The sequence below is a fragment of the Phodopus roborovskii genome, unplaced genomic scaffold, assembly GCF_943737965.1.
Source record: "Phodopus roborovskii unplaced genomic scaffold, PHOROB, whole genome shotgun sequence".
Taxonomy (NCBI): domain Eukaryota; kingdom Metazoa; phylum Chordata; class Mammalia; order Rodentia; family Cricetidae; genus Phodopus; species Phodopus roborovskii.
Genome location: NW_026126409.1, coordinates 19,061,118 through 19,133,206, shown reverse-complemented (window position 1 = coordinate 19,133,206; position 72,089 = coordinate 19,061,118). Strand labels below are relative to the sequence as shown.

Below are 72,089 nucleotides of genomic sequence, written 5' to 3'. Positions count from 1 at the left end.
AGTAGAAGTCTGGTGACCGATACTGTGACCAGGTAACAAAGGTTCACATTCCAAGTGATGAGTTAGGTTGTTCTGAACGGTTCCTGATATGATGTGAAGACACAGAGAATAGCATAGTGGTCTTCCCCAGAACCAATACCCATCATCTGTTCTTGAGAAAGTATGAGACAAATCCAAATAAGGGAAATTCTACAACATACTTGACTAACACCCTTTCAGGAAACATGACAAATAAAAGTTAAATGTGCTGAAACAGGAAAAAGATATTAGTTACAAAGACAGAAAAAGTCCAATAAGTCTAGAGTTCAATCAGTGAAAATGCACAGTGCTGGTTTCAGAGTTTAGAATTTTGATGGTCACATTCATGTTAACAATGGAAGGGACTGGACATGGGGAATATGGGAACTCTCTGTATTATTTGTTACTTTCCATCACTGAGACAAAACACCTGAGAAAATCCACTTAAGGAGGAAAGGATTAGTTTATCCCATGTCACTTTGTCCTGTTGCTTCATGAAAACATCACAGTGGAGAGCCTTCTTCTGGTAGTAGCAGCAGGGAAGCAGACCTTTAACTCATAGGTCTTTGGGGAACATTCCAGACACAGAACATAGTGCTATCTTCACAACATTTTGTAAGTCTGAAGCTATTCTAGCAGTTATCCATCTTTAAGATATATAGCTTTATGAAACAATAGTGCATTTGCTTGTTACTATCCAGAGCAGAATAAAATGATATGCATATTCACCAATGACTAAGTCAGGATATGCACACCCAATAATGACTAAGTCAGGATATGCCCATCCACCAATGGCTAAGTCAGGATATACCCATCCAATAATGACTTCGGGATATGCCCATCCACCAATGGCTAAATCAGAATGTTCCAGTGCATCAAGGTAAAGAAAGAAAATAAGTGATAAGAGTATGATACACTAGCCATTGTGTGATGGCTTATACTTCCTATATAAAAACAAACACAGCTGTCAAAAACAGGGAAACGATATACATAGGTGTTATTATTTTATAAAACACAGTAGAAACAGCTAAATTTCTTATGATTAACTCATAAGTAAAAATGAATTAATACACAACAGCAATGGTTTATCCACTTACTACAGAGAGTCAGCCAAAAACTGTAATAAAAAACAATGCCATTCTAAGCTCAAAAAAAATTAAGTCAAATCACAAATAATGCATTTTAAGTGAGAAAAGAATTGCAAAGCTTTTCCAAATAGATTAGATGGAAGGATACAGTTGTTTTGGAGGCAGAGGTTCAAACCTAACAAAGAGGACAAGTATCCTCTCAATTACTCCACAAATACAATACACTCTTATATTTAAAATAGAAAAAAAAATGTTCTAAGACTAATCAGGAGAAACAAACAATAATTATTTATGCTAACAAAAAACTAAAAGCAATTGAAATAACCACCAGTCAGAGAAAGCCGAGTCTGTTGTCTTATGTCCCTCACTCAATGGATAATTATCAAGTAGCTATAATAATGAGTTATGACTCTGTGTACTCATAAGGAAAGATATTCAAAAATATATTTGAATAAAAGACAGCTATAAAGAAGTCTATATCACATAATCACACTTAGATTAAACACCTGTATACACTCGTAATTGAATTCATGCTTTCTAAATATAGAAGACACTCTAGCTGTATTGATATTAACAGTGTCCCCAAAGAGCTGAGAAAAGGGACAATTTTTAAGTGGGCCTTGCTATTGCCCCAGTCTCCAGAAGAAGCTATCGTGGCACATGCTGCCACATTGGACTTCACTTATTGTTTGCTATCCTTCTTAGCTGTTCCAACCATTAACCATAAACATGCATTGCTTTTTACTTTTTTTATTATGAAATGTTTATGGAATGCTTTTTAGAATAAGAACAACTTACAACATATAATAAATAATTCAGAAAATTAAAACAATGTCATAATGTGAGTTATAAAAGGTATAACGAGTGCCTGCAAGAAGGCTCAGCATATGGATGCACATTATCCCCAAGCCTGACAACCTGAGTTCAGTCTGAGGACCCCACATGCATTACTTAAGATGTCTATTCCTGTGACAAACACCATGACCAAAAGCAACTTAGGGAGGGAAAAGTTTATTTTATCTTACAGCTTATAGTCCTTTATAAAGAGACAGTAGTATTGAAAAGCTCAAGGCAGGAGCCTGGAGGCAGAAGCCAATACAGAGGCCATGGAAGAGGGCTGCTCTCTGGCATGCTCATCATGGCTTGCTCGTCCTGCTTTTTATAGAACCCATAGCCACCAGCCCAGGGATGGCACCATCACAGTGGCCTGAGCCCTCTCCCATCAGTCATTAATCAAGAAAATGCCCTACAGCGGGATCTTATGGAAGCATTTTCTTAATTGAAGCCCCATCTCTCAGGTGACTTTAGCTTGCGTGGAGCTGACATAAAATTATCCAGAACTGAAGAGAAGGGGATCCAGAAAGGGAGGTGGGTGAAATCCTACAAAACTTCCCACCCACAGCTCCAGGGCACACTCCCACCACTGGTGTCCCTTCCCACCTCTTGGCGGGAGCCGTGTGTCTGTATTAAGATTTGTTGTCTTTTTATTGTTGTCTTTCTGTGTGGTTAGTGCTTCTCCACCCTCTGGATCTCCAAATGTCACATCAACCAGGGCAGCGTAAACTCTTATGTTCATTCTTACACTCGTGGTATCTGTGGCCTGCAATCTCCAACTGTCACTTCACTTTCCCAGTGGAGGACACTCCCACATTCTTTGCTTCAGTGGCCCTCCTCTGATCACTTTCCTGGAGAGTTTACTTCCTCTGCATGGGTCTTTGAGGGTTTGAATGAGAATGGCCCCCACAGACTCTTATATTTGAATACTTGGCCTGCAGTTGGCGAAACTGCTGGGGAAGGATTAAGAGCCAGGGTCTTCTTGGAAGTGTGTCATTGGGGGCTGGGCTTTAAGTTTCCAAAAGTCCATTGCAAGCTCAGACTCTTGTCTCTGTTCATACTTATGGATCAGATACAAATACTCAGCTACATCTCCTGTGGCATGCCTGTGCTTCTGCTGCCATGCTCCCCACCATGACGGTCATAGGCTCCTCTCTGAAACTGTAAGCAAGCTCCCAGTTAAATTATTTCTTTTATAAGTTACCTTGGTCATGATGCTTTGTCACAGCAGGGGAAAAGGAATTAAGACTATTTTTTTTTTTCAGGATATACAATGCTTTGTTTCCTGGAATGAACTCAGAGGTACCCCTCGGTAATCAGTCACCACTTACTGAATCCTCCTACTTACATAAATATGTAAGTATTGGTTATAAGATCAAAAGGGCATCTCAAATTCCTGGGAAAACAAAAGACAGCCAATAGCATCAAGTAAGGCAGTACACATGTTGCAAGTCGCCAGCACCTACAGTTCCTCTGGTAGTGGGGAGAACCCTGCAAGCCCACAGTTAGAAATATTTGCAGGGCTTACTATGGAGAACAAGGGATTCAGTGACTCTGTGTATGAACCTTCTGACAATTTGTGGATAAATAAGGGAAACAAAAGATGCTAGCTGGTTTCTTCTAGAAACTCTGGATAAACTTGTGAAGGAAAAGTATGAACTCATGAAAAAGTAGCCAGTTTCAGATTCACATAAAGAGTTTAATGTTTTCTATGTGTGTCCTGGAAGAGAATCTTCTCTCCAGAAGCCATAGAGTTCAAGTTGCGGACAATCAAAGCAAAGCCCTCATTATGAGATTGGCTGAGCTACAGCAAAAACTCAAGTGTCAGTCTCAGAGAGTGTTAAAGTAAATTAATGAGTAGGGAGTAGTGTTAGTATTTAGGCATCTAAATAGGCCTGTCCTTGGGGGTTCTGAAAGGATACGCCCTCAGCTGCAGCCACTAATAGCACCGCCTGTGCACATGCACTAAGTTCCCTTTTAAAAAGAGCCCTGCCCACTTCCCATTCTTCTCTTTGTATTTCTCTCCCTCACTCTGTCTGTTCCTCCCTCTCTCCTACTGCTCCTGTCTCTGGAGACTGGTCTTCCCCCTTCCCTTTCCCCTTTTTTCATGATCCCTTTCCCTAATTAAAAACAAACAAACAAAAACCCTCTGCTTGAACCTTGTCACATGGTATCTTTCTCTCCTGCCCAGCTTTTCTTAAATTACAACAAATGGGGTCCTCTAACTTGAGCCAGAGACATTTTGTAGAACACTAAGGAAGCTGAGGACCTTGAACCTCCAGATTCTGAAGGGTTCATCTCACCTGAGGAAAAAGCCACTGCACCCTTCACAGAGAATTCATTCAGGTACACACCCTGCAATATTGCCCTCTCCACCTGTGCCTAGGGAAATTAGCCGTCATCAGTGCCCTTCCCTAAGGGAGATGCCAGGCAGGATGGTACTAAATGTCCCTCAGTTCCCACCAATGGTTACCTCTAGACCTATATAACCAGACTCAAGGCCCAACGGCTCCTAAAGGGGAAATAGAACATGTAGTCCATGAGGAAGTATGCTACACCACTAAAAAGCTTAAGGAGTCAGGGCTGGGGGGGGGGGTGAGAATGAATTTTAAGAGTATGAGATAATGGTAGAAGGAATATGAAACTAGATCAGGCTGAGTTTATTGATATGGACCCACTGAGTGGAGGATCCTAAGGTTAGTATGGAAATTCAGAGTTTCAAAAACTATGTTTTGCAGTATGGTGGTGGTGCATGCCTTTAATTCCAGCACTCGGGAGGCAGAGGCAGGTGTAGATCTCTGTGAGTTTGAGGCAAGCCTGGACTACAAGAGTAGTTCCAGGACAGCTAGGGCTGTTACACAGAGAATCCCTAACTAGAAAACGAAATGGAAAGGAAAGGAAAGGAAAGGAAAGGAAAGGAAAGGAAAGGAAAGGAAAGGAAAGGAAAGGAAAGGAAAGGAGGAATAGAGGGAGGGAGGGAAAAATTTGGCTGGTTGGCGGAGCATTTGACATAAGATGCTTACTGAAAAGGAGCTGGAGCTATCTGATATCTCTTGGCTTTATATTAATGAATCTATTTTAAGGTTCGGATAGGTTTTAGTGCTAGAGTGGGTATACTGTATAAAGCCTAGTCCTCCACAATGGAAAGACCCAGAAGACACACCATTTACATACACTTTAAGACACAAAATGGTGAGAGCCATAGCTTCTTTCTCGGACAGCAGCAGTGCCCTTGGCACATACCATGGTGATGACATGTGGCCAGATTTGCCTAAGGTCTTCATTTATTATCATGGACTGTTAAGACTTGGAGTTCCAATTATGGTCCAGATTTCCCGAAGATGTCTTTCATCTGAAGAGTGTAGTCTTTCTCATCATTAAGACAGCTATCAACTTTCCCTGTCTGTTTTCTTTTGAGTCTCTTAAGCATGGTTGTTCCTAAGATGTTGCTCAGTATGGTCTGAATATTCTGCCTGTTTGTTGAATTGCAAATGACTTGCAAATGTGCAAGTTTTGTTAAATACAAGGAGAACCACTATGAGTAATTCTGTGTTGAAGAAATCATTTATCAACCATGATAAACTTGCAAACCCACTTTATACAGAGTGGCTTCTTGAAGCTAGAATAAAATCAAAAAGGGAAAGCTTCCTACTTAGAATGCTTTTAATGTGGGTTGCCACCAGAATATGTGGCCCAGATACAGGGTAATTTGCTACTGACCAAGATACTCACTTGACAGCCAGAGAGATGCAATAGTTGGGTCACTCTGATAGAATTCATGGGTATTACAGTGTTCCCCACTATCCTGAAGCATCTGGACTAATAGAGTGTTGGAATTGCTTTTTTTTTTTTTTTTAAGATTTTTTTTTTTTTTAAATATATACAAGGTTCTATCTGCATATATACCTGCAGGCCAGAAGAGGGCACCAGATCTCATTACGGATGGTTGTGAGCCATTATGCTGGGAATTGAACTCAGGACCTCTGGAAGAACAGTCAATCCTCCTAATGTCTGAGCCATGTCTCCAGCCCCTCCCCACTTTTTAAATATTTTTATTTATTTTATGTATGAGTGTCCTATCTGCATGTACACATTTATGCCAGAAGAGAGCATCAGATCCCACTGTAGATGTTTTTAACCACCATGTGGTTGCTGGGAATTGAACTCAGGACCTCTGGAAGAGCAGACTGTGCTCTTAACCACTGATCCATCTCTCCAGCCCAAGGATGGTGGAATTACTTTTTAAAGACACAGGTACAATGCCAATTGTGTGGCAGTAGCCTGGAGGACTGGGACAGGGTTCTCCGGAAGGTAGAATGTGCTTTGAATCAATGTCCACTATATGGTATGGTTTTGTTGTGGAGTTTCTACCAGAGAAGACTGTTCAGACATGGATTTAAGCCAATACAACTACACTGGGTTACTCCAGATCCCATTGCAACCTTTAGCCTTTCTTAGGGTGAGCTTTTAAGCACAAAACCATATCTTGAATTGACATACTTGAGTTAATAAGGGGAGTTAGCCAGAGCATAACTACAAAAGCCAAAAGCATGGGTAGCACATTTAGAGGCTGTCCCACAACTATGACCTTTGATCAATTAGGTCTTTGTTTTCGTTTTGACAGGTGGTACTGTCTACATATTGAGTTTTATGGCCTAAAAGGCACTCCCATCGTGGGGTCAGTTCTGCCAATGTCTAGGAACCTACTAAAGCCTGGGGTCCTGTTAGTTTCTCCCATAGCCAGAATGCATGGGGCCAGGAATCGTGGGTGGAAGTAGGAGAATTTCCACTCTCTATCACCTCTAGTAAGCCACTAGGAAAAGTTTTGGTTCCTGTTTGTGAGACCTAAAGTTCTAATGGCCTAGGAGCTTTGGGTTAAGACAAGGAGCATTCCTGCCAGAAGAGAAAACAAGCATTTCATTAAACTGGAAACTCAGACTTCCCGCAGCCCCTTTGGGCTTCTGATGCCAGAAAGCCAAAAGGATAAGACAGGAACAGCAGTTCTAGGAGAGGCTGGCAGATCCAAGCAACCAGAGGGAACCACAATGCGGGTAAGGAAGATGATATGTGAACTGTGGGAGATCCTTTAGGTCATCTGTTAATGTTACCATGTCCCAAGATAAAGGACAACAGCCCAGTCCAGGCAGGATGACAAAGGGCTCAGATCCTTGAAGAATGAAGGTATGGGTCACTCCTCTAGAGAAAGAACTGAGATCTTTTGAAGTGCTTGCTGAGGGTAGAGGAAATACTAGCAGAATGGCTAGTAGTGGAAAGTCTTTAAATGCAAGCTACTGCCATGTGACCAATTACAGAAACAAGAGTTATTTAAAGTGACTTGAGGATGTTTTGTCTTATTTTGTTAAGAACCTGTGTGTATGTGTGTGTATATATATATGTATGTATGTATGTATGTGTGTGTGTATCAGATATTTGTGTTTTCTTCTATTTCCTTATCTTGTAATATAAAATAGACTGAAATAAATATTGGTAGTTATTATCACATTTAGATTTTGAGACACTGAGACTAAGCATTTCTCAAGGGACATTCTAAAATGGTAACACATTTGCACTTGTGCATGAGATGGTTTTATCATATTAGACAGAATTATGACCTAGTTATTGTTTTCAGATGGAAATTAAGCATGACATAAGATGTGACTGTGTGTCAAAGAGACTTGTAATGGCTAATTTTTTGTCAACTTGACTATATCTGGAATTATTTAAAACCAAGCAGTTGGGCATACTTGTAAGGGATTTTCTTGATTTGATCATTTGAATTGGGAAGGCACACATTAATTCTGGGCCAAACCCTTGGGTTGGTGGCAGCCTATACATAAGGACATGGAAGTCATTAGCTTTTGCTTTTTGCCTGGCTTCCCTCTCCTCTTGCTGGCAAGTCCATCTATTCTATTGCTGAGGAATTCCTTTCCTAGTATTAGAACCTACTTCTTTGGGATTCCAGCACTGACTGGAGACTACCCAGACCACAGTCTATAACCCACTCTGATTAATCCCATATATGCATGCATTCCTATTCATATATATGTGTATATTCATTCTATCAGCTCTTTTATTTTAGAGAACCCTGATTAATACACAGCCTTTAAAAAAGAGAAGCTGCATCACATACATTTTCGTCACTAAAAGTCCAATGTGCTATCCGTTGCACCATAGAGCCACATTCACATATATTTTAAACTCTTCTTTCTTTAAAGTAAATGCTATAGTAAATATAGAAGAATATCAATATTTAGCAAATACAAATGGTAGTAATACTGGTGTTGTTTTAGTCAGCTTTCTGTTGTTCCTTATCACAGATACCTAAGATAAACAACTTCAGAGGTATCTTAGTTATGGTTTTTTATACTAGGAAGAGACACCATGACCATGGAAACTCATAAAGAAAACATTTAATTGGGGTGACCTGCTTACAGTGTCAGAGGTTCAGTCCATTATCATCATGATGGGGAATAATGTGGCAGGCAGGCAGATGTGCTGTAGCTGAGCCTGCTACATACGCAGGCAACAGGAAGTCAACTGACTGTCACACTTGAGGGAAGCTTGAGCAAAGGAGACCTCATAGCCCACCCCACAGTGACACACTTCCACCAACAAGGCCACACCTCCTAATAGTGCCACTCCCTTTGGGGGGTCACTTTCTTTCACACCACCACATTCCACTCAGCTGGCCTCCACAGACACTGAGTCTGATAGCAGCTTGGTCTTAGGCCCCCAGGTCTTTAGAACTGTGAAAAATAAAACCTCTTGTTTATAAGCCACTGGTCCATAATGTTTTGTTATTGTAGCTCAAAAACACTACAACATGCACACTTAGTGATGTCTCCATAGATAGAGAACAAAATATTCTACTGTCTTCTACAACCTGGGTAACCATTAGAATCACCTGGAGAAATTAAAATGTATCTTGGCCTAAGTCCATTCCCAAGATGAGGAACCCTGAATCTAGTGAGGTCTTAAGCAGCAGTACTACCTGAATTTCCCTTGTTGATTCTAATATGTGGCTGTGTGTGACAGTCCTGCTGAGAATATAATGACAAGAAACCTCAAGGGCTAAAGAGATGGTACAGTGGTTAAAAGCAAATACTGCTTTTGCAGAGAACCTGAGTTTGATTTTGGTTCCTAGCACTGACATTGGGCAGTTCCCAACCACCTGTAACTCCAGTTCCAGGGGATTCAATGCCGCAATTCCTTTAGTCTCTGTAGACATCTACACACACACACTTACAAAAAAAAAAATCTTTATAAATAAAGAAGTCTCAAAGCAAATCAGCATTCCCTGCCTGAGAAGAATCAGATAGTAGCCAGCCTCCGACCTTGGCTTCCCCTCTCCCACTTTTCCCACTCACCCTTCTTGACATGAGAAAGTGCTCAGTGAAGAATGTGGCATAGCCCAGGCGCTGAGGCCAAGCTGGGGAGCGGGTTGTTTTTATAGGATCCACACTTGACAGATTAAAATCTGAAGCTGGAAACTGTTTACAGCCTTCCTGCTATTTGCCGGGAGTTTTCATTTGCTGAAAGAGCACTGCCCCTTTTCAGAGGCCATGAGGAGGCCACATCAGCACTTGTTACACTAAACAGAGGCATTCCAGGACCCAGGGAGAGGCACATACAGGACCAACTGCTCATTTTCATTTAAACTGTTTCTAAATAATGTCATTAGGTTCACAGTTCCATTTATCTGGAGCATGTACACTTCCCTAATACATAAACCATCTCCAAACTGAACTGTCTTTCAGCCAAAGCTATTTCCTGTTACAGATGTTACCTCTACCACACTCCATCACAGACTAGAAGCCTGCCACCATACCACAGCAAATATGGTCATGTAAGTGTCTAGGAGGCTGTGGCATGTCATCTGGGTCATAGCACTCATGTGATCAAGGGCCTACATTGGCCTCGGCTGGGGATTGTTAGGTGTGTGGAGTCTGGAAATCTGCCCCACACCTGCTGGAGTAGAATCTGAATTTTTCCACACATTTCCTTGAGAACATTTAAACAAAACAAACAAAAATAACCCAATGGACTCAAACTCAGTGTGCACTTGATCTCTTGAAGAGTCTTTTAAGAACTAATAATGCTGGAGCTATGTGTTTTTCAGTGGTAGAGCTCTTTGCATAGCATCCCCAAGGTTCTAGGTTTCTTCCCAGCATTGAAGTCTAAACGGTGAAAATGCCTATCATCTGCCCCAGAGGAATATGGCTGTATTGTATGAGACATGGTCTGAATAAGATCTTTACATTGCAGTGTGAGACAACATCTGAAACGGTCATCTAGACCTGACCCTTCTTTCTCTACTTAGCACATTGATCCCCACCCAAATGCTGGGTGGGCAAGCTGGCTAATAAGACCAGTCATATTGGTGAGCTCTGGATTTAAATGAGAGTCTCTGTCTCAGTGAATAAGGTGGGAAGATGAAGGATGATTACCATGTAAAACGCCATCCTCCACATGCACCAACCTATACATGTGAACCCACATGCATCACACACACAAATAGAACAGAAAGAATGTAACATTAACACCAACAGTGATTTTACATGCAAAGTAGAGGAAGCCCTGAGTGTTGACATGGCATGGCCATGTCAAGTGTTTGCAGAATATATCCATGGTTGCTCTCTACCCTGAGATATTACAGCTCAAGGCTGCTCCCCTAAAGAGATCACCCTACCAAGAATAGAGAAACCTGCCTCCTTGATCCAATTGTGTATCATAAATGCTGCCTTCTTGAGTCATCTGTGTGTAATAATGCACCTCCCTGTTCAACTGTATGAAATAAAAACATACAGTGTTCAAGGTGCTGTGGCTTCTCCATCAGAGTTCAGACCACCTGACCCCAGCTTTTCTGTGTGTTCATGTGTTTCTTTTCATTCCCCTGCAGGGCCAGGCAGGTCAGTTCCTGGAGCAATGCAGGAGATGGCAATTTTAACTGATTTAATACCTGTCCAGAGGCCCCTGTCTCACAACAATCATATGAGTTTTCCTTTGAAACTTCTGCAGGGAAAACTTTGGAGCAAAATGCAACTGGTGGCTTGACATTTGCAGTCAGAAGAGTAGCACCATATGGGAAGTGATTACCAAATTTGGGGTCAGAACCTGAATATAGATCCTGCCATGAATATTGGCCTGGAAACTTTATAAACCAGATTTTGATACAGTAATCCATTTCCTGAGATCCAATTTCACTACTGGTCTTGGCTAACAGTGTGATTTCAATAAAATAAAGTCCCCCATAAGCTCAGGCACTTGGTCCCCATGGGGTGTCACTGTTTGGGGGAAGTGGTGAAGCCTTGCTGGGGGAAATACTCCACTGGGGGATGACTTTGAGAGCCCACAGCCCCACCCCAGTTCGTTCTCTCTGTCTCTGTCTCTCTCTGCTTCTTGTTTGTGGTAGCCGATGTTGGCTCCTGCTGCCATGCCTTGCCACCATAATGAATTCTTATTCCTCTGAAACTATAGGCCAAAATAAGTTCTTCTTTCTATGAGTTGCCTTGGTCATAGTGTCTTACCACAGCAACAGAGAAGTAACTAATACATCCAGGTTTTAACCCAAGTCTCAAGTTTAATTAAACATACTCAGAAAATACAGTTAAAAGAGTTGTCCCATATCTCAGCCACCCTCCAACCTTCAGTGCCCTAGTCCCAGCTCATCATTATTGCTACAGTCTAACAATAGACTAAGCAACTAACAAAACAGAGTTACACTTTCCAATGTACTTAGATAATCATTCTCAATTGTTTGTCCCATTAAGAGAACAGAAAGACATGAACTTTGAAAGTGGGAAAACTGGGGTTCAAACTATGTTGGGCAAGGCCACAATGCCAGAATATTACAAACCTGGAAACTCAGATAAGACCCTCAATTCATGTGTCTGATTGGCTTAGGCTTCTAGAATCACACCTGGTCTCTGACCGCTGGTCTCAAGGAATCAGCAACAGTATCTTTACCTGTCCATGTGATGCCCTTCCAACCAGGCCCCTTGCACCCCCTGCTGTCCTGGGAAATTTCATAACTTCTGAAAACTGTAGCATAATCATTGTGTGACGAGAATAACCTGATTCCATTGCTCATTCCCTTCCAGGTTTCAGCCTCATTCTTGGAGGTCATGGATTTAAGTCTTTTCCATAGAAACACAGAATGCTAGAACAGGCAGAAATCTTGGAGATGGCCTAATCCAAGTGGTTTCCAAGTGTGGCTTCCCATTAGAATATGCTAGAAGGTTTGTTAAACATCCGCATGTCGGGAGCTTTCTGTGGGAAAATAGACACCCACAGAGCAATGAAACAGTCAATATGTCACAGCCTGACAGTGCTTGCTACCATTTAGATCTTGAACATTTCCCAAAGGTGTGCATATTAGTTTGTCTCCAGCTTGCTGCTCTTGAAAGGAGGTGGGTGGGGATGATAAAGGGGAGGGCATCTACAGGTCACTGGAGCATGTGCAAAAAGGGGACACTATGGTACTGATCTCTTCATCCCTCTTTTTTTCCCCATTTTTCAAGATGGTCTCTCTGTGTAACAGTCCTAGAACTTGCACTATAGTCCAGGCTGGCCTTGAACTCACAGAGATCTGCCTGCTTCTACATCCTGAGTGCTGGGATTAAAGATGTGCACTACTACCAACCAGTTCTTCCTCCCTCTTTCATTCCTGGCCATGAGGTGAGCAGTTTCCTGTAATAAGTACTCCCACTATGATGTGCCTTCTATCCACCAAGTCCTCATTGCCAACTTACCATGACCTGTAACTTCTAAAATTGTCAGCCGAGGTAAGCCTTTTTTTCCCCCAATTCTTTTGTTTTACTAAATTTTTCATCTCCCATACTCTCTCCCCTACCTCCCATCCCCAGTTTACTCAGGAGATCTCATCTATTTCCCCTTCCCAGGGATATCCATGCATCCCTCTTAGGATCCTCCTTGTTACCTAAGTTCTCTGGGGCTGTGGATTGTAGCCTGGTTATCCTTTGCTTTACATCTACTATACGTCTTTTTTTAAGCTGAGGCCAGATGAAATGACTAACAGCTTTCTAAATAGTCCCACCTGATCTGGCCAGTCCTGAAAGGTCAATGAAGATCTTCCCAGAGAAAGGGAGAACTCTGTGCTCTCTAAGCACAGCTTCTGTAGGTTTCCTAGGGTGCCTTAAAGTGCCACAAACTGATTGAAATAAATGTGCTTCTTGTCTCACAGTTCTGTTGACTGTAAGGCCAAGACTAAGGTGATAGGAGGTTAGCTCTGGGACTGACCACCAAGCCCCCGTGACCAGACAAAAGGAACAGCACAAGGTGGTAGTCACTCCAGCTGAGCTGTAGATAGTGTTGTCGTTACAAAGAAGTAAAGAAAATGATGGTGGTCAAGATACAGAGATAGCAAGCAGTGGTGGCAACTCCAGATCTCAGGGCCTGGGACAGGATGTAAGAGATAATGGACAATAGTGGGCAATGCCTGGCAGATAGGATTAAAACAGCTTCACCTGGGGGGGGGGTGCACACAAGAGTACTGTTACCTTCCCCCCAGTGAACTTTTCAACTTTCCATATACAACTGCTTAGACTTAATTCTGGGTAAAGTGAGATTCTTCAAGGAATAGACCCCTTTCCTTGAAAATGCCCATCTTGGGGGAGGCACAAGAGAGGGGACAACAGAAAGAATAAAAACACAACTCTATTCCTGTTAAGAACAAGGCCCCTGCTTCTAGGCTCTTGTTCCAATAGTGTATTCTCCTGTCCTTGCTCTAACTGAACTCTTGGCTATTTACTCTATTGCCCTGCCAAGAACTGTGCTAGGGTCAAGACCAGAGAAAGCTGAAGCCACTGTAAGACAGGCACCTGCAAGCCTGGGTCCTCTTGAGCTCTTTGCTTGGCTGATAGGCAGTTAAATTCTCTATGTGCCTCCACGTGGTTCTGTGGTGTGTGTGTGTGTGTGTGTGTGTGTGTGTGTGTGTGTGTGTGTGTGTGTGTGTGTAGGAGAGGGAGAGGGAGAGAGAGGTAATAGGGTTTAGGACTTCAACATGTGACCTTAACAGCAGCCCTTAACACTCTCCCTTCTCCAACCAAAGTAGTCAATACCCCATGTAAAGTGAAATCATGATGTACAGAAACAGAAACTAAACTATCAACTTCAACATTTGTCAATCATTAGAAGATCCAACTTGGTCCTGGATACACAAAACCTGTAATGCTATCACTCAGCTGCAATGGGAGATGGATGGATGGATAGATGAAGAGAAAAAGAGAAGGAGGAAGAAATGGAAGGAAAGATGGAGAAGAGAAATAAAAAAAAATGACTTCAAGGGTATTTTAAAGGCTAAGTACTTAAAAGATTGTTTTCTAATTTATTATTGCAGAAGTTGCAATTTGTAAATACTTGAGTTTTGTTTTTTAAAAAGGAAGCTAAAACAACCTATAGAGCAATATATGGGGGGGGGACAGGATAAAATACTACCATTTGGTGCAGTAGAGCTGAAACAACAATTCTACAATGCTTCCCTGGATGGACACAATATCATCCCACCTTACTTGGGTGTTGTGAAGGCAGGATGCTAGATGTCAAAGGTTAAATGGTCTAGAAATCATCGTAAGTTTATTAGCAAAATAAACTCAGAAATAATAATGTGAGTGAAAACTGGAGTGTTTTCATGGTCTCAAATTCCTAGAAAAACAATGAAATTGACAAGCCAAGCAGTCTTTGTGCCAAGCAAAGAACATTTTCTTTTATGGGGGAGGTCTAAAGACAACTGCCAACACAAACTTCTGCTTTTCATCTTCTGAATAGTTTAGGACATTGCTGTTACCTCTGACCCAGGAAGAAGTTTTTTAAAGTACTGGATTCTCTTCACACAAAACTAATAGTGGATTTTCAAATCCTTTCTTACTGCTCTCAATCCACTTCCACCTACCCCTCCGTACATACAATGGTTACCGTGTTCTGTATGATGCCAGGGAAATCAGTCTAATTCATTGGGCCCCTTTTTAAAAATGAAAACAACAAAAAGACAGGCCTCATATTCCAGTCTGGCCTTGAACTCCCTATATTGTCAAAGATGACCTTGAACTTCTGATCCTCCTGCCTCCTGAGTATTAGGATTATAGGCCTGCATCCTAACACCTGGTTTATGTCTTGATGAGGATCAAACCCAAGCCTCACACTTGCAGACAAAGAACTCTAATAACCAAGCAACCTCCCCCTCAGCAGCCAGGGACCTTCCTTTTCTGAGGTGTCAGAGTACCTGGTGAGACTCTAAAGCCACTTGGCAATGACCACTGTACTCCCTTTTTTAAGGGGATAACATATGTGACCTTAAAAACAAACAAACAAAACCAACATATTTAAACTTCAGTTGGCTGACAAAACAAAAGAGGAAGATGGGAAAGCCAGCAGGGAATGATTCAATTTTGCCTTAAATAAGCATTGCTACTGTAGAAGGGGACAGGTAACCCACAGGGGACACACGAAGATGGGGTCCTCACACACAGACCTTCTGGTAAAATCTCAGGCTTACCTCTTTCTTGCAATATAACCTTCATAATTAGCAACACAGTAACATCTCTGACCCTCAGGGTTTCTTATCTGCAAAGATAAGTTAGAAGAGATAGTGTCTGTTTTGTGTGAGATTGCTTTAGCCAAGCAGCTGTATTGTTAATTGATAAGAAACTGTTTCAAAGAAGTCCCATCTGTTTTTAATTAGATCCCATTTTGGACATCTCTATAAATGCTCTGATGATACATACTAGGAGATACTAAAAACACACATATTGAAGCCATATGGTAACATACAAAGGACAGATCCACTGAAATAGAATTGAGCCACTATCGGGTAGAAGTTTGAAATACTGCACAAGAAGTTAAAGGTTACTGAGAACCAGAAAAGGAAGAGTATTTTCACTGGAAATTAGTTGTTAGAGGAAACATCATAACAGGAAACAGACACTCCAAACATGGCCAAAATTAAAAAGGGAAATATGAAAATAGACACCAAGAGTGAAATAAAAGATGGGTGGGACTCAGCCATGGGGTGTAGAGAAGGAAGAAGAATGTAGAACCTAGAGGATGTGACAAGTCCCACCCATGCCTGGGTTCTTATTTTTTAGAACAGTGTTGAACAGAAAGCACAAATTTATCATATATTAGCGGTGGACCTTTGATGAACCTGTGCTGGCACAACATCACCTAAAGTACACACTTACTATACTTCGGCTTATTGTTGCTTTTTCACATCCTTCTGGTTTCCAGAAATGTCTGATGGCATGAACCCACCATGCTGACATCCTACAGAGTAGTTCTACAAACCTAAAAGTCATCTGCACCATTTCCTCCTCCCCCTAATCCTGTTGCTGTCTTTGTAGTTTTGCCTTGTCCTGAATGTCGGAGTTGGGACCATTCTATGTATGGCACCTTCAAATTAGCTTCTTTCACTTACTTGTATGAATTCAGGGTCCTTCTATGTCTTTCCATGGCTTGAGAGTTCATTGCTTTTTGTGATGAGACATCCTCTACTGTTTACATAGACAGTTGACTTATTCAATCACCTACTATAAGATATCTTTCTTGCTTCTGAGCTTTATCAATTGTAAAAAATAATTTATTTGCATATTTTTGTGAGGACATAAAATTTCAATTAGTTTGATAAATACCAAGAAGTATGATTGCTAAGTCATATGATAAATATTATATTTAGTTTCGTAAGGTTAAAAAAAAGTAGCTTTATAATCAGCCATTCCACCATCAATGAATAAGAGATATCCTTGTGTTTGATGTTGACAGGGTTTGAGTCATTCTAATAGATGTGAAGTGGCTTTAATTTTCAGCTTCCTAATAAATTATGATGTTGAATATTTTTATATGTTCATCTGTCACATATATCTTATACATATATTCATTCCTTGGCAAGGTGTTTGTTCAGATATTTTCCTTTCTTTAATTTTCTAGAATTTATTTTTGCTTTGTTATTTAAGTTTTCTGAGAATCTCATACATGAGTACTGTATTTATCTCTGTACTGAATCCGTTTAATGTTGTTAGCATGTGTATGCATTTAAGACTGACCATTTTGAGATTGGATAACCTATCATGGAGCTTGTCCCTGGAAAAAAAACTGAATCTTCCTCTCTCAGAAGAGCCTTATGACATTTCCACAGTCTGTGTCATCATGTCAACTACTGTAGTTGTCAAGCAGGTCTTGTTTAGGCAACATTATTTTTGATATTTTGTGGGTGAAGCTTCCCCATCATGTCTAGAAGACATTATCTAGTAGCAGATGTCCTGCTCATAAAGCCTTCCCACCTCTTCTAGGATGTTCCCTGAGGCTTAGACGTAGGGAATGGATATATCAACTGGGGCTAGACAACCCACAACTATTTATTCTCTTCATCTTGCCAGTTGTGGCTCTCTGTAATACCCTCTTTACTGTAAAAATAAGCTTCTTTGATAAGAGGTGAGAACTATACTTAGATAAATTAGAGATCTTAGTTTCAAAATGACAGCAGTAGGTTCTCCTCTGGAGTCTACAACCTCTACAGCCACATGTAGTTGGCTAGGTTTACAGAACCAGGCATGAACTCCTTCAAATTAAGTGGTCTTAAGATCAGTTAGCTAACTCTTGGTTACTCTACAAGGTAAAAGTGCCACCATGGCACCATTTGGGGATATCCTCCCAGGCTAATCATTGTTATAGCTCACAGGCTTTACTGCTGAGTCAGATCACTGACTGCTTTTTCCCTTGGCAGCTTGCATAGCTCCTTCCAATCCTGTGACAGCTTGTCCCCAAGCAATATGTTTCCAGGTCAGTTCCAGATTAATTAACAGAGAAACATCAGAATTAAATGACATTCATCAAAAGAACCTATAAAATAGCTATAGAATATTTCATCCAAACAGAAAGCATATATATTTCACTCAGAAGCCCATAGACATTTCTCTAAAATAGACCACATACTAGCATTCAAAACAAATCTTAACAAATTCAGAAAAACTGAAATAACATCAGTGTGTATCTTATCTGGTAACAATGGAATAGAGCTTAAAATCAACAGTGAAAGGATCTCTAGCAATTACACAAACTCATGATGATTAAACAGCACATTAACTGAATAGTGAGTCAAAGAAAAGAAAATCAAGAGAAAAAATTTAATTCCAGAATTAAATGAAAATAAAAACACAACAAACACATGCACACACACACACACACAATATATATATATATATATATATATATATATATATATATATATATTGAAAGCAGTCCTAAGAAGGGTATTGAAGCTTCAAGTGCTTTCATTAAAAAAATCAGAAAGAGCACAAAAGACTGACTTATGATAAAACTCAAGAAAAACAAGGACAAACCCAGTAGTTGAGAAGAAATAATGAAAATCAGAACATAAACTGATGAAATGGAAACAAACAAATGAAAAAAAAAAACAGTATATCTTAGGGTAGCTATTGCTGTGAAGAGACACCATGGCCACAGCAACTCTTATAAAGGAAAACATTTAATTGGGGCTCACTTACAGTGTAGAGGCAGGAAACATGGCAGCATGGCATGCAGACATGGTGCTGGAGAGGAAGCTGAGAGTTCTACATTCCAGATTGCAGGCATCAGGAAGAAAGTGAGACACTGGGCCTGGCTTGAGCATCTGAAACAACAAAGCCCACACCCAGTGACACACTTCCTCCAACAAAGCCAAACCTAATCCAACAAGGTTATGCCTCCTAATAGTGCCACTCCCTGTAAGACAGCCATGGTGTTCATTTTCCATTCAAACCACCACAGAATAAAAAAGAACCAACAGACATAAGAGCTAGTTCTTTGAAAAGATAAATAAGATTGGTATAACCTTAGTTAAAAAAAAATAGAAAGAGAAAACACAAATTAACAGGGTCAAAGATAAACAGGGAAACATTACAACATATACAAAAAACATTCTGAACATTATAAGGATCACTTAAAAACCTATACTCTAGGGGGGAAATATGATTAAAATATACTGTGTATAAAAAAAGAAGAAACCATAATATTGTATTAAGTTGGAGTACCTAAATGAAATGGATGAATTTTAAATTCGTTGGAACCACAGAAGTTAAATCAAGAAGAGACAATTTAAACAGACCCACAACAAATGAGATTGAAACAGTAATAAAATGCCTCTGACTTTACAAAAAAGCCCAGGTTCAGAGGTATTCACAGCAGAATCACACCAGATGTTCAAAGAAGAACTACAACCAATACTTCTTCAAATATTCAAAAAACAAAACACCAAAGGAGCACTCCCAAACTCTTTATACAATTAGAGATATATCAGAAACAAAATTTATAGATCAATGTCCCTGAAGAACATAGATGAAAAAAAAAACTCAATAAAATACTTGCAGACTGAAAAAGGAAATATATCAAAAAGGTCATCCACCACAATCAATTTGGCTTTATCAATTATTCAACACACACACACATCTAATAAGCATAATCAATTGTTTAAGTGAATTTAAAAATAGAAACCACATGATCATCTCAATAAATGGAGAAAAAGACTTTGACAAAATTCAACATGCCTTCATGATAAAAGTCCTAGAGAAAACAAGACTGGAGAGAACGTACCTCAACATAATAAAGGCTATATATGACAAATCCATGGCCAACATCATTATCCTAGGTGGGAAAAAACTTGACACAATCCCATAAAATCAAAAGGAAGACATGGCTATCCACACTACCCATTCCTTTTCAGTAGTTCTTGAAACTTTTGCTTGAGCAGTAAAACCAGAGAAGGAAATTAAAGGGATGCAAATAAGAAAAGACATCACATCCTTTTTTGCAATGATATGATATCATACATAAAGATCTCAAAAATTCCATCAGAAAACTTCTAAAAATAATCAGCACTTTCAGCAAACTGCCAGGCTACTAAATCCATTTTTAATGTTTTATGTGATTGTCTTACTTAGGGTTTCTATTGCTGTGACGAAACACCATGATCAAAGAGCAAGTTGGGGAGGAAATGGTTTATTTGGTTTATACTTCAGCATTGCTGTTCATCACCGAAGGAAGTCAGGATAGGAACTCAAACAGGGCAGAAACCTGGAGGCAGGAGCTGAAGCAGAAGCCATGGAGGGGAGCTGCTTACTGTCTTGCTTCCCATTACTTGCTCAATCCACCTTCTTATAGAACCCAGGGTCAGCAGCCTAGGGATGGCAACACCCACCATGGGCTGGGCCCTCCCACACTGATCACTAACACAGCTGGATCTCAAAGAGGCACTTCCTCAGCTTCTTCCTCTGAAGACTCCATAGCTGTGACAAGCTGACTCACAAAACCACCTAGTACAGAGATCTTTGTTTTAGATAACATCTTTATCAGAATTCTCTTTTGCAAACATTCTCTCTTGGCCTGAAGCTTTCTTGCTCATGCTTTTAAAGTACACAATCTCTGGTCAGAATAAATAATGCTGATCTTAAAGCAGACAAAAATCAGAAAGCTATCCCTTTAAGGGGGTGTTGGGCATGTAAGGGAGGGGAAGGTGGTGTAGCATGACAAATAAAAGACCCAAAGACAGATATCGGGGTTCAAGCTTCAAGCTGAAGATCAGAGAAGCAAAGCAGCCAAGCTGTAAATCTTACCTCTACCCAGCTGAGATGGAATCCTGTCTCCATAAATCCTCAGAGGAAAAAGCTCTCAGATCCTGTCTCCTCCCCCTCCTTATATTCATTTCTCTACCCAACAATAACACTCCTGTCTCCACTTCCCTAGTGCTGGGGTTAAAGGCATGTGATCCCTAGTGCTGGAATCAAAGGCATGGCTCTGTTACTCTTTCAGACTGATTGAATCTCATGTAGCCATGGGTGGTCTTGAACTCAGAAAGATCCATCTACCTTTGTCTCCTGAGTCCTGAGATTAAAGGTGTGTGCCATCACTACCTGACTTTACTATCTGAATCCTTGGGCAAGCTTTAATAAACCATAAATAATAAATCACCACACGGTGGTGCATTGTACAGTCAGCCTATAAGGTCATGTTCTGTTTAACTCACCCACAATGCAGATACATGCATATAGCGCTATCTCGGGAGTAGCTGAAAATGTCAACACCACATGTTATGGCTTGCCATCCTTCTTTCTGTCCTCTTACCTGTTCATCTGAAACATCATCAAATTTGACTGGCACCTCCTCCAGGAAACCATGCTTTTGTGTACTCCACTCTGCTAATCAAAAGACTTTCTATGGATTTGGATGTCAGAACACTGGCCTTAGCCTACATGGAGGGTTCTGAGGAGCAAGAACTGGCAGCCTTGGTTCTTACTGTATCCTGAAGAGTAGCACAGCAACTGGCATGTGATCAACTCTTACCAAACATTAGCTGCATGAATGTGGGAAGTAAGCACTGGGAGATGATACAGAGCCCATTACATTATATTGCTAGGGCAACCCTAAGAAAGTACCACAAATTGAACAGCTTAAACCACAAAAACTATGGTGTCATGGTTCTCGAGGCTATGTCTGAATTCAAAGTGTCTAGAAAGGGCCTCTTTTCCACTGGGTATATTGAATAATGAAATTACTTTTTTTTTTTTTTTTTGAGACAGAGTCTTACTGTGTAGCTCTGGCTGGTCTGGAACTCACAGAAAACCACCACCTCTGCCTCCCAAGTGCTAGGATTATAGATGTGCAACATTATACCCAGCTCTGACACTACTTTAATTGGATAACCTCTGTAAAGACCCCAATACAGAAGCCAGGAAAGTGCTGTAATTGTGACTACTTTTTGTTTGTTTGTTTGTTTTTTGAGACAGGATTGTTCTGTGTATTCCTGGATGTCCTGGAAATTGCTCTGTAGACCAGGCTGGCTTCAAACTCACTGAGATCTGCCTGCCTCTGCCTCCCAAGTGCTGGGATTAAAGGCATGTGCCAACAGTGCCTTTCTTACATTTTTTAATGCAAAGGAAAAAAATCATATCCAATGAAGATGCTGCTTCAAGCAAGATCTAGAATATTCCAGACTTTAAGTTCTCTGTCTTCCTCTAGCCTTTGGATCTCACTGTATGAAATGGATCAGGGAACATCCACCTCCCCATAAGCTCTCAAGAGGACTCTGCTGAGCCTCACTGGTCAGTTTTAATATAGTTTAAAGAGCCCTGGGACTGTCATGGCATCAAGCAAGGTCCACATCAGGTAAGAGAGAGAAGGCTAGCTCTGATACTGCACCCACACTCAGAAAACACAGAGAGAAAAGAAGTAGAGCTAGCTCCCAGGGACTCCTCCTTTCCTCCAGCAAGGCTCTACCTCTGGCAGGCAGATCTTTGTGAGTTCTAGCCCACCCTGGTCTACAGAGTGAGTTCCAGGACAGCCAGGGCTACACAGAGAAATCCTGTCTTGAAAAACAAACAAAAATAAATAAATAAATAAATAAATAAATAAATAGAAATAAAACGAATTCCACAATCATTCCAAAAGCACCTCCAGCTGAGGGCAACACTTGGATATAAGTTTATTGTGCATGTGTCTGGGTGGGTGGGTGGGTGGGTGTGTGTGTGTGTGTGTGTGTGTGTGTGTGTGTTTTGGAGAGGGGGGGTGTTCAAGACAGAATTTCTCTGCTTAGCCCTGGCTGTCTTGAAATACAGTCTGTAGTCCAGGCTGAACTTCACAGGATTTAGATCGTGTAGGAAGATTAGAGACATGCAATTAGGGCTCCATAGACAGATCTGACTCTGATGGCAAGAGAATGAAGAAAAAGACAAACAGATACATACATGAACAGAAAACTGGAGTAAGGGAGACTGATCTCTGTGCTGGAGAAACTGTAGCTCCTGGGAGCTTGGTGCGTCTATTGTATACCATTGAACATAGGGACAGAGTTATTTATTTTATATGCATTGAGGTTTTGCTACATTATGTCCACTTGGAACTGGATTACAGAGCTGCCTAGGTCCTTTGTTAGAACAGCCAATGCTCTTAACCACTGAGCCATCTTTCCAGTCCCACAATATCTCTTTCAAAGGTTAAAAACCCAAACAACCCAAAAACTTCCCACTAGGCCTTCATCCTAAATGTTCTATAACCTCCCAATTGTGCCAAGATGGAAACGAATTCTCTACCACATGAGACTTATGAGTATTTCAGATCCAAACAGGAGTGCTAACATGAGTTCAGTTGTGAGGTCATGAGTGCCAAACACAGACAGTAGCAGTCAAAATAAAGAACAGAGTTTCAGGGATGTTTGGGAAATAGGCAGAAAAGGATGTTATAACTAATTGACCATGATAACTTAGTAGCAGTATAACTTATTTGAGGCTTGTTAGAGGCACCATGTGCCTTCAGCCATTTCTGGACCCCTAGGAAACGCCTTAGTGCAGTCCTCTAGCCCTAACTCTCCATTGGAAGAAAATGCATCCACCTACTGATGATCTCTTGCAGGCCCTCTAGGCTCACACAAAGCAGCAGGATGAGCCTAGGATGCTTCATAAATGTAAACATGCCCTGAGTGAGAGATGTGTGCATTTCATCAACTGTGATTTCCAATCAAAAGCAGAGCTAACCGTGGAGATGGGCACTTGTGTAGCTAAACATTTTTTTTTTTAACTTCAAATACTCAGCGACCCCAACTACCATCAAGTTACATGATGGGAGTAGAAACCCATTTCATTAAAGTACACTAGATGCCATCTAGACTAATGTTCAAAAATTGTATGGAGTTGGATTTGTGTGCTATACAAGTACAGCACACATGTGCAATATGGCCTCACATCTGCCTCTGTGGTTTGGCAAGTGTTGTCAAGAGATAGAAATCTCCTAACATTCTTCCACCAGTCACTTCTAATATATCTCCATCTTAACCCCAAAATAAAAGCAAAGGACCCTTACCAGGGGCATCATTCAATCTGCTATTCACTGTCACAACTACAAGAAACACAAGATCGCAGCAAAGGCAGCTCTTTCGTGGGCGAAGTGTTCAGTATAACCATTAGACATCTGCCAAGTCCGATTCCTGAAACTGGGACACATGTTGTTCTGGATAGTGGGATTTAAAAGGGAAGGAACAGATGCTTTCCACTCATATATGCTAATAATGTTATCTGAAAATGCAGGAAGGCAGGCAGCTGCTAAAATAGGCAAACTTGAAATTACCAACGAATGCATAAAAACAAAGAGGCAGTGATTCTTAGGAGTCTTGCCCACTGTGCACCCTAAAAATACCACAAATAAAAACTTGAAAATGGATCTGCTTGGCCCACATGCTTCTGTTGTGCTTCTTTAGAAGGAAACAAACAGCAGCAATGCTACCTGCAGCAGGGGCAGCTCTAGGTAGCAGCACAAGCCTTGACCAGGTGCAAGTTTAAAGCTTCCTTACTAAAAGGATGCCTTTCAGTCTGACTTAAATGGTCATGAAAAAATATGGAAGGAAGGGACTGGACATATGGGGGAGAGGGTAGCTGGAGAGAAGGAAAAGACTGCAGACAGGGGAAACTAAAGCAAGGCTGAAAATAATCCACAGGTGAACAGTGGGACTTGAGGCTGTGATGTAGAAAAGCTAGCTAGCTCTGTTAGCTCTGATATGGAAACATTTAGTTTCAAATGAAGGAGCTGAAAGAATTCTACAGTAATATTCAGTGCAGGTTATGCTCTCATTGGGGTAATTGTTTCTAAACAACAAACAGTTCCGAAGGTCATAGGAAAAGATTCAAGCTTTGGGATTATGAAAACTCATCTATTCACCTTAAAGGAAGGAATATATAGATGGGTTAATATCTGCAACCTCCCTCCCCCCTTCTGTTGAAGAGCCTTCATCCTGCCATCTCCCTCATTCAAGGGACCCAGATTCAACCCTGTGCACAGCATCTCTCCATATGTTGGATCTCTCCGCTCCTTCCAAGTTGATGTACCTGTCACGAAGTCTCAATTACCCTTCTAGTCACATGAGCTTGTCCATCATAAATGTGCTTTGGTTTTGCTTATCCTTTCAGCACTAGCTCTCAGGATTACTAAAAAAAGGAATTCATTCTTCATTTTCAAAATGTTTCTTGGGAATATTTAAGACAAAACAATATGAAAGAAAATATATAGAGTTTGAAGAAATTAAGCACATGCAAACTGTCAAATTCCAAGAGGAATAGAATTTATTTTTAACAATACAGACTAACATCTTAGTTTTACTCCTTAAACTATTAAAGGATATTTTGAACTATAAGATAATTAGATGCAACTTTGAATCTTGCATAGGCAGATGAGTTTGAGATCATATCAGAGCCATGCCATAATCTTTGCTTGGCTGGAGTTACTAGACTAAGAGGTCAAGAAGTAGGTACTACAGGAAACCATATATACAATTTATTTAGCCTCATTCCTAACATCAATAATCAAATGAAGAGTGGGTGCTAATGGTTGAGTATATCTCCAATCATAATCAAACAACGACTATTGCTCTGGTTTGGGTCTTGAGTATCCATTTGTTAAAGGCCTCATCTTTGGTGTAGCATTATTGAGATATAGTGGAAGCCTTATGAGGTGAAGTCTAGTGGGTGGTCTTTAGGTCTTGGGATTGTAAGCTCAAACAAGGTAGAGGGAGACATTATATCCATTCCCTTCTCATTTGTGGCTTCCTGTCCATGAGGTGAACAATTTTGTTCTGCAAGTACTTTCCACCATTATCATTCAATGCCACACTGGAGATCTAAAAGCAATGACATCATGAACTATAACCTCTGAACTACAACCAAACTAACCCCTTTCTGCTTTTTTTTTTGCATGTGTGTCTATGTGTATATAATGTATGTGTGTATAATATGTCATATGTGTATTGTGAATGCAGGTGCCCATGTGCCATGTATTAACTATAGAGGACAGAAGACAAATTTGGGAGTCAATTCTCAACGTTCACTTTGTTTTTGAGACAGGGCCTCTATTTGTTAGCTGCTACTGCAACACATAAGTCACACTAGCTGGCCCATGAGCTTTGATGTGATGCTTCTGTCTCTGTTTCTCACCTGCAATTGGAAGTGCTAGGATTACAAATATTTACCATACATCTGGCTCTTCATATGTGTTATTGAAATATGAACTTGGGTTGTCAGAATTGCATGGTAAATTCTTTTAACCACTAAGCCATCTCTCCAGCCTCCTAAGTGAATATTTCAAATATTTATTATGTGTCAAATCCCTCATCCAGCAGCACAGATTTACTGGACTGAATGGTGTTCCAAAACTCCATATAAGTCAAGAATATCAGGATTTCTTTTGGAGACAGGATCTTTGCAGATATAATCTAGTTAACTAAGGATTACTGTGGGTCCTAAATCAATGTTTACTGTACTTTTCCAGGAAAAGAGAGATCTGAAGGCACAAAGGAGACATGGATAAGAAATGTGAAGACTGAGGCAGAAATAAGAATCCGTCTGCCACAAACCAAGAGATGGCTGTGTCAAGATAGACTGCCCCCTGCTCTAAATTATTCCATGTTATACAAAACAATGCTGTTGTCTGTTTTCCAGACTGTACAGACTCAATTTTACAAGCAGCTTTGACTCTGTTTTGAGTGCAGAATTTTTATCCCTGTTGGGTACACAAACAACATCACCTGTCTGGCACCACCCATGAAACACAGACTGAGAAAGAACTTGCTTCTAAAAGTAAAACAGATTTTCTACCTTTTAAAAGACTGTAAATTTAGAGTACCAGGTGATCCTACATTCAAAACAGCTGGACAAAGCAGCCTGACAGACTACAGCCAGGATTTCTGAATCTTCTTCGAATCCCCCATGACAGCACCCCTTACTAGCAGGAAGTAGTTTGGAAAGAACAACACCCAAATTCCCAAATATTGTCTATAAATGTTTGTTTTCATTTAAATGGACTTGGTTATATAAAATTTTAAAAAAAGGAATGTTAAGAGGTACAAGGGACATTAAAATTTATCCAACTTTATACCTAAAAAAAAGACTGTAAATTTATCAAATTAAATTGAGACTATCTTAGTCAGTATTCTATTGCTGTGAAGGGACACTATGGCCAAGGAAAGTCTTACCCCAAAAAAGTATTTCATTGAGAGCTTGCTTATAGTTTCAGAGGCTTAGTTCACTGGCATCATGGCAGGGAGCATGCCAGCAAGCAGGCATGTTGCTAGAGAAGTAGCTGAGAGCTACATTCTGATCTGCAAGCAGGGAGAGAGAATTGGGTTTAGCATTGGGGTTTTGAAACCTGAAGGTCCACCCCCAGTGACACATGTCCTCCTTCCAATAAGGCCACACCTCCTAATTTTTTCAAATAGTGCCATATATTTGCTGATCAAGCATTCAAATATATGAACCCATAGGAACCATTCCCATTCAGAGTATCACAGGAACCATATGAGCACACAGACATATTAAAATATCAGGAAAACAAAGACTAAGAATGTATTGAATACATCAAACTAATCAAGGGGTGAAAACACTTGAACTCCTTAAATAGGTAGACACCTAACTCTTTGATGGCAATGACCTCCATTGACCTGTCATGATTGTGTATGTGTTTGTGTGTGTGTGTGTGTGTGTGTTCAGTTTAGCTACAATCCCACTGCTGATATGGCCTACTTATATTGTCTGTTTGTCCGTCAGACACACTGTCTATCTAGCCACATGTCGTCCATCTGGACCCAGGTCTAACCTTGGCCTCTATGGCCTTCACAATCCTATACTTTGCTTCTATAGTTTGACTGGATCTTGAGGCTCAACTCAAATCTGTGACCCAGCAGTTTGACTCTGCAGCAGCATCTCCAGAAGATCTCCAATAGGGTTCATATCTAGTCGTGTCCCCACTACACACACTCATAGATGCTCTTTGCATCTCTGTAAAGCTTCTTTTGAACTCCATAGATTATGCTTCAGACTCTTTAATCCTCTTGTAGGACATTCAGTAACCTACATATATACACACATGAAGAGATATATTTACTGTGATGTGATTTAAGAGTTAGTAGTAGAAGTTAAGATTGGAATAAAACAACCCATGTTTCTGAGGATTTGTAGCAGTTGACAGTAACTGGGGAGAGGGGCTCAAGAATCACAGACATCGCCCTAGTTAGGGTTACTATTGCTGTGAAAAAAACACCATGACCAAAGCAACTAGGAGAGGAAAGGGTTTATTTCAGTTTATCCTTCCAGATAACAGTTTACCACTAAGGAAAAATCAGGGCAGGAACCGAACAGGAGAGGAACCTGAAGGCAGAAGCTGATGCAGAGGCCATGGAGGAGTGATGCTAATTGCCTTGCTCTCCATGGCTTGCTTAGCCTGCTTTCTTATAGAACTCTGGACCACCAGCCCAGGAAGAGCATCACCCACAATGGGCTGGGCCCTCCCCAATCAATCACTATTTAAGAAAGTGCCCTCATCTGGATCTCATGGAGGCAGATTCTCTCCTTTCAGATAACTCTAGCTTGCATCAAGTTAACATAAAACTAACCAACACAGACATACATAACACATATGTGCCAAGAATCTATAGACAGTTAATAGTTGTTGGGTAGGAAGACAGATTTTCTTCAGTGGCACCCATGTTCCTGTAAGCAACTCAAATGAAAGTCATTGGATCAAACAAGGGGCACAAGGAGATGGCTCAGGAGATAAATCACCCTGCTGCACAAGCAAAAGGACCTGATTTTGAAGCCTTAGCACCCATATAAAAGTTGGATGCGGTGACACACTTCTGTAATCCAACACTGGTAGGAGGAGGGGGCAAAGACCCACAGAAGCCTGGAGCAAAATGACCAGGCAATCTAGCCAACCACTGAGCTCCAATTCAAGAAGGGACTCTGAAAAAAATAAAAATAAACAAGGTGACAGGGTAATACACTCAACACTGACTTCTGGCCTCTTCACACAGACACATTCACACACATACACACACACACACACATACAAAAGACATGAAAACAGATGGGAGACTTGTTGAGAGTCAGTGGAGTGGGAGAGGATATGTGGGTAATGGAGAGTGAATATGATCAAAGTACAAAGTTTATGAAAATGTCATAATGAAGCCCATTATTATGCATAATTAATATATGCAAATAGAACTTTTTAAAATGTGAGTTGGGCAGTGTTGGCACACATCTTTAATTCCAAGCACTTGGAAGGCAGAAGCAGGCAGATCTCTGTGAGTTCGAGGCTAGCTTGGTCTACAAAGCTACACAGAAAAAGCCTGTCTCAAAAAACAAGAAAAAAAATTGTGTTTGTGCCAGCCAGCTATGAAGGAACATCAGAACCATGGAGAAAGCACTATGCCATAAACACAGATGAACACATGTGTGTGTTTTCACAATATCAGAACTTGAAACAATATATTCACAACACACAGTGGTTTGACTGGCAACAATTTGTTAGATAACCTGGCCAACCTTAGCAATTGACCAGGACAAATATAAGTTCTTTTATTTTAATCTTAATTAATAATGTTAAATCTCTAATCATATAGCACACAGTAATTATTATGTATGTGGTCATGATGGGCTATAGCACAGTTTAAGAGGTTTTAGAAGCAGGTTGATAGAAAGGGAAAAGTCCCTCAGGGCTAGGCAGTACCTGAAAAACTACAGTTTTACACAATATAGAGTAAGATGATAGCTTTCTTTGTTGTCAACTCTTGACTACATCTAGAATTAACAAAAACCAAGCAGCTGGTTACACCTATGAGGGATTTTTCTTAATTAAATCATTTGAAGTGTAAGACTCACCTTTAACCCAGATCTTCTGAGGAAGGAAGATTCACCTTAAATATCTATCTGTGTATCTATCTATCTACATGGGATTTATTATAGTCGTTTATAAGCTGTGGCCCAGCTAGTCCAACAATGGCTGCATACCAAAGGAAAAGTTCAAGAATCTAGTTCAATCTATAAGATATAGATATACAGGTATAGGTATTCATTAAAACTGATAGAATGAATACACAGACACCATGGTATAGAACATACACACACACACTACAGATATAGAACTGTCCATTGGAGCCTAGTAGGCTCATCAGGAAATACCTAATTGAAGACACTGACTTCCCCTCCCGAGCATCCATCAATAACCAATAGTTCCCCAGGGAAAGGTAGGGCCCCATGAGCCTGACTTCTGACATGTCTAGTCTAATGCAATTCCTGTACATACAATGACAGCTGCTGTGAGCCATCATCTCAATGGCCATGTCATACCCAGAAGATAGCTTTGTGCAACCCTTCTCCCTGTCACCCAGCTTCTACATTCTTTCTTCTCCCTCTCCCACAATGTTCCCTGAGCCTTATGGGACTGTATACACGTTCTGTTTAGGGCTGAGCACTAAAAAGTCACTTATTCTCGGCATCTTGAACAGCATGAGTCTCTGAATTTACTGCAATTCATTGCAAAGAAAAGCTTCTCTGATCAAGACTAAGAGTAGCATTTGTCTGAAGGTATCAACAAACATTTAAAAGGCAGTTTGAAGGCAAGCTAGCAAAACAACAGAAAATGAACCAGATACTTAAAGAAAAACTATAGAAGGAATTTCTGTGCAGAACGGGAAGCAGGTAACATCCTTCAATACTCATTCCCAAGAAACCTATTACTTCTATAATGATATACATCCTTATATTTACCATGTGCATTTTAAGGGTTGAGGATGTAGCTCAGTTATTTGAATGCATGTTTAGCTCCCACAAAGCCCTGGGAGTGATGGCAGGAAGATCAAAGGCCCATGGTCATCCTTACCTACATAATTAGTTGAAGCCAGCCTCTGGGATACAGGGGACACTGTCTCACTAGAAATAGAGCTTACCAACACTTCTGGGTAAGATAGCAGGTTAGAAGCTACAATTCAGAAACTCGGTGACAGAAATATTATAGTCAAGATAATACACAATAAGTTCTTATCTTGCTGAGACAATGGAGATGGGAGAGCTGAGCATTGGAGTCCAGCTGCAACCCCTCTCCAAATAACCAAATGAAGCTGGAGTCATACTAGACTAGAGAGCTTCAATCCATATTTGTGGTAGGCAGAATAATATCCTCCTCAAGACATGCACACTATTTTCTTAAGCCTGTAAACAGTCTAAGAAAGGAAAAAGACAGTTCACAGTCTAGGGGGAAAATGTTTGCAAATCACATTCTCTTAGAATGTTCCATCTATGCCAGAGCGCTGAACCAATGGAGCCCCCAATCTTGGACTTGAGTTTCCAGAATCATGACTAAAATAAATGTCTCTTTCCTGCATAAGCCTGTGTCACATATTTCAGTACACTGATTACTGTACAAACACACACCAAACAATGGAATAAACATCACCACAGAAGGAATATGACAGGCAATAAGTACATGTCAAGATGCTCAAAATCATTATGCATGGAAAAATGAAAATCAAAAACAATTTTTGGCAAAGATGTAGAACAACTGGAAATCTCAGGCACGACTGGTAGAAATGTAAATCCAGAAAACAATTGAGTAGTTTCACAAAAAGTAGACCTATACTCACCACAACCTAGCCATCTACTCATGACCATTTACTAAAGAGAAATGTGTGTATTTATAGGTCATGAAACTAGAAGGGGGATTGTTAAAGGGAAGGAAGAGACTTTAAGGGAGATGGGAAATAAGCTAAAGGAACACAGGTAATAGGAATCAGAGAAGGAACTGACTCTAGAAACAAAGAAGACTAGCTAGAGAGAAGAGGAGGCAAAGGGAGGAGAGTGGGGAAGGGAACAACAAAGACCAAAGCACAATGACAAGTATGCATGAAATTCCATGATAGGACAAACCTATTAATATGTATACTCAGCCTCCAGTCTTCTGAGGGGAGGAGCTGGAGAGATAGTTCAGAGCTAATAAGGTCATACTGCTTGTCTTAGTAAGATTACTATTTCTGTGATGAAACACTGTGACCAAAGAGCAAGTTGGGGAGGAAAGGGTTTATTTGGCTTGCCCTTCCACATTGTAGTCAATCATTGAAGGACTTCAGGACAGGAACTCAAACAGGGCAGGAAGCTTGAGGCAAGAGCTGATGCAGAGGCCACGGAGGGCTTGCTTTGCTTATCATGGCTTGCCCAACCTGCTTTCTGGCAGAAATCAGGACCACTGGACCAGGATAGCATCACTCACATTGGGCTAGGTCCAATCAATCAGTAATTAATCAATAATTAAGAAAATGCCTGACAGCAGGGTCTTATGGAGCCAGTTTCTCAATTGAGGTTCCCTCCTTTCAGGTAACTTTAGCTTATGTCAAGTTGACATAAACTAGTCCAGACACTGATCTTGCAGAGGATCCAATTTCAGTTCCCAGCACCCACATCAGGTGATTAACTATCACCTGTGACTCTAGATGCTGATACATAATTTAAAATAATAAAACTAAATCTTAAAACAAACACATCCAGCAGAGCATGGAGGCTGGAGGCTAGCCTGGGCTAAATGGGACCCTGCCTCAATAAAGTAAAGCATTTGATTGATGTGCTATAACCCATTTAACCACAGACTGGGTGTCAAGTAAAGGACTAGAGAGGGCAGATACCCCAAGGAAGAGGAAATAGAACATATTGTAATAAGTCTTTCTCTGTCCCTCCAGCCAGTTCTCAAATAACAACATGGAGACTTATTATTAATTATGAAAGCTAGGCCTTAGCTTGGGCTTGTTTTTAACAAGCTCTTATAACTTCTTTTTTTCTTTTTACATATCAATCCCAGTTCCCTCCCTCCTTCCTTCTTCCCTCCTTCCCTCTCTCCCTCTTTCAAGCTCTTATAACTTAAAGCAACCCATTTCTATTGACCTACACTCTGTCAGGTAACACCTATCCTGTCATATCCCTTTCTTTCCCTGGAAATTCTGCCAATGCTTCCTGCCTAGCTATTGGCCATTTTGCTATTTATTATACCAGTCACAGTAATGTCACTTCACACAGTATACAAACATCCCACAACATATATAGTTATGGAGACAGGAGAGATACTGAAGTGGAAGGATTAAGTGAGGAGTGGGCTGGGTAAAAGAGGAATATGGAGAGGGACAACTAACACTTGAGGGGTCATACAGATACCTACTACTATAGAAAGTTCCTAATATATATACATATATGAAAGAGGCTTAAGCAGAGTCACCGAATAATGGGGGAGAGAAGGCCCCACTTAGACATCTTTCCTCACCAAGTGAAATATCCAGTGCTGGGAACAGGTTACAACTAATTGAGTCATTAGCCAAAGAGACCCCATGGAAACCTCCAGACATCTCAGGCTCAGTTTGCTCTCCACAAACTGAAGGGAAGGTCCCATTGCTGAAGACAACATCTCATTGAACTGAGTTGAGCTGGTGCCTTTATCCCTGTTGATTAGTATCCCTGGTACTGAAATGTATGTACATTGCACACCACCAGAGAAGAAAGGTAACCACCACCCTAGCTGGGATCTCTGAAATCTACAGTGGTGACCTGCCCTCACAATGTATTGTGGTGCAATAGTGGCACAAATGTTGTGGGGTAACAAACCACTCTCTGGATTTAAGGCTCACGCCACAAGATGTAGCTATGCCTGACACTGACTGCTCTGGTGGTTAGGAACCTGAGATTAGCTAGACAGGAGAAAACCAAATACTATTGTTCTGCTAAAGAAATGTAGAGTATGACTCCTAATGACATTCTGCTGTACCCATAGATCATTACCTTCCTTGCTCAGTCATCATCAGAGACAAACACAGACCCATAACTGGTCAATACCCAGGGAGTGAGAAACTTTTGAACACTCAGTTCTAAATAGGGATCAGGGAGCAGAAAGACCAAGTGCACATATGAACTCTCAGAGATTGGACAACATGAACAGGGCCTGCATAGGTTCAAAACAGATGCAGTTCCAGCACTGAGTGAACATGAGCTCTCTCACCCCTAACCAAGACGCTGTCTGCAACTGACATTCTCTGGCAAAGGAAAACCAGTTTTCTCCAATGAAGTCTCACTGGGTAGATTAACTACACTGAAGGGCAGGCCCCATGCCCACAGCAGATGGTCACCACTAAAACCAACTCCGTGGTATTTTTGTAGATTTTTTTTATCGTAATTGCTTTGTTTGATTTTGGTTTTGGTCTTACTGGTCTTTTCCTTGTACACTGTGGTTTGATTTTGTGTTTTGGGAGGTTTTGTGTGTATGTTTCTTGTGGGTTTTGTGAGTTTTGATTTGTTTGCGGTATTTATTTAGTTAGTTATTCACTTTCCCATAAGAGAAAGAAAGGGCTTGGTGTTGAATGGGCGGGGAGATGGGAAGAATCTGGGAGGATTCAGGGGAAGGGAAACCATGATAGAATATACGTGTGAAATTTTTTTCTATAAAAAAGTATGAAAAAGGGGGCCTTGTGTTCCATTAGAAAGTAGCAGCAGCATATTAAAATCACTTCTCTCCTAAGCTGTTTTGCTCTTGTAATTCCTTCTTTTCTTGTTTTGGTTTTTCAAGACAGGGTTTCTCTGTCCTGGAATTCACTTTGTATAGACCAGGCTCACATGCCTCTGCCTCCCAAGTACTGGGATTAAAGACTCCAGCCATCACTGCTGGATTCATTTTCTTATTGCACGTTTGTATTCCTGTTTTTCTGATATGAAGCTTCTTGGGCCAGGGTAAGGGTAGGTAAGAAAAAAATACCTAATGCCCTTTCAAATAAGTCTGATAGTTTTCTAGTTACAGCACCAATTGATTTAACTGAAGTGTTTTGCAAACCAAATCAAGGAACAATGAAAAAAAAATCTATTCTAATTCTGCCAAGGATTTGTGTTGTTGTTGCCTTTGTTTGAGTGAGTGAAAAGTGCATAAAATACTGTGTAAGATTTAGTGTGAAACCCCACAGCTTCTGTTCTAAATGCCCATTTTAACTGTATAAAGTTCATTTGGTTATAGATTTGGGGTCTGTTTGAATTTGGTGTGTGATTTTTTTTATTATTTATTTGCAAGTGTTTTAATAATAACGTTTATAAAATTAAAAAACAAGAAATGGCTTTACAGGATTTACTGAAATGAAAACTAGATGATGACCTCTTTAAAAAAAAAAAAAAAGATGCAACCCTAAAAAGACTTATAGGTTAATATCTATTGCAGCTTTACTTGCATTACTCCAAAACTGTAAATTTCCGTAAGTCTATCACTAAGTTAGTGTACAAATTTGGGAAGTCAAACAAAGGGAATTATGTATAACACAACGGAGGACTCTCAAAATAATCTATACAGTAAGAATCAGACCAAAAGCCATGATTCATTCAATTTAAGTAAAAGTTAAGGAAATGCAAACTAATTTCTAGTAACAGAAAGGTCAGTGCTGGGCAAAGGGGTCTGGTGAGTGGCAGAAAACGAGGATTATAAAGAATAAGGAACTTTTTAGAGGTGGCATTCACATCTTGATTTTATTAATAGTGCAAACATGATAAACTTAGCAAATTGTGTCCTCTTTAAATGAGTAGTCTACTGTACACCCTTTATAGGGACAATGCTATTGAGACAGGCTCTCACTATGTCGCCCTGGCTGGACTGGAACTATTTAACCAAGGGTGGCCTTGAACTCAAAAGGTCCACCAGCCTCTGACTCCCCCCCCCCCCCCCAGTTTCTGTTGGGATTAAAGGCGTGCGCCACCATGCTATTTTTAGAACACTGTAAGAGAAATCAATTATCAGGCAATGATACTAAAAGTTGTGTTAGGGTAAAAAAAAAAAAAAAAAAAAAAAGCAAGCAAGCACGAGATGTGGATGGGGTTTTCTGGCTGTCCTGCAAAGATAATGGTCCATAAAGCGGGCACCAAGGCGAACTGTAGGTCCAGTCTGGTCGCCTCCACGGGCGTAGCAGTGTATGTAGATGTTGTTGGGGATGAAGAGCCAACACCTCGAGGGGGAACTGAAGGGATGAGCGACAGTGCAAACCAGAAAGATTATCCTCCTGCCTCGATCTGGGGGGGGGGGGGGTGGCTCCCCACTCGTTTGCTTTGTAGCTGTAAACACAGGTGAACTGACTGTGTGTGAGGGATTTGGAGAGTGGCGGCTGTTTTTGTTGCGGTTCCGGTATGAAGGCGTTGACGTGGCCCAAACGAGAGCCGGCACACGCCGTCAAGAAACTACCTCACCAGAGCCGGGAATCCTGCGTCTCAAACCCCGGCATCTTTCCCTCTACTATCGGATGCACATATCAGCAACTCCATCCTCTTCTTCCGCCCGGAAGCACTCCAACCGCCTACAGGAGAACCCTCTGCCGGCCACGGCGCACCTCACCGCAGTGCGCAGGCGCGGGCGGCTCGCTTTACGGCTGGAGGGGCGGGGCGCAAGCCTAGGAGCGGCGAGGCGGTTTGCGACAGGACGTAAGTGGCGGCGAAGGTGTGCGACAGCTGCTGGAGGGCCGAGGAGGCGGGTTTGTGTTTCCAGGGCCGAACCAGGATGAGGGGGGGCGCGGGTCCTGGGCCTGGGTAGCTGGAGGCCCTCGGCTACAGCCATGAGTGGAGGGGAACGGCGAGGGGGAGGACGTGGGCACCTTTGGGCGGTGGGTGGCTCCGAAGGGCCGGCGGGACCGAGAGCCGGCTCCAGGCCGGGAATCTGACCGGTGTCTTCCCTGAATTCGCAGAGCGGCGGGTCCTGTCCTCGCCATGAGGCCGCAGCAGGCGCCGGTGTCCGGGAAGGTGTTCATTCAGCGAGACTACAGCAGCGGCACACGCTGCCAGTTCCAGACCAAGTTCCCCGCGGAGCTGGAGAACCGGGTACGGACGCAGCCTGGCTCCCTGCCCCTGCCCTGGGCAGGGAGACTCAGTGCAGCGGGATGGGACTGTAGGTCTGCCATCCCACCCGCTGCCTCATGATTCTGGAGAGCAGCAAGCCTCCAGATTCATAGCAAAAGGTGAACGAAGAAGGTATGGTCTAGTGTTTAGAGAAGGACTGCTAAGGCCAATGCTCAGATTACAGAGATCTTACAGAACTTTAAGATGCACGCCGCCTTCCGTCTACCCAGGAGTGTCCTTAACAGGATACACAGGCGCGCACACACACGGTTATTGACACCTTGACGAGGTGCTAATTCCGGACACTCCAGGCCACCTCACACAGCCTGTGGTAACCTATATCCTACTGCCTTTCCACACAAAAGAGAACGTACATCATCGTTCTCATGACTGATGTCTGTGGTCACTGTGCTCAATCATCCTGTTCAGCCCAAAGGGTTGATTAGCGATGTGCCTCATAGGCCAGACAGGCCTTCTTGGAACCTTAAAAACGTACATGGGCCTGGGCAGGAACCACTAAGGAACTTGTAGTGAGCTCTTCACTCCCAGTCATAATCATTGGGAGCTTCCTGTTAGCCTTGCTGATCAAAACTGTCATCAGGGTATAGGGCCTTTGGGTAGCCTTGTAAACATAGATGGATGTGTTTACCATTCATTCAGATTTAACAACACCCAAAAATATATCCTACTTTCGAAGTTAGTGCAGTGGGCATGTATGTGCCTGTGTCTACCCAGTGCGATTCTTTTGTTCTTCAACCTTATTACTCACGGATGTTTCTGGTTCAGAAGTCAGTTTCTGAAAACTGAGCTAGGAGGATGAGGAACTTGGAGGTAATTAAGCATGTCGTGGGTGTGGGGCAAAGAAATGTTGGTCGTGGACCAGGTGGGTGGAGATGAGTTGAGTACTGGAGAAACGTGTCACAGCCATTTAAAATCAATTTGTCAGCTTGTAGGTTGGATGTGTAGCTCAGTGCTAGAGCCTGCTCTTAGCTTGTTGAGGGCCCAGGGTTCTGTTGCTAGCACTAAATAGTCAGGCCTGTCAGCCCAGCTACTAGGGAGGCTAAGACAGGAAGCTGGCAAGTTCAAGGTCAGCCTCAGCAGCTTGAGGATACCCTGCTCCAAAATAGCTTGAAAAGGGTGGGGATCCTGATGGCATAATTCAGTGGCAGATCTCTTATCTATCATGTGTGGGCTTTAGTTTCGATCCCCAGTACTGACTGATTATTAGTGTTGGAAAAATCACTGATTAGTTTATCTTTTCCTTAAGTTTGATTTATGACCATAGGTAAGTTATTGGCCCAGTTGCCCCCCCCCTTTTTTTTAAATCTGCAAATTAAAGATCAAACAAAAATATTTGAGAAGATACTGTGTGAATAGAATATGGCCTTGAACAACTGGATGTCAGAGGCAGGATTCTAGTTATAGACCAGTATTTACTGCATAGCAAGACTGTATCTCACAGAGAGTGAAAAGGAAGATGGTAGTGTGATTTTGATTTGCTTGTTTGTGAAATGCCATTTAAATGCCTTTGTTTGCTAATTTCAACTTCTCTTTTTATTGAGCCAGGCATATGCAGAATCAGGCATAGCCTTTGTGTGTAGTAGAAGAGTTCTTATTTAAATAACAAGATGTAGTCAAATTAACCCACATATTATTGGCGTTGCTATCTTCTGGCATGCAAAAATGGTGCTTCTTTGACTTTGATAACCCCAGAATTGCCTGTAGTATTGAGCACTGTACAAAATGTGCCTTTAATTTTTTTAGTGTGTGAGTTAAACACTCATTTATACCTTAACCACTTGGAAGAGCATTATGTGTTTGAGTTGATTATAAATTTTTAGTTTTCCCTACTTTGTGTGATGGGAAATGTTAATTTCTCTACTAACCTAGAAATACTACTGATTGCTTTGCCAGTAGACCTTATTTCATTCAGTGGGAATATCACACTTGGCAGCTTAATAGAGAAAGGCACTAATACACAAATGTCTTACATTATAGTAAAAAAATGCATGCATGCCCTTTAAGAGTACAGACAAATTGTGTCAGTTAACAGGTGTACGTCCCTCTGCCTGGTAGAATGTGATGCTTTGATAACTAGGTACTTAGTTACCTCAGTAGTTCTTCAAATGAAGCTTTGTTGTCATTTTAGCCAAGATGCAAATGTTTTAGTCACCCTTGGTCTTCTGAATAGAAGAAAAGTGGAATGAACTCTAGTAGAGACAATTTCTGCTTGGTCTAGTCAGCAGAAATGAGCCTTGACATGCCATCTTATATTTGTGATCACTTTAGGATTCAGCAGTGTGTATTTCAACAAGAACAAAACTTTTGAGAAAATAATCCATTCTGAATGGTGTTTATTGGGCCATATTTTTGTGTTTGGTTCCATTTTTGCTTATCTCCAATTTCCAATATAGTCTCTAAATCAATATCCAAAGATCTTAAGAGAACTAAAGACTATCTTAATATGCTTAGACATAATAGATTTTTTTAAAACTCTTGAATTTGTTCTTTGGAGCTTAAGTACAGTCATATGTTACTTCATGACATTGAAATACATCACTAGGGAAGTTTTGTTATGTTAACCATATACCTACACAAACATTAAGGATATGAAAATAGGAATGCTCTCCAAAAGAACACTGAAAATGATAGCATAGCCTATGTGTAGAGCATTGTCTTGTCACTTAATCTGTTGCTGCTACTGGCATATTTATAAGTAGGGATACAATCCAGAACACATAGATGATATAGTAGATCAGTAACAATCATGTATTGCTAAGTTTGGTTGCATGTGCTATACTTATGAAGGCTGGAAGCTTAGATTTATTTGTACTGATATTACCACAGGTGGGGAGGGATGCATTGAGCTGCTGTTTACTGTGTCACTAGGCAGTAGGAATTTTCAACTCCATTATAATATTAGGGCCACTGTCTTTATGCACTCCATGAGCCCAGAACATTATGGAGCCCATAATTGTTAACACTGTTTGCCCCCATCACACTCTTTTAAATTAACTTTTTAAAATCACATGTGCTGTGTATTTACAGGAGTTAAGGTTGGAGCTCAGGGCTTCATACATGCTAAGAAAATGCTCGACCACTGAAAACTCAAGTTTTTCTTTTCATCTGCATTTGTTTGTTTGTTTTTGGAGACATGGTTTTTGTGTGTAACTTTGGAGCCTGTCCTGGAACTCGCTCTGTAGACCAGGCTGGCCTTGAACTCACAGAGATCCACCAGCCTCTGCCTCCCAAGTGCTGGGATTAAAGGCGTGCACCATCAACATCTGTCTTGTCATCTCCTTTTAAGACCACTTTATTCCTTCTTGTCTTAGCTTTAAAAGGAAACCCTGACTTCAGATTTTGTTTATTAAACCTGCCTAAGATTTGTCTCCATTTTGCAAATCATGGTACTCTCAGGATAATAATTAGTATTTCTATTCCAAGGGGCAGTTCTAATCTGGAAACAATAAGGTAATCCTGGGTTTGATTTCATTCTTTTGAATCATTAAATATAAAGAAATGTAAACAATTTAAAAGAATTTATCGGGTCATAATATTTGAAAATAAGTAAAATAAAAGTGAAACTTAGACTGTTAAATGCTCACTAGCTACCTGAAAAGTTAAGTTAGGCTTATGCCTGAGCTATTCTGAGTATGTTTTCAGGGCAAGAGCACCATGGCTTAGGTATTCAGTGATCAGTCTTTTAACTTTTTGGTGGGGGTCTCACTATTTAGCTCTGGCTGTACTGGAATTCACTATAGAGACCAGGCTGGCCTTAAAGTCACAGATCTGCCTGCCTTTGCGCCGCAAATGCTGGAATTAAAGGTGTGCGCCACTATGCCTAGCTCCAGGTGAACTTGGAGAAACGATTGATGCCTCTGTCTCTCAACATCTTTGCTTCTGACCTAAGAGACTTAAGAGCTCAAGGATTAGATCATAAACTACCTATCATCTACTCTCGAGATTATTTTTCTGGACAAGATATATGGCTTGGTGTTAGACTGCTTGCCTAGCGTGTTTGAGGCTCTGGCTCAGAATGATTGTGTCTGATGAAAGGCTCTACTAATGAACGGGCCTTTAAAACTCTAGGATAAAATATAGAAGTTTGAAGTCTACAGAACATTGTTAGAAGAAGAAAGTAAAAACAAATTACTAGGGCCGGAGAGACAGCCCATTTTTAGAGTAGTTGACTAACGTTCAGGAAATCCTGGGTTCTGTCTCTTGCTCCAAATAAAATTAGCTGTGATAGTTTGTCCTCTAATTCTAGCATAGAGAGGGTTCAAGGATCAGGACAGGGAAGTCATCGTGTGCTTAGCTGTATGGTGAACTTGAAGTCTGAAGTGCTGAAGACCCTGTCTTAAAAACAAGAAAGAAAGCATCGACTAGAGTGGAAAACAGCTCAGTAGCAGCTCTGTGCTCTGCCACTTAACAACAGGAACATGATCTGACTGTAAGACAGTCTCCTCTGAGCACTAGATTTGCATATATGCCATGGAGCTGTCCATACATTCTTCGGGACATATACAGCCTGTCCTTAACTGAAATATCACTGGGAAACAAATGTATTAATGTGAGCATAAGGTAATAATGTCTCAAATAGAGGTTAGAAATGGCTTTAATGTGAAGCATTGTGTTAGTTTTCTTAGTATGAAGATCTAGTCAAATAATTGCTTCAAAAAAGTAGCCTTAGAAAACAACATAGAACTTACCATTTGGTCACTCTACTTAAACACTCTTGCCCTTTTGCCTAGTAAATTCAGTAATCAGATGCTTGTTCTAAAATTGTATACTCCAAGCAGTTATATTAGTGACATGGGTCCAGATTTAATCACCTAAAAAGTTGTTTGCCTTGACTTTTGGGGTTTGTTTTTTAGACAAGGTCTCATCAGCCCAGGCTGATCTCAGCATTTGCTGTATAACTAATGTCTTAGTTACTGTTCTATTGCTGTGCAAAGACACATGACGAAGGCAACTTATAAAAGAAAGTATTTAATTAGGGGCTTGCTTACAGTTTCAGGGGATGAATGGACTCCATGACTAGCATGGTAGGGAGCATGGCAGCAGGCAGGCGTGGAGCAGAAGCTGAGAGCTCACATCTGATCTGCAAAGTTGGAGACAGAGAAAGAGCTAACTGGAGTGGCAAGAGTCTTGAAACCACAAGCCCATCCCCAGTGACACACTTCCTTCAACAAGACCACACCTTCTCATCCTTAGCAAACAGAACCACAACTGGGGACCAAGCATTCAAGCATGAACCTGTGGGGCCATTCTCATTCAAATCACTGCAGCCAAAAGTGACCTTGTACTACTGATCCTCCTGTCTTAGCATACCATATGCTGGGATCACAGTGTATTCTGCCATGCCTTATCTACTTCTGGTCTTTTAAATTCGGAATATAGTCAAAGCAATAAGGTGAATTTGTGGTAGCAAACAATGAGTTAACCATTTTTGCTTCTAAAACTTATTTTTAAATTCTTTCCTCCCCACAGATTGATAGACAGCAGTTTGAAGAAACAGTTCGAACTCTAAATAACCTTTACGCAGAAGCAGAGAAGCTTGGGGGCCAGTCATATCTTGAAGGCTGTTTGGCTTGTTTAACAGCATATACCATCTTCTTATGCATGGAAACTCATTATGAGAAGGTATGACTACATCTATGTTCAGAATGTCTAAAAATCATGAAAGAAGATGAGTTTTTTTTTTTATAGTAACAGTTGCTTTAAACATTGGAAGCATATATAATAACTGAGATTTGTTACTGCTCCTGTGTTCAGAACACAAAGGAGTGAATCCTGAGTGTTTCAGAGCAGGTCAAAATGTGTATGTCTGCTTGGAGTTGGTCAGTGTTGAGACTCCACACGTAAAGTGAATGTAGGAAATCTGTGTCTTCATTATCTCCAGCTATCATCCTGCTTGAGTTCTTTTTCCTCAGCTGCCTACCAGATCTAGAATCGCTGGTGCCAACTTAAGGTGCTCAGAATACAAACATCCCATCTCCCTATTCTGTTGAGGGGTATCCTGCCTTTTTAGCCTGTCTTTAGGTGTGAGACCTGAAGAGGGGAAACTGTCACTTGTAAAGAACTGCAGTGTTTTCTGTTTTCCCATTTGTTAGTGTCATGATGTCCTCTGCCATCCTGTCTGTTGCTGCCCCTCCTTCTCACTCTTAGACTGGTGTTATCTTAACTTATTTCTCCATGTTCTTTGCTTTTCTTTGCCTACCTTCCACTGTCCTTAGAAAACACAGCCTTACTTCATTGCCGCTTCTAAGTCAGTGGCCTTCATCCTTTTCCAGTTATGGCTGGATCGGGCAAGATCCTCCTGAAGCTGATGTCAGTTCGCCTTTGTAGCTCTGTCTCCCACACCCTTCCTTCGTTCGTTTCAACTTCCAGACCTGGTTAGTTTTCAGTTGAACAGTAGCCCTGGGGTTTTTCTCACCTTCGGTGGCTGTTCTTTCCATTTCCAGCTACAGTCCCCAGTTTCCTGGTCCTGTTCAATTTCACTCTTAGGATCAGATTATCTCTCTCTTTTGTCCTGATAACATTTAAGTGATTCTTGTCCATTTTCTGGCACTAACAATACATCACTGTGGAACATAGAGGTATGTGTCATCATTTTTCCATTTCAACTACAGGTATTGCTTCAGCCATTTTGTTAGTCACTTTAATGCCTAAGCCATGTTTTGGCTATTTTGGGCACTCCTTGAGTATGTGTTAAATAAATGACTATGTTACCACAGTAAACTCCAAACATACCTATAAATTTTTAAAGTGTTTACAGAATGAAATCCTATAAGGGTATCCACAGTGCAGACCATCTAAAAGAAATGTCACTATAAACATACATTCCGTATAAGGGAGAGCAGAAAGAGTTGCAGTTAGAATATTGGATCGTTGGAGACTAGATATCTCAGTAGCAGAGCACTTTGCCTAGCATGTGTTAAACACCTGGTTTACAAGTCAGGGTGGTGTATGCCAATAATCCCATTAATTGGGATCAAGAATTCAAGACCAAGCTTTGTTACATCATGAGTTAAAAGCTAGCTTAGGCTTCATGAAACTTTTCTCAAAAAAAGTAAAATAAAAATCTGTGGAGCTGTTGCTGAGGGTGCTGCTTCATTCTTCACTAGCATCTGAATATGTGCCCTCCTCACCCAAATCATCGTTCTATCTTATGAAGAGTGTTTGTTTACATAACTGAAGGGACTACAAACTTACTCCTGTTTAATTTCCAAAATCAGAAATTCTCAGTCTTTTGTTTAGCCTTAGTGTCTCTTTTTCACTTTTTTAGTAGTCTATTTGATGAATGAAGGGCCAGAGGAGTTTCTCATTCAAGAAGTATGAATTAAAAAGCTTGCAGGACTGGAAAGGTGTTTCTGCAGTTAAGAGCACTGACTGCTCTTCCAGAGGTCCTGAGTTCAATTCCCAGCAATGACATGGTGGCTCACAACCATCTGTAATGGGATCTGGTGCCCTCTTCTGGCATACAGGGACACGTGTAGATAGATCAAAAAGGAAAAAAAAAAAGAAGAAGAAGAAGATTTTTTAATATTATTAATATTATTTAATATTGCAATGCTGTGCTAAGCAAGATACTAGGGACAAAGCTGCACAGGGCAAAAAAACATGGTTGCTGACTTTGTGGGGTTTATAAGGTAATGATAGCAAGAGATAACACTGGAGAGAAGTAGAACCCACAAAAGTGTAGTTGTAATACGTGCTGTGAAAGAAGCAAACTGGCCTCAGATAGGAACTATCAAGGGGTACCTGCTTAAGGTTGTATGTGGTCAAAAAAGGCCTCTATGTGCTGACATTTAAACTTCAGGACATAGGATAGAAAACCTCATGCCATTCAGACAGAGGTGAGTCTATGCAGAAGCACTGTGAACTTGATGAGTCCTAGAAACCAAAAGAAGATGCTGTGGCTCAAAGTGAGGACCAGAGAAAAGATAGCTAAGGATGAACTTGATGAGAAAAACAGTTGTGTTGTGGAGGAGTGCATAGTCCTTGGGAGGAAGTATAGATTTTATCTCTAGTATAGCAGGAGCTACTCAGTTTTTATACAGAAGATAGATAGGGCAACACTGATTCTAAGTAAGTAGCCTTCGGGTCTGTGAGGAAAGAGTCCAAGAGTGGGAATGGACAAACAAGTTAGGGAGTTCACAGAAGTCCAAGCTGAGAGTGCTTAGATTAGGAGGAGGGCAGTTTGGGTGGAAGGAAGTGACTGATTCCAAAGGATATGTTAATAACACAACCAGGATTCAGGCAGGAGCTAACTTTAAGAATGGAGGGGAAGTTGAATTCCCTTAGATAAAAATGTGGTCATCCATTGGTGCTCTTAAAGAAGTATGTGTGTGTCTACCAACCATGGGAGAAGTACATCCTTTGAAGTGAATTAATAACAGGTCCTAGACACTTTCTAGCTTGGACACATTTTCTTGGAGTTCTCTCAACTATAAAGTAGATTTCTTGAAGTAGAATATTTATGCTTTATCATGTGGGTTGAATTTTTTGAAATTGTCAATACTCCTTTTAAAACTTGCTTGAACAATTATATACTTTGTTGCTTATAATATGCTATTTATTGATTTTTTTTTTTCAGGGAAAATAAAGACATTAGTGTTATTTCTCCATTGTTGTTATCTATTAGAATTAGAGAACAATTGAGCTTGTAGAAGGTTCTCCTCACTGTCTGCTTTGTTTACCAATTAGAAAGCATCCCTTCTGCCTGTGGGTTGTAGTTAGAAGGACACGAATATTTTTCTGAAAAAAATGGAGATTCTGATCTCAACTCAGCCTGGCTCTTGCTATCTCTAGCAGCCTGTTTTCAATGTCACATTCTTAGAAGAGCAATTGTCTATTCTGGAGGTTCAATCATGGTCATGTTTCATTTTGTAAATGTTAGACTAATTGAGGTTGTATTGAATGTTTGGAAATAAAGTAATTTTGTTAAATATTTTGGTTTGTTTTAACATTGATTTAAATTATAAGAATCAGTGAGTTGGCTCAGTGGATAGAGGGGCTTGTGTGAAGGTCCAATGACCTGAGTTTGAGCCCTGGAATCAACAGTCGACAGGGGAGAAATGACTCCTGATATTTGTGCTCGGGTCTTGACACATGTGTCCTGACCAGGCACACACTTATATACACATAAAAAATTAATTTAATCATGAATAAAATGTCATTTTAGGGTCTTTTGGGATGGAAGTAGCAGGTACAGTTTGGGATGACTACCTGTAATAACAGCTTATCGTTACTGGGAATGAAAGAGTCCAAAAACAACTTGTATTGCCTTCTCCAAAATAGTGTAAGAAGATTTGGAAAAGAGAGGGAGAGAGAGAATAAATTATTTTCTTTCTGAACTGATAGCCAGGTGCACAGAAATGGTACTAGAGGTTAAACAGAAACTTTGCCCAACAAATTGTGCTTGAATCAAATAAAGGAATGCTATTTACTTTCCCAAGGAGGGAAGATGTTCTAAATAGACCTGTTCTTAAAAACCGTCTGTGCTCCCTCTACTATTAATGAACCGAGGCTAAGGGACACTTAGGACACTTAGTCTCCAGGCTCCCATTCTGGTGGTTGAGTTAAGGAAATGGGAAGATGATTGAATGTCCTGAGCGGAACTCCTTTATGGACTGCTTCCCTCCACTCATTAATTTAGAGTGATTGACAGGCTGTGAAGATAATGCCTGTAGGTTTGCTCACAGTGACCAAGCAGAGCTCACATTCTTCAGAGCTGAGCATGAGATAGTGGTACACAAAGTGCTGCAGGTAGTGAGGTTTAAAAATTGTTACTTTTAGAACTAGCCTTTTAAATTTACTAAATACAGAATCATGTAGATTGCTCATTCCATATCTGTCCACATCGTTTTTGTTTATTATTTTTTAATTTTTTTTTGGTTTTTCGAGACAGGGTTTCTCTGTATTACTTTGGAGCCTATCCTGTAACTAGCTTTGTAGATCAGGCTGGGCTTGAACTCACAGAGATCCACCTGCCTCTATTTCTGCCTCTTGAGTGATAGGATTAAAGGCATGTGCCACCATTGCCCAGCCACATAATTTTTAAAAAGGTAATAAACCTGAGATTATATTACCCCAAGAGATAGAATCTAAGTAGCATATATATTTTTTTCCTTCAATAAGAAAACTATTCAAACATCTCTATTACAACATCTGTCTCCTTTGTTCCTTTTCCTGGCACATCTGTACACTTAGGCTTGTTTTGTTTCCAGATGTTGCTTTTCCTCTTTATTGTAATCTCATCATTTGCTCCTAGATTGTATCTAAGGAAGTGCTGGATAACTTAAGAAAGACTAAATCACAGTTTCTTAGACTGCTAAAGCCAGAGAGGGATTCTGATGTAAAACATGTAGCTCCTCGACTTTAACTAAAGCTATTAAGACATATTTCCTCACTCCCTCAGAACTGACTGTTTCTCAAAGTTCCTTTGTGTCCTGTATGGGTTTTGTCTACATTTGTTTTGACTTTTACAAGCTTAATAATAAATTTATAATTTGAAGTTCCTGTCTAGGAAACAAGAACAGACTACAGCGTATCAATGTATGCAAACATAGGAATGATTCGAGACACCTGTGATGAGAACCCCCTCCCCCAGCACTCAAGTCTGTGTGTCTGCATGCTTTACAAAGGAAGTGAACCTCCCAGGAGCTCTACAGAGCTCCCTTTGTTATAGGCTGAGCCTTTGCTTTAAATGGCTGAAAACACACAAAAGGGAGAACAATGGTTCTTGAGCAGGAAGTTCTTACACAAGAATGATTCTTCATATTAGAAGAGGTGATATCAGCTGATGACACTTTGAGTAGTAGAAGGAAAACTGTGTGTGTAAACATTTCCCTGTGTCCAGGATGAGGTGAGTGGGTTAGGAGATGGTTCTCACTATATATGTGTACATTTGCCATGCACTGACGTCCAACACAATGGACACACTGTGACTTGTGTGCAGCAGGTAAGAGCCACATAATAGACTTTACTCTGCCTTGTAAATCATGACTTGCATTGAAAACCAGCTTACTGTCTGTGTATTCTGAGATCTAGCTAATACTTCAAATGAAAGCTGTGATGCTTCCTTCTGACAGGTCCTGAAGAAAGTCTCCAAATATATTCAAGAACAGAATGAGAAGATATATGCTCCCCAAGGCCTACTCCTAACAGACCCCATTGAGAGAGGACTCCGAGTTGTATCTTTTTAGTCCAGATCAGAAGGCTAAATATCTAAAAGAAAATTGTAATGGTACTGTTTGGCCTTGGCCAAAGAGAAATTTAACTCCTACCCTTCTTGCACTCAGAATTTTTATGTGAAATATATACCATAAGCATCCCTTCACCAGCATGTTTTCTTAAAGCACATCTCTCTGAAGTTGGTATTGCACGGGTCTCTGGATTGTTTAGTATTCTGGGAAGCTTCTAAAAGTAGCATGTCTCAGCTGCAGTCACTAGCAGCCTGGAGCCCCTTAGAAATGTGTGCTGAGATTTGTCACCCAAACGAATTGCAGTCCACAGATTGATCTGACTAGTTGAAGTCAGTCACACCTGCCAGATGTGTAACTCCATCACCTTTGACACACTGTGTATATTTCCAGAGGCAATAGGCCTTGAGTAATCACTAAGTAGATTTGCTAAATAAAATTGCAAAACCTCATTTACTTTATAAATGAAGTAATAGCTAAAGTTTCTAACCTAGGCACATCAACCTAGGCTGTGCAGTAGATAACTTTAAAGGTTTATTTTCTGCCCAATGGTTCTTTTAGGGGGTCACAAACCCTCCCCCATGAAAACACTTTCATATAATTTCAGGTATTTTTGAGCCCCTGAATTCCTATGAGTTCTTAGGAGTCGTGAATCTCCTGGTTACAAAAATATTTTCCCGGGACTGGATAGTGGCTCAGGGTTTAAGTGCACTGGCTGCTCTGACAAAGGGATCAGGTTTGATTTCCAGCACCTATGTGGCAGCTCACACCCATAATTCCAGTTCCAGGGGATCAGCACCCCTTCTGACCCTCATGATAGGCACTGCACAGGCTTCGTGTATGTATATACATTCAGGCAGAACATACACATAAATAAGGGTAAAAAAAAATACTTTGCCAATTCTGTTTAAAACTAGTGATTTACAAGTAAGTATACTCAAATCATTGCAGATAATTAGAACTTTATGCAAAGCAGCAAAGGAATGTTTAACTGAAGTAGGAAGACATTTAATAATTCAGAGGTAAGCGAAACAATCTGCACAAACCAAACTGCACATTGTCTTGTGCTGTCTGTCCCCTTCGTGTGTTACAGTCTAGTGTATTTTCTTAACGGCCATGCTGTTTAGATTGAAATCACCATCTATGAAGACAGAGGTGTGAGCAGTGGAAGATAAACCATAGAATTAAAGGTGAATATGAAGTAACATGGTTTATATGCAGCTTTAAAATCTTTAATTGTGCATGACTTTTTCCCCTGCTTGGTAAATAACAGACTAAATCAATGTAGGGTACTCTACATTGTATAAGCTTCAGCTAATTACAGGTTCACTTTGTATTTTAAATGTGTATGTAACCCAAAATTGACTTGATTATACGCTTTAATTTTTATTTTTACCTCTCTATCATCCTGAGACTGGAGTTATTGTGATATTTAGAAAGGAGTTTGTTTGGCTTGTTTATTTAATACTTGAGCTGTCCTAACTTCCTCAGTGTTAGATGTCTGCCTGTGTGCCTTGGCTTTAAGGAAGCCCCAGGGGGGGAACATGGCTTCAGAACTTTTTGGAAGAAACTTTATCTGGAGGGTACAACATAAATTTTATTTCTTAATATTCTTATATATCCCTTTAATAAATAGGGACAAATTAGTTGCAGTAATAAAAACCTGTGTCGGACATTGTTGAGCCTGTCCCTCTATCTCTCCAGCTCTCTAAAGGACAGAATGGTATGTCACTGTCACTGTCCCATCCATGTCACTTACAGTTCTGCTGCGCTTCACGGGGTCTGCTCCTGATACACAGAGCATACAAAACACACATGTCTTCTGGGCATCAAAACTATTGGATGCCATTTGTGGGCTCCTACTCTGCTGGGTATTATACTTCTGAATCTCACAAGTGTGCCCTTCAGATGAGCAAACCGAGGCAAATAGGCAGTAATCAGGGTCACACAGATAACAAGTGTTAGATGAGCTCAAGGCTGATAAACCACAAAGGCCCGTTCTAGACCATGCTTTGTCTCAGTGTTTACGGCAACAAAAACATACAGAAAGACAGATTATGGGTGTAATGTTAATTCCCCCCTTTTTTTCAGTAGCTTTTTAAAAATCCATCTTGTCTCCTGATCATTTACTGAATCCTATGAATCATTCAACATTCCAAAACTCTGCAGTCTTTTTAGCTACAGTTAACTTGTCACCTAAAGTTTTGAAAGCCAGGGGTCTAAATAATGACTGCCATATGTTTTATGTCTTTTAAAGGGCTTTGTTTTGAACACATGGCATTACTTGTCCATACATTTTCTCATGTGCAATTTCCAATCTGATATTTCTCAGATGAACCACCAGGAGCTCTCTGTGTGGTTTTTGTTATGTGCTATTGGAATAAGTTTATCAATTACAGCTGCATTGACTTTGCACAGCCCATTTATCATGACTCCTTTTGTAGATGTTACTGCTTTAAAGATGTTTTTCTGAGGTAGTGTAAAGTTGTGAACAATTATATCTCAGACCCTAATGTATCAATATTAAGACAATAGTGACACTTTGAATTGGGAAAGATTTGCATTAGGAACTTTTAGATAGTTTCATGAATGCAAATAGTTTTGTTCAATACAGTGTAGTTTTCAGACCTTGTGTTCCTTTATTCCAGGATCCAGTATAGGGTAGGATGTTAGAGAAGGACATTAAGCCATAAGAATGGCTTACTTAGTTCAGCTATTTCTCTTAAAGTCTACAAGGTGACTGTAGTTTGAAGTATTCTTAGATGGGAATTAATAGTGTAACATGAAATCACAAACCATGGGGATGCCTTTACTTTTTAAAAGATCTCTAAGCAAAAAAAAATATTTTGCCCTTCAGTTTTATATCTTATTGTTTATATTAGATACATATGTTTTTTGTCTAAGATTGTCAGTATTTAAGGATGAAATAATCTGATGCTCTCTCCTGGCTTCCCTGGCCCTGCACATGGGTGGTACACAGGTACATGTAGGCAAAACACTGGTATGCATGAAATATAAGTTTAAAAAAAGAGAGATTAAATATAATTGCCAGCAGAATAAATTAGTGAGTGATAAAAATAACTGACATTTGTTAGCACTTACGTGATAGCATATTCTAAGTGATTAATCACAACTCTGCTAAATAGTTGGGTATTAGCACAGTTCATGTCATTCATAAGTGGTGGTTTTTAAGGTTATTTTTAGCATTCCTTTCTGAAGTATACTTTTCACCTCTTACAGATCCCACCTCCAGTTGGGACCTGCGTCTATCCACTGGCCAATGGCAGAGTGTCCCTACCTCCTCTCCAGAGCGTCATTCTCTTGTATCTGCTGCCAGAGCCATGGTGCCACACCTGGAGTGACTTCCTGTCACTCACATCCACTTCGTGTCTCACAATTGTGTAGGACTCTGTAATCTTTTGATTTGTTTCCAAGAAAATACAAGGAAGCATTCACTTTTTAAAATTCAAAGCCATTTAAATAATAAGTAGTTGGTCAGCCCAAGACAACGTCTTTTCTTAACTGACACCAGTATCATTGGTTCTGTTTATCACTTGGGCCAGTTCCCTAGGTGGCTTTATAATTCAACAAGTCATGTCTTAAATACAGTTTCTTCCCAAATCAGTGACAGGCTTTGTGTGTGTGTCACACCTGTGGTTTGGCTAATGCACCGCCCAGATCTCCAAAAGCTGCCAGTCTTGACATGATTCCAATCTCAAGATTGATTTCTGCTGTTCATTTTCAGAAACTGAAGCTCCCTGAGAGAATAATATATGTCATTTGTTTTAGTATTGCAGTTATTATTAAAGCAGTATTTAATGCAATTCAGGTTATTTCTTTGAAAACATTTATGTTAATGTGCATTACCTCGAAATGTTGGGAAGATGTTGTATTTGTTGCTTGTTCCTTACACAAATAAGTAAGCACAAAATGTAGATGCTCAGCCATCAGATATCCTGTCCCTGCTCTGCCCCAAGTGTGTAATAAGCAAGTGTCCCAATAAGCAAGTGACATTTAACTCTAGTTTTGTTACAAATATAACTTAGGAGAAAAAGTTGATAGGAATTATACTGTATGTTGCTAATGTGTAACCTACTCATAAACTCTGATTCATAGCCTTCTCACATACAGTATTCAGGGCACAGAAGTCTTTTGATTGACTCGAGTAAGTTTTGGCTTCCACATTAAACTTGCAAGTTCAAGTCAATTTTTCCAGCTCTTTATCTCTATACTCTTAGTATTGGAATTTCTTATGTCCTTTCTTTTAGGAGTTTGAGAGCACTGTATTTGGGAGAAAGTTAAGAAGTCTATGGAATGAATGAAGCAGTTAAAAGTTTAACTTTTAGAGATACTGTAGGTGCTAATACTGGATTTAATCTTTCAGATTTAATTTGTTTTCTGGGCCTTGTAGCTATTCAGTAAACCCCCATAGATCTGTGTAATAATTTAAGTGTTCTTTTAAAGCCTATATTAGTCTGTCTGCCTTTTAAACTTGTTGCAATAACTTTGCTGAAATATTAACACATTAGTAAAACTTTTCTTAAATAAATTGTGTGTGTTGTAGTTGATGTGATTTGATAAAGGTAAATAATATAGCATTGTATTTGGAAGACAATGTTAGAATAAGACAGAGTATATCTAAGTATTTTTAATTGTGTGTCTGTGTTTTGTGTGTGGGTGCACTCATACCATGGCATGCATGTGGAGGTCAGAGTCAGTTTTCTCCTTCTACCACGTGGATCCCAAGGACCAAACACAAGTCATCAAGGTTGATAATAAGAGACTTTACCTGCTGAGCCATCTCACCCACCCTCACTTGTTATGTGCACTTTCCCGCCAGCCTGGTCCCAGAGCCAGTCAGTCCCAAAATAACACACAGAGGCCCTATTATAACATTGTTGGTCAATGGCTAGTGTGTCTTATTGGCTAACTCTTGTCTTAGCTCTTAACTCATTTCTATCAATCTAAGTATTTCCATGTGATCTTACTGGAGAGAGAGTCCGGACCTCTTATTCATCTCAGGGTGTACATTTTTACTCCTCTCTACTACATCTCCCAGAATCCTTCTCTCCTAGTTCTACTTCTACCTCTCTTGCTTATCTATAGGTCAACAGTGCTTTATTCATTAACCAATAAGAGAAAACATTTACAGAATGACATCTCTCATCACTCATTTAATGTAAATGGTTTTCATTACAAAAGAGTTGTCAGAATTACTACACTATCTTGAATCATCTGATGACTTTAAAAAATAAGGTAGAGAATACAAAATAGCACTGGTTAGATGGCTCAGTGGGTAAGAACGCTTGCCCCAAGCCTGACCACCTCAATTCAGTCTCCTAGACCCACTAGACAGAAGAGAACCAATTCCACAAGTTAGAATTTGACCCCTACATGCATACTGGGCACGTAGAGGCACAGGATTGTTTTTTTTTTTTTTTTTTTTTTTTTTTTTTTTTTTTTTTTTTTTAAGACAGGGTTTCTCTGTGGCTTTGGAGACTGTTCTGAAACTAGCTAGCCTTGAACTCACAGAGATCCGCCTGCCTCTGCCTCCCAAGTGCGGGGATTAAAGGCGCGCACCACCAACGCCTGTCTTTAGGTACACAAAATTTTAAGGATACAAAATACAGTCTATTCTGACATTTTACTGTGAGCTTATTTTCCTATAGGGAAATTTCACCATCTTTCTATGGAAATGAGTAGACAGCAATATGTGTAGTTGTATACTTTCCAATGCAAAAAACTTGAAAATGTAAAAATAGCAAATAGTTAATTCACACATTACTTCCCCTTAGTAACATGGAGGTTCTGGGACACTTCAGGATATGTATAGCTTGCTTCAAGGTAAGATGGAGTTATATGGGCCTAATGAGATGGCTCAGATGCCACCAAGCCTGACAACCCAAACTAGATCCTCATGACACACATGGTGAAGAAGAAATAGTCCATTTAGCTCTCTAACCTCCATTTGCTTCGGTGGGACCATCCCAGGCATGCCAAATAAATACATGGTGTGGGGTTGCAGTTACCCACCCAAGCAAAGATTATGGCTAGTCCACATTATACTCTACCTCAAGTATCTTAGATGAACAATTTTGTTAAATGTGCTTATAGCCAAGAAGTACTATAGTGTGCTGGTAACGTAGCTTAGTGGTAGAGTGCTTATCTAGCATATATGAGATCCTAGGTTCAATCAGTCATCGAAAAAAATGAAAAAGACTCTTAGGAATTAATAACACAAACTGAACCCAAGTGGTCCTTGTGCCTCAGCTAGTTCTGGCATTCAGACAGAAACAACCATGCCCAGTTTTTTGGTTTTTGCCATCTACCTAATACAAATATTGACCCTAGTAGCCTGTTAGCTATGTTCTATTAATTTTTTACTTAATTCTAGCTGGAGTGTGGGTCTACAGTAGAGCTCTTTGCATGTATGAGGCCCAGGGGGTCATCCCCAGCGCAGCAAAATTTAATAAAATCTTCAGATTCGTAAATCACCTTGTTTTGTAAGAATTTCTGAAATTGGGTGTGGTTAGGCATATTGTGATCTCAGAGGAAGGAAGGTCTTGAGTTTAGGAGCACACTGCTACAGTGAGAACTTTCGGGGTGAGGGGGGGCATCAGAGTTGGTTTTGTTTTTTAAGAAAAAGGATAAAGAGGAGACCAAAAGTGAATGCATTGTCTGCTAACCCTAACATTCCGGGTCATGTGTATGTTCTCTCACCTCATATTTTCAAACTAGTTCATTGGCAGGAAGTGAACATAATTCATAATCAAAATGTTTTGGTAATTACTAATCAGCATCCACCAAATGTCAAGGAACTTAACTAAAGGAAAACTCATACTCTGGTATGCAAAAGCTTGCAAACAGATGCAACCTCTTTTCAGTGAAGGATTAGCATGTGCAATTCATCCATACCATGTGCTTTTATGTAATCCTTTTTCTACTTTCATGGATGTTTGACGAATTGCATTTGAAAAGCAACACTAGTGGGGGTGATCACCCATAAGCCTCACATGTGTCAGACAAGTTCTTTGCTACTGCGCTATGTCCTTGTCCCTGTAATATGTATAATATTTTATCTTTTCAGTGCTTTTGAAAATTTCTAGAAAATGCTCCCACGAAACTACTTGTTTGTCAACAACTTACATGTCCTCGGGTATGGTAGCTAATCCCAGTAGAAGCTGACAGATCTCTAGAGTTCTAGGCCACCTTGATCTACATAGCGTGTTCCAGGCCACCTAGGACAAAACAGTTAGACTCCTCGGGGTTATGGGTGTGGGATGGGGGTGGGACTTGCACTACAAACCACCTTGTGTATGTCTATGTAAATTGACATGTCCATAATGATCACCACTCCCGGGAATGTTAAGGGCACAGAGGGAGAGGAAAAGAAAGGGAAAGTGTGGAGAAGTATCTTCTGGCTTTCAAGTGAAATAAAAGAAAGTGTCCAGGGTAAAGCTGGACTCCTCAGTCAACATCAGGGTCAAAGATGAAGCCGCCTCGCAGGGAAAAGCCCAGGGTGATTTCCAGCATTTACAGGCCCCACAGGTCACATTCCAAGCTTCTGTCTGAGCAGTTTCTAGAATGGTCACTGTTTACAGATCTACTGCAACTCACCAAATAGCCAAGGCTGCTGGTTCTTGTTTCAAAAGGTATAAGAACACAACTTAAGTATTTTCGGCTAAAATGATACTTTCATAACTAAAGAGAAAAACTAATTGTTATCACTCTGGGCTTTTCTACAGATGGAATTTACCTTCTGTTCCAAGTAAAAGCTAATATAATGGTATATGGCCCAAACAGATCATTCTATATTTACCTTTCTTTAAAAAAAAAAAAAAAAAAAAAAAAAAAAAAGTAGGTGAGTAAGGGTCCTGAAGAGATGGCTCAGTGGTTAAGAGCACTGTCTGCTCTTCCAAAGGTCCTGAGTTCAATTCCTAGCACTACATAGTGGCTCACAACTATCTATAATGAGATCTGGTGTCTTCTTCTGGCCTGCAGACATACATGGAAGCAGAACAGTGTATACATAATAAATAAATCTTTTTAAAAAGGGGATGAATGTTAAAATATTTAATCCTTAGGAGGCAGAGGTGGCTGGATATCTATGAAGCCAACCTAATCTATATACCAAGTTCCAGGTCAGCCAGAGTTATATAATGAGACCTTGTATCAAATGAAAATATTTTTTATATCAGTGATAAACTGTAGAGAGATTTTTGTTTTATTTGTTGCTGGGGACTGAACCCAGGGTACATGCTAGGAGTTTACTGTACCACCACACTGCATCCCCCCATCTATACAAATTATTTTAACAAAAAAAAAAAAAAAAATACAGACATAATGCCAAAAGTCTAAGCTACCAAGAAAAAAAAAAAAAAAAGAAATTAAATTTCCACAGCTTTCTATTAGTCTTGTTCTTTCTATTTCAAGTATAAATATGTCAAGATGCATAATTTAGAAGTGTATATAACTACAAAATTTGCAACATGATTCCATCTCTGAAACTCTAATTAGGACGTTTAGTTAGTTCACTGGTTTAGAGCATTTGCTGCTGTCCCAGAGGACTGGAGTTGGGTTGTCAGCATCCATGTTGAGAAGCTCACAACCATATGAAACTCTAGCTCCAGAGGTTCCAGTGCACTGTTCTGGCTTCAGTAGGCATGCACATTCATATGCAAACACACACACATAACACACATGAAAACAAGTAAGTAAATAAATCTTCAAAATTAAACTTAAGGGGCTCAGTGGGTAAGAGCACTTGCTATACAATCATGACCTGCATTCAATTCCCAAGCACCCACATCAAAAAAGCTCAATATGGCTACACACACTTATAACCTCAGTTGTTCGGAGAGCAGTATTCTCCTGGATGCCAGCTTAACTTCAAGTTCAGTGAGAGGCCCTATCTCATGGGAATAAGGCAGAGAATGATAAAGCATCCTCTAGCCTCCATGGACAGGCAGATGTTCCTCAGTCCCCCCATATCTGTGAACATGCACCACATACACACACACACACACACACACACACACACACCACACAAAGGGTAGACCCCTACATAGGGAATAGGCATTCTTTTTTTGAGAATAGCCACTCTTTTATTATTAAAACGAGCAACCTAAATAACATTAGAGAACATTTCTGTACAAAATAATGTAAAGGAAGGACAATGGGAACTCATATGTAATTTCAACATATATATTTATGAAATTATGAACTGTTAGTGCAGAGGGCTTGGCAATGGAACCGATCCATATTAAATGTTAAAGGAGGGGAGGAACAGTCTATGATTCCCAGAGTGAGACCTTTGACAGATCAATAGGTCGATGAATGCTGCACACCAGGAGGAACTGGTTTTGAATCCCCAACATCGCACAGTACTGTCTGTAACCCAAGAACTGCGGAAGAAAGGTGGACCCCTGGAGATCATTGCCCATGGAGACAGTTAATTGAAAGAATTCCAGGTTCAATAAGAAAATTGTCTTGAAAAATACAGTGGAGAGCAATGGTTGGAGACAACCAGTGTTGTTGACCTCTGGCCTCTACACATCCACACACTTATGTGGCACATGCCCACACAAACACATACACAGTAACACACACAGTTACTAAATTTCCTTCCCAGAGGGTGTAGTAACATCTTCTAAGGTCCTAATGACAGAGGCACAATTCTGTCAGAGTTTACTCTGGGGAAACCAATGAGTTTACTGAGTGCATTAGTCAGGGTTTTCTAGGGTACTGTGGCTCATAAATTCCAGGAATCTTCTCATCCCTGCCTGTAGAGTGCTGAGGTTACAAATGTATGCCACCAGGACTCATTTATGTAAATTCTTGTACTCAGGTCCTCCTGCTTACAAAGACTATACCGACTAAGTTATATCCCCAGACCTGTAATTTTTATCATAATACCAGGCAATACCAGTCTTCCCTTTTTCCCCCTGTCTGTCATCATGGCATAGGAAATTTCCCTGTTTTTCGATCTAGAGATAAACAAAGCTAGAACAGTCCAAAATGACATTTTGCACAGAACAAAACACATCAGAGAGAAAAACATCTACAGTTAAAAGAAATACTGGCAACCAGACAACAGAAATATTTATGTGTATATGTAAGCATGCATATACAAATATGTACACATTCTTGCTTTCCTTCTCTGTGTTGAATGAATCAGGGGAATTTGATGCAGTGGCCTAGGTCGGGTCTGAGAATTTGCGTTTCTCATGGGCCCCCCAGATGATGGTGCAGTTGGGTGGTCTGGAGCTGGGGAGGAAAGGACTCAAAGAAGCAGCCGATTTTAACAGAAGGAAGCAGGCGCATGCACGAGTCGGCCGCCAGGTGGCACTGCCCGCTTTCCTCGCCGTGAGGTGAGCGCCCCCACGTGGCGAGTCAGGGCTGAGACTGCACTTCCAACCTTCGCCTCCGCCTTCCGGAAGTACTCTCTACGTGCCTCTAGTGCCTGCCCTCCAGAGGGCGGGGCAACGGGACGCCAGTCCATGTTTCCCGAGACGTGATTGGTTAGTGCGCTCCAGCGCGCTGATGTCATTCCTGTGGACGCTGAGTTTCGGAAAGGAGCGCGGGATTTGCAGCTCCGGAGGTCCGCAGTAGCGCTTGCGCGGGAGTTCTGACCGCGGTACCGTCCCCGGTGCAGCCTCCTCCCGAGGTTCCCCGGCAGCGTGCGGGCTGGAAGGGGAGGGAGGGCGGGTTCCCGCGCCGTGTCGTAGAGGGGCCCGGGAGACACAGGTCAGTTGTAGCCGCGGGCTGGTTGTGCCGTGCACACAACGCCGTGCAAGTTTCACATCTGCACGGAAATGGGTACCTGGGTCATTGGGGAAACCCCCCTACCCCCTACCCCCCAAAAAACGCTACTGGGGAAGAAAAGGCGCACTTGCCGTTCAGTACAGGTGCTTAGTTCCTGTCCCACGCAGTGGAAAGGATTAGGAGAGAAAATGACAACTGACCTAGTCCTTGAGGACTGAAAATTAGTCTGTGAGTTCTCCATCCCTGGCCAGTGGTTCCCCTCCAGCCCCAGTAAACATTGCCCTGAAAGCCTTTTGCAAGTAAGTGGGAAAAACATGGCAGAGTGTTGGTTTATTTTCGCTAGGTTCCTGGTTCAGAAAGATGACAGAGGTGCTGGATCTCCATGAACAGGACTCCGATGGGGAGAGTGAGGAGGTGGTCCTAACGCCTGCAGAGCTCATTGAAAGGCTAGAGCAGGTAAGCCCCTCATAGAACCCCTTTGCCCTGTTCTTAGCCCTTAACTTACTCCAGGTGCAATTCCAGGGCTCAGGAAATAAGGACACTGAAGGTTTATTTCTGAAGAGCAGTGTTTGTAACATGTGCATAAAAATAGGAAGGCAGAGAGCAGGGCATTCCCTAGAAGAAACCTCATTCTGTCAGTCCTCAAGCACAGCTAGTGGAGGACAGCTTTGGATATATTTAAGAAGAACGTTTCACAAATCAAGGCACCACTGTGGTACTTTTTCAGGACGTAAAGATGTGTGGGGTGGGAGTCTGCAGTTCTCTATTGTCGCCCCCTCTCCCACTGGAGAATGTATGATTTAGCAAAAAATTGACAGCATAGCAATGATTATTTTTTTGTGCTCTAGTAACTTAGCTTTATTTATTTATTTACTTATTTATGTTTTTTTTTTTTTTTTTTTTTGAGACAGGGCTTCTCTGTCTAACAGCCCTAACTGTTCTGGAACTAGCCTTATATAGACAGGGTTTCATGAGATTTTATATTTATGCTATTTTATGTGTAGTTTCTAATATACAATTGTACATATAATTATACACATATAAAATCTCATGAACCTCTGGTAGTTTAGGAGTTTTTGGTTGGTCGGTTTTGAGATATGGACTCACTATGCGTCACTGACTGACCTTGAATTCTCAGAGATCACCTGCCTCTCCCACCTGTATGTTGCCAGTAAAGGCATGCACTATGATACCCTTTAAGTTCAGCATTTTTATTGAATGGTGTTTAGAAAACACCCAGCTGTAATGGATATGTCTACAACACAGTCCCTGCCCCTAAGGCTCAGGGAGCATCAAAGAAGGGGAAGCAGAAAAACTGTAAGAGTCAGAGGACCAGGAAATCCGCTGTGCGATTGGCTCCTGAATATGACGGGGAAGCCCAATGAAAGCTCAATAATATGGCTGTTTAAACAAGGCCTGAACAATGGATGACAACACAGGCTGACAACCCAATATGAATGGAGGAAATCTCACAAGGCTTCAGGCAATCAGCAGCTGCTCAGAGAGGGAGAACTAGTCTTCCTTGAGGATGACATCCCTAAATGGTTATCCAATGCCGATGGTCAGTCCTAAAAACAAGCAACACTAAATGGACTAAGTAGGTTGTATTATGTGTTTATTTGCATATATATGTAAAGAAATTAAAAAGAAGCCATGAATTTGAGAGAGACTTGGGGAACATGGGGGGGGGGTGAAGGGAGAAAAAGAAGGAGGAAGGTATGTTTTAAATAACAGGTTTAAAATATTTCCTGAAATGCAGTGTTTCTCGTTTCAGTGATTGTATTTGTTTGCTGGGCTTATATAATCAACCACAGATTGAGTGGCTTACCCAAAAGACTTGTTTTTGTATTTAAGAAGCTGAGATCACTGTGCTTGCATGGTTGGTTTCTTTCGGGGCTTCTCTGCTGGACCTGCTGGTGGTTCTCTCCTCTGTCTTCACTTGGTCTGCCCTCTTGGCTGTGTCTGTGATAGAATTTTGTTTTCTGAAAAGGAGACCGGTCACATTGAATTAGGTCCCATCCTAATGAGCTCATTTTAACACCTTCACCTCCTCAAAACCCTGCTTCCAAACAATCACTTGGAGGCACTGAGTTAGAATCACAACATAGGAATTTTTGTTTGATTTTGTGTTTCTGAGGACAGAACCAGTGAGCTCGTTCCCATCTGGTAGTCATCTGGGCCTGAGAGCTGACCCTGTTTTGCTCCATGGTGGCACTCATTTTCCCCGTGTTGGTTTATAGGCATGGATGAATGAAAAGTTTGCCCCTGAGCTACTGGAGAGCAAGCCTGAAATTGTGGAGTGTGTCATGGAACAGCTACAGCACATGGTAAGAGTTGTCTCCCTCCAGGCTACAGAGGAAAAAAGAGCATTTTGGCGGCAGCGTATTGAAAAGTGCTCTGATGGCAAGTCTTTGTTTGACTCAGCTCAGTGCTTTAAAAGAAGTTCCAACTGTATTGGTCAAGGTTCCCCAAAAAGAAGAGAACTCAAAGAATGAATATGTATGCGTGGGGGTGTTTATTACAGTGACTTACAAGCTGTGGTCTGACTCCCAACAGAAAGGCCAAGAGTCTGATAGTAAGTAGTTCACTCCAATAGGATGTATGTCTCAGCTGATCTTCAGTATGGGTTGGAATCCTATTACTAGGAAAGTAATGCCTCAGCAGCAGGATACATGAACTTGCCATTGAGAGTAAGATTGAGGGCAAGCAGGCAGAAAGCAAAAATTTCCTTTTCCCATATTCTTTTTACAAAAAAACTCCTTTTCTCAAGACAGGTTTTCTCTGTGTAGCTTTGGAGCCTGTCCTCGAACCGGGAACTCACTCTGTAGACCAGGCTGGCCTAAAACTCACAGAGATACACATGCCTCTGCCTCTCAAGTGGTAGGACTAAAGGTGTACGCCACCACCTGGCTCCATTGTAGGCTGAAGGAACATTACTCACAGGTACGTCCAGCTGCTTGGGTTTTAGTTGATTCTAGATATGGTCAAGATGATGGCCAAAACTGGTCATTGCATCTATGTTTATAAACTACAAGAGTTTCCATAAAAATTTCGAGTTCATTTTTATTTTATGTGTGTGAATGTTTTGCCTGCATGTATGTGTGTGGTACCTGCATGCCTAGTGCCTACACAGCCCATAAGAGAGTATCAGATTCCCTGGAACTGAGGTTACAAATGGTTATTAGCGGGTGCTAGGCACCAGACCTGGGTCCTCTGCAAAAGTAACAAGTACTGCCAACCACCAAGCCCTCTCCTGCCCAAGAGTTCCTGTAAACACCAGCCTGTCAGCGTCTGGCAAACAGTCTACATTCTACATGAGAGGACACGCCAGAGCAGCTAAGTATCATCCCGCTCACTGTGCTGTCCTATTTCCTATAATTCCTGACAGCACTTGTTCTTTTGCTATAATTATTGCCTGTGAAACACAAACACGAGATTCAGCGCCCACATGGAGTTTATTGAGAGAGGAGAGAGAAAGGGAGGTAGCTGGTAGCCAACTGAAAGCAGGGGAGAGAGAGAGGAGAGAGAGAAAGAGCAAGAGAGAAGGAGCCAAAGAGGGAGGCGCACTTAGCACACTTCTTTAAAAGGGAAACTTGCACATGCTTAACTGGCAGTCAGGTAAGTCATGACTAGATAAGACATGGCCATGAGCATCCCGCCCATCATCAGGGGTGGGGTCAGCAGACTGCTGGTTCCCAACATTCCCACCTCTTATTGTTATTAAAAAGTTGGGGGTTGGGCTTGGCAGGTTAGGAAATAAGGACCTTGAGTTCTCAAGACTGCTTCCTGCTGACTTGGGGTGGTGATTCTCTTTGGGGGAATGAAAAAGCTGGGGGTGCTGCCACGTCCTGGTAGCTGGTTCTTTCATCGCAGTCCTGACTGTATGGAACTCTGGCGTCTTTTTGAGACCTGGCAAGATATTAGCAGAACAGGTTAAGTTTAGAAAAAAAGGTTTTTTTTTTTCTAGGTCCTGGTACTTGAGGGGAGAATTGTAAGTTGAAGGAGGGGTTCCCGAGATGAGGGAAGGGAGTCCTGGGACCAGGGAAAGGTTGAATATTTATTTGAAGTGAATCTGACCTGTTTGGATGGGTCCAATTTGGCTCCCTGGAACTTAAAAGAATCCTTTGAGTTTGTGAAAACATAAATATTAAGACACATTAGCAGCATACTCATGTTAGAAATGATTTGGCTGAAAGAATTAACACATATACAACTGGCAGATCTTTAGCACAATGAAAGCACCTTAATTGTGAGCTTATAGTTACAGTTATGATAGTATAGTGGCATAGTATGGTGTTTAGTACTCTTTGTCAGAATTGATAGTAGCTCATTAAAACTTTATTGATTAATGTTAAGACTATAAACAGTAGCAACCTTAAAATACCCGTTTGTGAAATCTGTTTTGTAACAATTGGAGCCTTGGCTGTTGCTTTAAGCTGACAAAGCTACCAGTCGTCAAAAGCATCAGAGTTGTTGAGAAGGATAAAATTTTACCTGAATGATTAGAGAGTAAGTAGTTGAGATGAAAGGCAGGATTGCTCAGTGGTTAGCGTGCCACTTTTGTGGGTGGAGCTTCTTCAGTGTCCCTCAGTCTTGGAGGAAATGGGTGGTGCCAGCACCTGGCCTGTCTCTGTTATAAAAGCTTTTTAGTGGAACGTTTTAAATGCCATATTCTCTAGATCTCTGAGCATTTGAGGACTGTCTGACTGTTTAGTGTATCTCAGTAGACAAAAATTATCTTTAGTTACTTGCCTTAAGCACATAGGTGGCTAGGTAAGGCTTTATCCCTGTAATTAATTGATCTGTCTGGAAAACTGGATCCAAGCTGAGAGGCTGTGGACAGATGTTATACTCAGAGCCCTCCAGCCTGACTGTAACTGGTTTTAACTTAGTAGGTTAGACTTAACCTGTAAAGGACAAAGAGGTAGAGAAAAACTCCCTTTGATAATAGAAGCTTACAGGGAGGACTGGGTGGCATAAATATTTTTTAGTTTGAAATAGACATTTATAAACTTAAATGTTTACCAACAACAGCCCTTCCTTCTTACATCTTTAACCTACCCTACCCTTATAGACACTTTAGGTTGTGATCTTTGGCTTGGAATGCTGTGGGCCTAGGTTATTACCACCTTCAGAGCAAGTTTACAATGTCTGTGTTTTGTAGGATTCTCACAGTGGATTGATTTTAGCATTGTGTGTGATGCTCATGCACATGTGTGCATGTGTATGAAGGTCATAATACAACTTTGAATGTCAGTCTTTCCCTTCCACCTTAGACAGGGTCTGTTAGTTGCTCACTGCTGTGTGTGTCACCCTAGCTGACCTGGGAGCCTCCAAGACTTTCCTTGTCTCTGCCTCCCTCTGTGCCGCATGAGTACTGGGATTGCACACATACACTAACACATCTGGCCCTACCTAGAATCTGAGAAAGGAAACCCAGCTTCTCATGCCTACAGTAGCAGGTACTTTACCCACTGAGCTATCTCCCCCAGCCCCTAAACTAGCTTTTAACACTCCTTTATAGACCCTTAGACAGTTCTGCTGTTGCTGTATTGCTTCCTTCACAGTTGGATTGAGGTTGTAGACCCTTGTGGTTGACCATTTGTAGATTTTATTCAAATGGTCATCTTTAAAATGGGTGTTTTTGAATTATTTACCTAATAGAGTTCTTTGTTATCTTAAAATGGCATAATTTTAGTGTCCCTGACTTTGCCAATGTTTATGGTTGGTGTGTTTGAATATTGTGATTTGAATTTCTCTTATAATAGGAAGGAAATCTCAGAAGAGCCAGAAACGGGGATCTGAAGGTCAGTATTCACCAAATGGAGATGGAGAGGATCCGCTATATCCTTAGCAGCTACTTGCGGTGTCGACTCATGAAGGTTCGATGGGCATTAATGCAGTAAAATTTGGGATATTGAGTAGCGTGAAATTTGGGATATTGAGTAGCGTTCAGGGCCTGCAGATTTTAAGCCCAGCATCGCTGGAGCCAGAGATAAGGAGAGGATATTCTGGGAAGTGTAGCTGAAACTATGGCTATTGGTGTTGAGCTGTTTTAGGTCTTATTACTATTTTCCAAGCTATATATCTTATTTCTGGTAATAACTCTTGCAATTAAATATCATTTTTCTATCTACGTATTCTCTGTATTTTCAGCTTTTGTATGGGTTTTAGCTCCCAGGGAGATATCTGTACGTTAAATATTAAATGATATCTCTTCTTTTCCTTAGCATCAGATACAGTTGTTTTCTCAGAATTTCTTTGCCAAAAGCTTTACTCTGTGAACTGTCTTCCTTTCTGGGGTCTTGGTGTTAGTATTCAGGCATCTGTACCAGCCTGCCCTTGGAGTCCTGACAGATATGTGTTCAGCTGCAGCCACTAAGATCACCACCTGTGCATATTCACCATGTTCCCTTTTAAAAGGACCCTGTCCACCTCCCATCTCTTTACCTCTTCTATGTCTCTCATTCCTGTTCTCTCTGTCTTCCACCACTCTTGTCTTCAGGGATGGTCTCTGATCCCTTCTCTCTCCTTTTCCAGTAAGCCTCCCATGTGAGCCCTGTTGTATGGTATGACTTCTCTTTCCACTGTTTTTAAATAAACAGCACTTGGAATCTATCTTTTTTTCTGAATTCTTGGATTTTTTTTTTAACCCCCAGTGCTTGGAGAACTGGACCTTGCACAGGCTAGACAGGTGTTCTACCATCTAGTTACTCTCTCAGCTCCTTGTCAGTTTTATTGTTGATGCTGCTATTAACTTTACCTATATGGGTATTTCACCTGCATCTGAGTCTTTTCACAGTGTTCTTGTCTGGTGCCCGTGGAGGCCAGAGGGTAGCATTGGATTCCTTGGAACTGAAGTTACAGATGGTTGGGATCTATCATGTAGGTGCTGGGAATTGAACCCAGGTCCTTTGCAAGAGCAATAACTTAGTAACAACCTCAAGCCCCAGGACAGTGAGAGACAATGTCTCAAAAAATCCAGGTCAATGACACTTGAGAAATCAAAACCAAGATTGTCTTCTGGCCTGTACATGTATACACATATATATATATGCACCCTCCCCCGACACATACACACATGAACATGCATAGGCACACACAAAATAAAATTGGGCCTTGGTGTAGCTCAGTGGCCCAACACTAGCCTAGTATATGCCAGGCACTGAGATCAAGGAAGTGTGTAAACCCAGAATGATCAATTTTCATTTTTTTTAATTTGTCTTAACAGATAGAGAAGTTTTTCCCTCACATCCTAGAAAAGGAGAAAATGCGCCCTGAGGGGGAGCCTTCCATCCTTTCTCCAGAGGAGTTTGTCTTTGTCAAAGAGTAAGTGAGCAGGAAACGTGGAACTTCTTCTGCACTTGGCTTCCAGCATGGGCTTCACCCACAGTGTAAGCATTTTGATGGCTCAGATGGGATGGACAGGGATTCTGTCACTCAGGAGCCAAGGAATACTAAGTGTTACAGCTCAGATGGAAAGGTATGCTGGCACTTGGGAGCCAAAGAATACTGATTGTTACAGCTCAGATGGGATGAACAGGGATTCTGGCACTTGGGAGCCAAGGAATACCACAGGTCACAGTAAACATAGCAGCTTACAGCCCTGCTTCAGGGAAAGGCTCCCCTAGTGTGTCAGCTCTGCTCTGGCAGGAGAGGGTTTTCCAGCAAAGAAAGTATTACAGCTCTGCTTTGCTCCGCTCTGCCCAGAGTCATCTCTGTTCCGGCGAAAGAAGGTCTCATCCAAACCTCATTCAAGAGATTTATTGGGAGGGAAGAATGCAGGAGAGTGGCTGCCCTCTGCCAGGGTGGCAGAGGACAGTTGGGCAACCTGAACAGCCACAAGCTGAACAGACACGGGGTTTATATAGGACTTCTTAGGGGGTGAAGTTTTTCCAGGGTGGGGATTGGTCAGATTTCAGTCCTTGAGCTCAGACTAGCTAGATCTGGTGCTCAGTGATTGGTTTGTTTTCTACACGGGTTTAGGGTCAGATTTGGGTCTGGTTTCAGGGCTAACTAATATGTGTTTCTTTCACTGGTCCTTCTTAGCGTTTTGGCTCTAATTTTAGGACCAGGGTGTATTTCTTTCACTGGCTGATTCCATGGCCAAAGTATATTTCTTTGGCACTGGTTTCAGGGTCAGGGTGCATTTCTTTGGTTCTGGTTGCAGGGCCAGAGTGTGTTTCTTTGGCTGTGCTCAGGGTTTATTTCTCTAGTTGGTCTTTTCTCCTTATACACAGTGCTCAGCCTGGTACCCTGGTGTCTCCTGTTGGTACACACTAGAGCCATTTGACTTCCTTTGTTCCAGGTACATGGATCACACAGAGACCCATCTTAAAAATGTTGCCTTAAAGCACATGCCTCCCAACCTGCAGAAAGTGGATCTCTTAAGGGCAGGTAAGCTGCCTTTTCCAGATTAAGATCAGTACCATAAAGTACATCCCAGACACCCATTTTCAGATACCTGAGAGTCAGCTAGCTCTCTTTAGTCAGTATGCAGAGAAGCAACTAAGATAAAAGGAGAAAAGAGAAAGGGTTCTAGTTAAAAATAAAAGCAATCGAAAGTAGATGTCAAGGTCACTATTTCAGCATTACTCACCCTTATGTCCTGCAAATGGGATTGGACTCATGGCTTCTACTCCAGATGCAGACCTCTTTATCCGGCCACATACTTTCTGAGCATCTTGGAGGATCCTTCTAAGCGCCAGAGAAGCAGGCCTGACAGATTTCATAGGTTTTAGAATGTGGTGGCTACAAAAGAGGCTAGAAACAGAAAGGGCTTTTCAGTTCTGTTGTAAAGATCGCCAGCTGCACTTTAGAGGGTTGTCAGTGAAATCCACATCCCTCGTCTTCATGGTCCACTGTAGTTGAGTCTAATGAGACAACTGCCAGATCAAATCAAACCTGTCTCCAGGGGACCAGGTCTCACCTGGTTTACTGAGTCTGTCTCCAGGTCACATATACAGTGGTGCCCTCATCTCTTGCCCTGGCATGTATGCTGCACCAGGAGGCCTGCGATATGGCACTGTCCTAACACATTTGAACAGCTCCCAGTTGGGGCGGTTGGATGTCTTAGATCAAGGCACTAGACTTGGTATCTAGTAGGAACTTGTCTTCTTCGTGGTTTCTTCTGTGTGTCCTACGTGGCCAAAGGGAAGAAGCAAGCATTCATGCCTCTTTTAAAGTCACTGTACCCTTCTGTGTTATAATCTCTTCTTATCTGAACACTGGTCAGACTGACTTAGGGCCTACCCTGAACAGTGGTGGCACACATTGACATTGTTGGTCATTGGTGGGGAAGGGCGGCAGCGGTTCCTTAGCCTTAATCCCTGAGAGACTGCTTAAGGTTAAGACCATGTCCCTTTGTTTAATAGTCCACACTATGACCATGTAACCCAGGCTTCCTTGTATATAAGCTCCTAGATCTTGCTCTACACTTTTATCTCAGCCTTTTTGTGGCATTCCCAACCTCATTTCCCCTCTTTAAATCCTGGGCTTTTATTTAAAGAAAACACATCTGCTACTTTGTTCCACACTGTTGAAAGCATATACCACTAATGTGGTATTCACTGATGGCTCAGTTCCCACCTCCTCTGGAAAGATGTGTTAATACTTGTTTGTATCTTCCATGAATTACACACTCCTCTGGGCTTCACTTTTCAAGATTTGCTATCTATAGTCATCCATGTTCCGGGGATACAAACTAGACAATTCTAGAAATAACTTGTAAGTTTTAAATCCTGAACTCTTGAGACTAGAGAATCGGCTCAGTAGTGAAAAGCACTTGCTGCCCTTATAGAAGACCTGGATTCAATCCTGGCGCCCTCATGGCAACTCAGAACTGTCTGTAGCTCTGGTTCCAAGGGACCCAACACCCTCTTCTGGTCTCTGGCATTGCATGCAGGCAAACACTCATACACATAAAATAAATACCTAAAAATTAGTTTTTAATCCTGCAGTGTTCTGACAGGAATTATGAAGTCACTCTTCTTAGATAACTGATACTATACCTCAGTGCCTGTGTTGAAGTGATGGCCAAACTATTTCATAATGTATAAGTGATATGTCTCCTTTTTCATGTAGGCATTATGTCCTCTCATAAGCTTAAGGGTGGGTACAGGGCAATAACAATTCACATTGCCTTTATTACAGTGTAATTGCTCTAGTATATGATTAGTGCCATTAAACGTTATCATAGGTGTGTACATAAAGAGAAGTACACGTAAGATTCAGTATTGTTCACTGGGAAAGTGGTGCATAGGAAAATTGTAGATCGCTTCTCACACCTCCCTCTCCATCACAAGCCTCAATAGATTAACCCTAGTGACGTCTGTCATGTTACATGTTAGCTGTTTATGGTTACATTTGTCTTTTCCTGGCAGTTCCCAAACCAGACCTAGATTCATACGTGTTTCTGAGAGTGAAAGAGCGACAAGAAAACATTCTAGTAGAGCCAGAAGCAGATGAGCAGAGGTGAGTGGCACGTGTGGCTTCCCCATGGAGAGGTAGCTAAGTTCTGTACATTAAACATGTCCTCCTCTTTCAGAGATTACGTTATTGACTTGGAGGAGGGCTCACAGCACTTGATCCGATACAAAACCATTGCACCTCTTGTCGCTTCTGGAGCAGTTCAGTTAATATAAAACAGCACAAACAATCCTGAGGACGTGGTCAACACTAGACACCCCATTTCCTTTTGTGTCTAAGAATAATGAAGTCATGCTCTCTACAGAAGGCTTTCCTCAGCAGACTACTTGGAAAAAGAATCATTGTGTATGCCCTTCATCCTACCTTTCTACTGTTCTAGCCAGCGCCAGCAGATGGGGCCCTTGCAAATAAAGACTGTCAGGTGTGTGCTTTTTTCTACTACTTATTGAGCTCAAGAAGGGTCGTAAAGAGGCTTCTCCGCCCTGCCACGGTGGCAAGATGGATTGGGTATAAGTTGATAAAAGTTGATAATAACAAGAGAATTCCTTTAGCTTTCATAAGCAGATTAAAGCATACAGTTACAGTCTGCTTTTATACATCATTAAATGTGTGACCTAATGTTTTGGAACCTCAGATATTGAACTTAACACAAATTTCCGTCATGCCTACTTTAAGAAAATCACTGTTAAATGTCAGGCTTGTGGTAGGAGGAGTGTTGGGACAGTTCTTAGCTTACTTTGTAATGAAGTAGATTTTCCCTGTGCCTTAGGCAGCTTTGCCTGGCAAGGCTTCAGGCCATCTGGGTGTCCCTGGTCCAGCCTCATCATTATTAACTGTCCTTGTCCTGAGTTGGGACCAGCACCATGTCTGCCTGCCTATTGCCATGCTCCCCACCACGATGGCCATGGAGTCTACTTAACATCTGAAACTGTAAATAAGCCCCAAAATTCGACCTCAGTTACTTTGGTCATCATGTCTCTTCACAGCAATAGAAGGAGCCCAGGACAGCATATCACAGAAATACCTCCACACCAATATTTATTACTTCAGCACTGTTCACAGTAGCTAATGGAACCAACCTTTGTGTCCAACAGCAGAGGTGGTCAAAGAACAGGAGCTACCTATAAACGACATTGTTTTCTTCCACAAAGAAAAAAGTTTCATCAATTGCAGGAAAATGGATGTAAGTGGAGATAATTATTAAGTGAATTACATAACCCAGTCTTTAAGAAACAATCACATTTTCTCCTCTTGTGGTTCCTAAATTTTAAATAAGCATTGAAAGGCATGTTTATGTACATGACATGGAACTAGAAGCAAAACTGTCCAGGGGAACAAATGAACAGACGTGTGATTGTGAAGAGCATGGGGTAGAGTGGACGCAGTCAAAGTATACTTAGGAAAATTCCTTATGTACCCCACAACCATGTGCAATAAGAACAAAGCTGGGCATTGGTGACGCACACCTTTAATCCCAGCACCCGGGAGGTAGAGGCAGGCAGATCTCTGTGAGTTCGAGACCAGCCTGGTCTACAGACTGAGTTCCAGGACAGGCTCCAAAGCTACACAGAGAAACCCTGTCTCAAAAAACTAAAAAAAAATAAATAAAAACAAATGGAGCAGAATAAAAGGAGAACATTGACGTTTTTAAGTTTTCTTCTCAGAAAAAAATACAACTGATGATAAGCAGTACTATAAAACACCTTTAATAATGGCGGGAGGGCCAGCTGGGGCTATGAAGGAAGACCTATCTCAAAAAGTCCCACAAAATTAGAATTAAATTATCAATTACTCTTTCCATTGTTTTCTATATAATGAGCTGTATAATAATTTTCTAAATGTAGTACAAATCTTTTTTTTTTAATTTATAGTTTATTCTACCAGGCAAACATATCCTATAGGTTCCCTTTCTGGCTTCCCACCAGGGACCGAGACTACTTAGTGTTCACTATTATGTCCAGTTTTTCCTGACAGGACTGCACTGTCACTTCTACTTTTATTTTCTGTTTCTGTGGTGCTGGAGGGTTAACCCAAGGCCATGAGCATGATAAATTGTACCCCAGCCCACTTTTTTCTTATATCTATATGTTTTGCTTTAATTTAAAAAAAACCCACATATTTAGGGGAAAATTAATAATAACACACTTTAGTAGCTTGGATGAACTTTATTAATCACAAGTTCTCACTTTTGAAAATGTAATAAGCAATTTATGCTAGACCTGGTGTTGTAATTCCAGTACTTTAATTCCAACAAGTTCCAGGCTAACCAAAGCTACATAGTGAGACTCTGTGAAGCTGGAAGGGCAGTTGATTCCACGGGATTGTCTTCTGACCTTCACGAACATTATTCATTCACATTCAAAACCAACAAATTTTAAAAGTAGTACATGAGATGGAAGCCTTTGAAAATGAAAACCCAAATGGCCATTTCTTGTTTAAACCTGATGTGATGTGAAATGGATAGCCATGTAGAAATGTGGTCAGGTACACGGGGCCATGCTCCAGTGGCATGAGACTAAAGGGGAGGCGAGTCGGCAGAGCTTGCTTCTCTCTCTCTCTCTCTCCTTTCCTGGATAGTCTAAGGTATAGGGTAGGACCACTCTGGAATGAGGGTCTTCAAAAAGGGAGTGACATTTCTAGATTATATGCTTTGAGAAAAAGTGATTTGTAGATTCTATGCTCCACCTTAAGAGAAATTAATGATTTCCATGACTGATTTCAGAAGAGAAAGAAAGGCAGGGAGACTTTGCCTTTGAGCTCAAGAGTACTTAGCATGTCAAGGTGCCATGTTGGGAGGTATCAATTTCCAAACCTCGATATGTACATTCAGAAATAAAGTCCCTGGCTGAAAGCAGCTGAGAGTCTTGTAGAGAAAAACCAGCACCAGTCAAGGAATATTATGTTCTTTCAAAGGTGAAGGAGCATAGTTATGAAAGAACATAGGAAGGACTCCAAGACTGTAAGAGCCACAGAAATACCCCAAAGAGGTGCTTTAGTCCAAGGTTGAAACGCTAGAGGAGTCCGGCAAGAAAAGAAGGCTGCTTAGG

General features: G+C 41.1%; 2 protein-coding genes across 5 annotated transcripts; both read left to right on the top strand.

The window, feature by feature from the left end:
* The first annotated feature begins 36,208 nt into the window (after window positions 1-36,208).
* On the top strand, window positions 36,209-52,399 carry Golga7 (golgin A7). 3 transcript variants are annotated; one of them, XM_051182136.1, is made up of 6 exons: window positions 36,209-36,282; window positions 36,493-36,625; window positions 42,134-42,286; window positions 47,740-47,841; window positions 48,978-49,040; window positions 51,091-52,399. In XM_051182136.1, the coding sequence occupies exons 2-5, from the start codon at window positions 36,515-36,517 to the stop codon at window positions 49,023-49,025; spliced, it is 414 nt and encodes a 137-aa protein (XP_051038093.1). In that variant the 5' UTR covers window positions 36,209-36,282; window positions 36,493-36,514; the 3' UTR covers window positions 49,026-49,040; window positions 51,091-52,399. The 3 variants fall into 3 exon arrangements, with proteins under 3 accessions (XP_051038093.1, XP_051038094.1, XP_051038095.1); XM_051182137.1 differs by having other exon boundaries at window positions 36,214-36,232; XM_051182138.1 differs by lacking the exon at window positions 36,209-36,282 and having other exon boundaries at window positions 36,289-36,625; window positions 48,973-49,040.
* Window positions 52,400-58,431: 6,032 nt separating this feature from the next.
* Window positions 58,432-69,296, top strand: Gins4 (GINS complex subunit 4). Of its 2 annotated transcripts, none has more exons than XM_051182135.1 (8): window positions 58,432-58,450; window positions 58,958-59,070; window positions 60,855-60,941; window positions 64,383-64,496; window positions 65,846-65,943; window positions 66,923-67,011; window positions 68,997-69,087; window positions 69,161-69,296. In XM_051182135.1, exons 2-8 carry the CDS (start codon window positions 58,975-58,977, stop codon window positions 69,255-69,257), a joined length of 672 nt encoding a protein of 223 aa, XP_051038092.1. In that variant the 5' UTR covers window positions 58,432-58,450; window positions 58,958-58,974; the 3' UTR covers window positions 69,258-69,296. The 2 variants fall into 2 exon arrangements, with proteins under 2 accessions (XP_051038092.1, XP_051038091.1); XM_051182134.1 differs by lacking the exon at window positions 58,432-58,450 and adding an exon at window positions 58,579-58,596.
* The last annotated feature ends 2,793 nt before the right edge of the window (window positions 69,297-72,089 follow it).

What these genes read in the sequence shown, in the direction of transcription:
- Golga7 (XM_051182136.1), top strand. Translation starts at nt 36,515, where the DNA reads ATGAGGCCGCAGCAGGCGCCGGTGTCCGGGAAGGTGTTCATTCAGCGA. An exon ending in CCGCGGAGCTGGAGAACCGG is followed by an intron (nt 36,626 to 42,133) that starts GTACGGACGCAG and finishes TCCTCCCCACAG; the next exon opens with ATTGATAGACAGCAGTTTGA. An exon ending in TGGAAACTCATTATGAGAAG is followed by an intron (nt 42,287 to 47,739) that starts GTATGACTACAT and finishes TCCTTCTGACAG; the next exon opens with GTCCTGAAGAAAGTCTCCAA.
- Gins4 (XM_051182135.1), top strand. Translation starts at nt 58,975, where the DNA reads ATGACAGAGGTGCTGGATCTCCATGAACAGGACTCCGATGGGGAGAGT. An exon ending in GAGTTTGTCTTTGTCAAAGA is followed by an intron (nt 65,944 to 66,922) that starts GTAAGTGAGCAG and finishes CCTTTGTTCCAG; the next exon opens with GTACATGGATCACACAGAGA. An exon ending in CCAGAAGCAGATGAGCAGAG is followed by an intron (nt 69,088 to 69,160) that starts GTGAGTGGCACG and finishes CTCCTCTTTCAG; the next exon opens with AGATTACGTTATTGACTTGG.